This window comes from Parus major, chromosome 2 (assembly GCF_001522545.3).
Source record: "Parus major isolate Abel chromosome 2, Parus_major1.1, whole genome shotgun sequence".
NCBI lineage: Eukaryota > Metazoa > Chordata > Aves > Passeriformes > Paridae > Parus > Parus major.
The window spans coordinates 19,581,889-19,642,836 of NC_031769.1; the positions used below are offsets into that span (position 1 = coordinate 19,581,889).

At 36.3% G+C, this 60,948-nt stretch overlaps 1 protein-coding gene across 6 annotated transcripts; it reads right to left on the reverse strand.

The window, feature by feature from the left end:
- Nucleotides 1–19,948: 19,948 nt before the first annotated feature.
- SLC39A12 (solute carrier family 39 member 12) lies at nt 19,949–60,604 on the reverse strand. 6 transcript variants are annotated; one of them, XM_033511731.1, is made up of 14 exons: nt 55,092–60,603; nt 54,299–54,475; nt 52,877–53,229; nt 48,542–48,823; nt 45,756–45,963; nt 43,724–43,926; nt 39,065–39,236; nt 35,711–35,883; nt 33,805–33,957; nt 32,516–32,626; nt 30,193–30,256; nt 26,402–26,560; nt 24,773–24,960; nt 19,949–20,448 (listed from the first exon to the last, which is right to left on the reverse strand). In XM_033511731.1, exons 3-14 carry the CDS (start codon nt 53,144–53,146, stop codon nt 20,320–20,322), a joined length of 2,112 nt encoding a protein of 703 aa, XP_033367622.1. In that variant the 5' UTR covers nt 53,147–53,229; nt 54,299–54,475; nt 55,092–60,603; the 3' UTR covers nt 19,949–20,319. The 6 variants fall into 6 exon arrangements, with proteins under 6 accessions (XP_033367622.1, XP_033367629.1, XP_033367625.1 ...); XM_033511738.1 differs by having other exon boundaries at nt 43,724–43,896; nt 54,299–60,604; XM_033511734.1 differs by having other exon boundaries at nt 32,516–32,623; nt 54,299–60,603.
- Nucleotides 60,605–60,948: the final 344 nt, after the last annotated feature.

Genomic DNA, 60,948 nt, shown 5'->3' on the forward strand with positions numbered 1-60,948 from the left:
TGCAATTTTTCATGTCCACCTGAAGACAGGAGCATCAAAAAAGAGAACCATTCCTGTTCAGCTATTATTTAAGCCCTAGTTTTTCAAGATTTGTGAATGAGCTGTATATCAGGGTACCAAAAGGAGCCCTGAAAATCATTCATGGACATAGCTTCATTAGTTTCATAAAACCCTTCATGAGTTACAAAGTGCTCTACGCTAGTTTTTGACTGGATACCAGAATCCCAAACATGATTTCTCATGTGTTGGACATTTTGAAATATGGTTTGTAAACACTAACACAGTTCTTACTTCATGCAAGTTTTTTCTAGTACTTTATATGCAGTAATTCAATATTTACGGTAGTAAATGTGTTTATATCTTCCCAATGTTCATCTACTATTCAATACATAGCAAAACCCCATGATTTCATTTCTACAGGCTGACACAAAACATTTAGAATAGATCAAACATTTAAAAAAAGACAATACTGTGTATTAAAGTAAGTCTCAACAACAGAAAAACATATAGGTGAATGGCTGCTTGCATAAATAGTATGGAAATGTCATAAATAATAACTAAATATTACTTACCAGTGTGAATCTCTGGGCTCTTCATGTTGGGTCACTGTGAGGTTGCTTCTTGGAGAAAAATCTCTGTTGAATGCTTTTAAATAAAACAATACTGTTTTATTTAGTTTAGCTGTATATGTCACCCAGCATAAAGGAAAAAATGACAGTAAACATAGTGAGATAGCCAGAACCAAAATTTTAGCTGTTTGTAGCCAAACTATTGTTCAGGAATTGACTCCTGAACTCCTGCTCTGTCAAATCCAGTATACCAGTTTAAAAGAAGATTGTTGGTTCTCACTCGTATGTTCAGTGTAATAGTTCTCTAAACAGTAGCCATTGCTTGAGGAGCAATGTCCTATGCAGCAAAGTGGCCAGCTGAATGTGGTCATCCACTCAGGAATTCCAACCTGAGTAGTTCCTTCTGGAGGAAGCATCATTTTGTTTTCATTGTTTGTTCAGCCATTAGTGTAAACTAAAATGGCCTTTTACTAGGAGCTTTTTCCAGAGTATTTTTTTCTTCTTTTTGTTTTTTTTTCTCTTTTCCTTAAATAAACAAGGTTAAAGTTGTAATAAGGGCTTTTACATGTCTTTTTATCAATTAGCAATGAAAACAGAGTGCACACCAAAGTGTCTACATGAAGATCATGTAGAAGAAAGAAACCTGTTATACCCTCCCTGCTCTGAGAGTTCATAAACAGATTAGGTGCTGCTCCTAAGTGCTCCTTCACACTGCAGTTTAGATCACTATGTAGCTGGGCGTCTGCTCTGCTTCCCTTGGATTGCACATATGCTGTTGTGCAACAAGACTATAAACTCTTTTTAATTTGCATTCATGTTGCTGTTTGCCACTGCAATGAAAGTTGATTTACCACAGTCTACTATAGTGTCTATATATAATCTCCATGTGCATAGCTACATTCTGTGTGTTGTAAGAAAACTCACCACTGTTTTGCATTTGCTACCATGCTTCAATTAGAAAGGAGAAAAACAACTCTAAGATAGGAGTCTTTCTTGCACAAATATGTGTTCCAGTACATTTAATACTTTCATTATTCTGAATGTCTTGCAGAATCAGTAATTTTTCCAAACTGCTTGCACTGTATAATTTGAATGCTATCTTTTTTCTTTTTTTTTTAACATTTTAAAATATTATATTGATTAGAAATAATAGTACAATTAGCCAGTGAAATTATAACTTGCAGGTCAGGAAAAAGAAGTACAGAACAGTTCAAGGTATCCAAGGTGAGACTGTACTGGCTTTTTTAACCAAAATAGGCATTGGATAAATTAAGATGTTCTTTAAGAACAGTAATCAAATCTCAGGATATTTCTAACTTCTTGGAATATTCAACCGTCTGACTAAAAATTAGTATTTACCCCTCATTCCTTGTCCTATCAAAATGTGTGTTCAGAATATAGACCATTTGTGATCATAGAATCATAGAATTACAGACCAGTTTGTGTTGGAAGGGACATTTAAAGCTCATCTGGTCCACCCCCTGAAGTAAGCAAAGATATCCCCAAGTATATCAGGTTGCTCAGAGTCCTGTCCAATCTGACTGAATATTTTCAGGGATGGCACATTCTCTGCTTGGGATGGTTACAGGAACGTCCTGACAGACATATATTGTGGATATAAGCATCCTTATAGGAGTTTCTTAGGGAAAAAAAGTTCCCTACTCTTTGGTCCCAGGTACAACTTGAAAGAGAAATACAAATCCATTGAGTTGAGTGCCTTTAACATCACTAGGCACACCAGGAGGGTTTTTCAGGTTTGCTCTTTACTACTGCTGAACCTCAATTCAGATCTCATTTTATGAGAGTAATCCTATTTTTAGATCAGACCTTACATTTAAGAAGTAGCTAACATTTCAGAGATAACTGCACAATATCTTTTAGAGAAAACCAAACTTATTGAATCAAACAAAATGAAGTCAATTCCAAACAGAAAAACATGACAAAAAGTATTGAAAACACAACTGGTAAATCTGATCTGACACACCTTAAAATGACCTTTTTTGGCTTTTTGGTAATTAAACAGATACCAGATAACAAATCAAAATATCCTTAAAAACAGAAACAACACTCAGTGTAGTTACCATTTGCTTCATTGGTCTGTGCATACAACTCTCTTTTAATGATGAGCAACATAAATATTAAAAAGGTAGACTGGTTGTAAATGTAACACACAAGTACAAAAGCTATAAATGCAAAGTGTTTTAAAAATAATTCCTTTAACAGAAAAAAAAAATTTAAAAAACATTCAGGATGTAAAACATTATATTGCAACCTACCAGTGAAATTGAACATTCAGCATTCACTAACATTTCCACATCTTCCTTACTAAACATATACTTCACTAGGGAAAGCACTGAAGAATAAACTTAGGTATAATATGAAAATGTAGTTTGATTATATTTTCAGAGCTCAGTTAGAAGTAGCATTGTATTACAGTCAAAGGTAATGATCAGACTGGGAGTCATTCGCAAGGAGTGTATAGCAACAGTTTATTACAAAACCAAACATTCTCCCATTCCAAACCAAAATGAAATCTTTCAAGGCTTAGTATCATAATTGTTTGTTGCTACGACTCTTATCTCCCAGACATGTGGAATCAAACTTCTCTGGAATAATTCAATGTAGTTGCTTTATAAGTGGGTTTAGCATCTGTACAAAAAAAAAGGTCTAGGTATGACTGGCCAAATTTATTGGCAAAAGTATATAGTAAACCCCACTTGTAACCCTTAGCACAGGTTCATCTGTCTGTGATCCAAGGCCAAGTTTGGGAAAAAAAGGAAAAGAAAGAAAAACAAAAGAAAGAAGGAGACAAATGAAAAATCCTGGTAAAATAAAAATATTAAAAACCTGAAGATTTTGAAAAGGGGAAACCCAGACAGAGAGGTATTTGAAAAACAATTATTTTCTATAGAATATAAAATATTTTCCAAGGGGTTTTGCTCTTAGCCATTCAGACTAGCAATAGGAAAATGATGTTGATAACACAGACGTGCTGTGGACTCTAAAATAAATTGTCTCATTTCACTGCTATCAGAGCAGTATTGTAAGGTCTCAGGTGTGAAGCCCTCAGGCTGTACAGTACAGAAAAAATATACCTGCTGCAGAAGTAAAATCAGCACCTTTCACTGTTTGTTAGATGACAAAGGCCACGTGATCTTTGAATATTATCTTTGTCAGTAGGAAATTACAGTTCTCTGTGGGATCTTAGATTAACAAGAACCTGCCTTGTCAAGAGACACTTTTATAATCTCTATTTCAACTTCCCTTGCTGTCCATAAAAATACCTCAAGATGTTAATACCATGAACAAAGACATCTTTGCATTCCTAGCACAAAGCAATGTATTGTTAAATATTTGTCCATCAGTGGCTTTGCTGAAAGCAAATAACTGCAGATTGGAAATCCAAATTATTCCATCACCTTCTCCCCACTTCAAAAACTTTTTTGAAGCACTACTGCTGGTCCACAAAGATTTGTGGAGCCAAGGATAGATGAAAGCTTGGTGTGGAACAAAAATGGCTGTGTGACTCCCTGGTTTAGCAAAGAGTATAAAACTGTGTCCCAGCACATCCCTGGCAGTCAGAAGTCTGTACTGAGAAAGGCTGAAGGGAGCTGGCAGGGATAACAGGAGAGTGTCGGGATCCAGCCAGGACTGCTCATTCCACCTGATCAAGCTGGTGGTGCTCAGGTGGCTGGCACACACTGCACTCTGTCCTTCTGGAAGCATGGTGCCTCTGTGCTGGGCAGCTGTTGTAAAACTGCCTTTGATTTATGGCTTCAGCCTGTGTGATCCTTGGCTATAGTGGGATATATGCTGAAACTCACAGGCCAGCTAAATGTAGGGCTGTCAGAATCTCTAACCCTTCTGCTGTTCATTTGCCTTATTGTCTTAGAGGAAGGTAATTTAACTGAAGATTTCTCCATGTGGATGTGATTTCACACATGGAAACTGTGAGACCAAAATGCCCTAAAACAAACACAGCAGAATGTCATGAATGAGAAGTGATGCTTGGCTGTTCTCTGAATCCTGTGTCTGAATCCCACACGCAACTTCTTGCTAGCACTAATTCCCTTCATTTGGAGCACAGACAGGTTAGACTCCTGTGCTGGCACTTTTCTGATTGCACCATAATCAAGAGAAACCAGCCTAAAAATATGTGCAGTAAAATCAGTTCACACACAGAGCCATATAACTGCAGCATTTTAAGCCCTACAGGAAATAATATATGGTGTCAGAAAGGCAAGAATCACATATACCATAAAGCAAGGACATCAGGAGTGGTTGCACTAATGATAAAGTTTCTTGAACATCTGGTAATTAGTCTTAGTTTGGAAGGATTGTGAAATGTTGGCTTATATAATCTATTCCGTTTCACCCTAGCAAGTGTGTATATGCCAAGAGACCGTTGTTTCTATGGCTCCATTGCTTTTCATGGAGTTTTAGAGAAAAACCTGTTTAGAACTGTACATGTACAGAAAAAAGTCAAAATGTCAAAAAGCTACTGAGAGGTAGCTGAGAGGTACCACAGAAAGTTTTAGCTGTAAGCAGGGCAGAATCAAAAAATAAGTTCATTGAGAGAGATGAAGTGTGATTCTGGATTTCAGAGTTTGTAATTTATCTGATGACTGGTTGTACATACCCACCAGGCTGGCATATTAAGTACCAATCAGCGAGTATCAATGGTGTTGAAATACTGTTTGATTCAGTATCTATTGAAGCCTCCATATAGAATGGAAATAATTGGTTGCCTAATAAATCTTATCAATTTTGGGGGCTAAAAGTGCAAAATCTGCTCTCTGGTGTCTTCTTCCCTTTTCATCAAAGCGACAGATCCTCTATTGCTCAATGTTGCTCCATATAATTCCACGTAATTCTGTTCCAAATACTTTGGTATTTATCCTGGCTGTAATGTGAGTTATCAATGCATTTCTACCTGGTGACTTTAATACTAGAATTTTACAGCGGCTCTTTATTCATGGTTATTTTAAGTATGTATTGGTTGTAGCACTCATTGAAGCTTCTCAGATTAACAATACTGCTGTGAACACACTTCTAAGAGCACCAGTCTCGTGCACAAGAATGCTTCTGGTAAAAGCACTACATGTGATAACATTTCCAAAAATAGTGTTTTACCAGTATTACTTCTGAGCAATGAAACTCCCCAAAGAGACTTGTAAACATCATACCCACATTAGTAGTTGTGTCATGTACAATCACATCACAATGTACCAGGTCTAGGCAAAACTTTTTAAAAAGTCAGTATTTTACTTCAGCTTCATAAATAAAAATCCAGTCCAGTAAAGGATATCTTAGCAAGCAGGCTAGTATAAAAGTGATGATAAAAAAAAAAAATCGCTTTCTGTGACAATAGTTGTTTTAAAATGACTAAGCTGAGTAACAGCCATTTGGGATAACTTAGTTGTTATTTTGATTGATAAACTCCTATAGCAGAGCGATGAATTAAGGCAGAGACCAGGCAAGCTCTAGTTATTTTAATAATAATTTAGAACAATTATTCTCAGCCAAACTCCTCTCATGTATTATATAAGGATGAACTATTTTGGAATTATTATCATAAATCTTTCAGAGACAAGGAAAATATTAACAATATCAATATGCATTCTTATTTATAAACAGTCATCTAATTTACAATCCATAGGGAGTATTTCAAGCTATTATAGAAGCATGCTTTAAATCACAATTGTTTTTAAAATGATGAGTCATCTGAGTTTCAGCTAAGACAGCTCAGTTTGTAGAGCTGCCGGCTGGGGTAATGAGGTAGGATATGCACACAAGCCATCCTTTCCCCTGAGAATTTTTCAGGAACAGTTTTTAAGTGCTTTTGTCACATTTCACATTAGCTCTGGTACAAGAAGAGTAGTTCAAATTAGGTCAGGTTCTCTGAGAATCGCTAGGTAAGTCACTCTAGAGCTAAGATCAGATTTTACTAGTTTGATTATTGTTGTGCTATGGACTTCCATAAAGTATTAAAATGTGATGAAGTTGGTTTATTGCAGTTCACTATATTTGCTAAGATTATTGTTCTTCAGAGGATTTACAACACTGACAGCTATTGCATAGCCCTTTTTGCATAGTAGCTTGAAAACCAGTTTGGAATACTGAGTGTATATTTCTTCCCTATATGGATGCAATGATTTCCTACTGTAATACCAAAGAATCCAAATTTCATTCCTCATCAACAAACCTGAGTCACACATTTATCTAATGCCCACCCTGATACAACTCCCCTATACTGCTGTAGCTGGTGGAAACTTGAAACCTGTGGAAGTGAAGTAGCAGTGCCCTGAGATGGGCACTCCAGGCAAAGCCACTCCTCTCATCCTGAGTGTCTTGCTCTACAGGCTGGTGAAAAAAAGCAGAGAATGCTGCAGCTACATTACTGCCACCTTTTCCATTTCTCACTAGTAACTTCATAAGAATGCAACTTAGTTTACTTTGGTAATAAACAAACAAATAAATATAAATGCAAGTCTCACTTCAAGATATTGTACCAGCCACTGTTTTAAATGCTCAAACCTTTAAAATGAGATCTATTCAGATAGACAATATTATTTCTATACAAAATATAAGAAACTGAAATTCCCTAAGCTTCTGAACCTCTACAAGATCTTGGGCAGAAAACAAGTTCACAGGTTAGTAACCCTAATAACCTGTTTTTCACAACAGCTTTTTTTCTCTTCCATTACAAACAGCAAATTTTCTCTTCCATTGTGTTAAAATCTGATCTTGCTAGGAATTCCCAAATGTGAAGTAAAAATGCATTGAAAAGACAGGAATGTTTTTTCCCATTATAAAATGGGAAGAGATATTACTTCAGCAGTTTTTGAAGGTTTAAAGCCTTTTGCTCATTTGATTCTGGCACAGTGCAGAAAAACACAACCAAATGTAAGCATTTACTGCAAAGCCTGGTTTTGTATATCCAAAAATTTTAAGGATGACAGCCAAATGTCTTGTCAATTCACTGTGAGAGCCCAGAAAGGTACAAAACTTCTTTGTTGTAATATCCAGTGTTTAATAATGGAGTAAATTTTCCTTCCAGAAAAATACTTACTAATTTTCATTTCTACTGTCTTGGATCACACCATAAATAAGGGATTAATATGAAGTATACAGTATTCATAAGAAAGCATTTACTACCACTTTCATTACCTCTAAATTTTCTTCGGACTATAAATGTATTCTTGGGGCAAACATGCAATATACAGGCAGTGTCACCACTGTAAGTGTTGATCTTTTCAAATGATTCATGATATGAACTGTTATATTCTGTGACTTTATGGGCAATATATATCTGACCCAGAAAAAATTACAGCACTTAGAAAATAGATACTAGTTTCTCTAGAGCAGCTATATCATCAACTTCTGTTTTATTGTTTATAACTAAAAAAATGTCAAGAAACATTATCTAAAATATTCTATGGTTTGCAAACCAATGAGCTTATTTTATTCTAAACTCACTAACTTGTGTCATGAGAAGGTTAGGAATTACTCTTCTTAAGGAAATGCATTTTTAGGATTTCGCATTAAAGATTTACAAGGGATTAAATATTATTGAAACATAGCATTTCTTGGGTGAATAGAAGTAATTTACAATTCCATAGGTGTTTACAGCACAAAAGACTGTACATAGACAAGACTTTCATTGTACCATAGTAATGTGTGAGTCTTAAGGCAAATAAAAGCTTTCCCTGGAAGAACCAAATTTTGAACATTTTGGAAAAAAGTCAATAGGAATAAATATTGCTGCAATAAGCCTGCTGAATGCCCTCTGCTCTGTGTTGTATCACCGTTGTGAATGCCAGCTAGTTGTAATTGCCTGAAAAAAAACCTTTGAGAAAGCATGTGATCAAAGTATCAAAAGTAAGTGAAACAGCACAGAAGTGTGTATTTGTGAACTTCCAAAGACTTAATTTTCATTTTCTACAGAGGAAGCATTGTGCAAGTTTCTACATTTGCAACTGTAAACACTGATAATTTTTTGATAGCAAGTAATAAGCAATTGAAATTTAGGGCTACCTACAGAGATTCTTTAAGGGGCTCTGAAAACTGTTTTAATTAAAGGATTTATATTTTTTTTTTTAAATTCAAATAAATGCACTGAGATCACCTTCAAGATACATTCAGTTTTTTATTATAGTTCAATCACATTTACCCTTAATTTCTTCCTGAGGCAATCTCTGAAGTGTAAGGGGCTATTGCTTTAACTGGGGACACATTCACTCAGATAAAGAGACATCTTACAAACTTGGCATTTTAAAGCCTGTGTTCCAGACTTATGAACAGCTCTGGAAAGTCAAGAAGTGCTATCCAAATAGAAAACTTTATCTGATGGGCACATTTTGGCACTAACAAAAGCATGGAAAGTACAGTCAGATCTGTGCAGTGCAGGAAGCTGAAGGAGTTTATTGATAGCAAGTAAACTATTAACATCTGAAAATAAAACATCATTCTTTGAATTTCAGATTTTCAAACAAGCTTATTTTTGAGACAATGTTTGGGTACTTCACATATTGACATAGCTTTGGCAGAAATGAAGATGGTAGTAAGTAGAGTTTTCACTTTTTATTTTTATTTTTCAAAAATGCTTACTTGTTTAAACTTTTAACATATGAATCTGTAGTTCTAGGGGTTTTTGTACAGCAAAAGTTGTACTAATTTGCAGGGATGTGGACTGGCTGGGAGTGTTAGAATAAAACCCCTATGCAATATGTGTCTCATCTCATTCTTTTCCCATCTCTAGTCTGTAGCAGTAGTTTAACAGAGAATATTGTACACTCTTGGAACTCCATAAGTCTGGATGAAAAGAACAAAGTCAGGGTAAAGTTGCTATATATAAATAATTTTTCAAGTTACATAAAATTGTTAAATAACGCCATTTGATTGTTAAACTCCCTACATTCAGTTTCTGTTATATTCTAAGCAATTCAAAATGTTATCTCTCAAGGACTCAAGACCTAGAAATGAAGAATTTTCTAGGGCCCAGCCAAGACATGCTTCAAAATTGCCTAATTTGTTTTGACCAGAAGTATGATCACTGCCTCTCCAGAGATGGTTGAGAGAAAAACACAGATCCCTATTCTTAGGCAAGATACCTAATGTGTGAAGAACGTTGCTGGGGATATTGCCTTGTTGCTTTTATCAGGAGGAACTTAAGATCCCTGTCTCCTACTCCCTGAAGGACTTACATCACACTTACTGGCAGCTCTGAGGCATGACACTCTATTCTCTTCAGAACTCCATAGGAATTAATTTAAAGTAGTAGGTTGGAGAAAAAGAGAGGAAGGAATGTGACCTGCAGATGCTACAGAACTGGGGCTTGTGCTGCCATTGAGAGGGATCGTCATGGGCTGGAGAAATTGGTAAATGGAAATCCCATCAAGTTCAAGTAGTCAAAATGCCAAGTCCTGTCCCCGGGGAGGAACAACCCCACGCACCAGTACAGGCTGGGATCAAGCTGGAAACCAGCTTTGCAAAGGAGACTTTTGCCCTTTTGTGCTGTAAGAACAGGTTGGTGGCTCGTGTCCAGCTTGTCTGTCAGCATTGCTAGCATTGCCTCTCGAAGCCCTGACGAGACATATCTGGAGCGCTGGGCGCAGTGCTGAATGTCCCAGGACAAGAAACATGGAAATACAAGGCCAGCAAACTTTTACAAAGATGCTTAAGGGCTTGTAGCATTTGCTGCATGAAAAGCTGACACGGCTGGGACTGTTCAGCCTCAGGAAGAGAAGGCTTGTGGGCATACTATCCATGAGTATGGATACTTGAACTTAAACTGTTGTTGTGCAGAAGATGGAGACAGACTCTTCTCAGTCGTGTTTAGTCGCAGGATGAGAGGTGAAGTGCACAAGAGGGTGACTGGGCACTGGCACAGGTTGCCCAGAAAGGTTGTGCAGTCTCCATTCTTGGAGATTCTCAACACTTAGCTGGACATGACTGTGGGAAACCTTGTCTAGCTGAGCCTGCTCTGAGCTAGACTAGAGCTCTGGACTAGAGAATCTCCAGAGGTGTTTTCCACCTCAGCTCTTCTTTGGCTGTTACTCTGCAGCCTGGTGACCAATTTATCACTTGGGGATTCTAGTCTTTGCTCCAAGGAACAGTAGAGCCTGGAGAAAACACACCAGTGGTGTCTGGAAATGGGACTAAATATTTTTTGATTAGTTTTTGAGTATTCTGATCTGAAATTACATTTCATAGAGCCTGCCAGAATAGCTTCCTTCAACCAATCTCTAACAGAGAGGAGTGATCAGACGCAGATCTTTGATAGAAAATGTGCACTATCAGGACAGGATTACATCCAATTCTCTATATCCAGGCTGGATTATCCCTGCAATCTCAATCTCAAAGGCCTCTAAACTCAAGAGGAAAAGGTAGGATGAATATATTTTGCTACCTTTTGCATTAGCCATACCTAGAAACAGGTAGTTTCTGCGCAGATATTTGGAGCTTTCCACTGACAATTCTGTCCTACTGCCCTTGTGCTCCCTTACAAAGTCTTGTGCAAAGATAAGACCACAGAGCTAAGGAAGTTTATTTTTCTGTATCTAACCAGTGATGTACAAATTGACAAACTTATCAAGCCTTAGGGGTTACCTGAAGCACCCCAAGATGCTGATTAAAACTGATTGGAAATCCCCATGTTATGAGCTTCCTGTTGAACTCTAGTCAAAATTCTTCCAATTTCCTTACCATTCTTCAGAATTCAGCTGATGAGATAATGTGAGAGACAAGACATGGAAAAAATCTAATTTGTGAAGGAACTCTTCATTAGATTTTCCCTGCGAGAGCTTGATTGGTTATTGTCTCATTTAAGTAGTAATATGGAACACTGTATAATTCGAGTGAAAATAGTAAATGTAGCCAACAGGCAGAGTTAAAGACAAGCAGACTAGTGCCAAAACTGTTACATACTATTGATGATTATTATCTGGCATCACAGACATGTCAAACACCGCTTCTTCCCTGTAACTGCATGGGAAATTATTTTCTCTTATTTGTCTTACACTTGTAAATCTCAAAACTGCAAGGACCCATTCACACTGTAAGGTGCAGTACTAAGTAATTTAGAAGTTTACTTTCAACCTTTCAACCTTTTTTTCTTTCTTTTTTTTTTTTTTTTTCCCTTTGGAGCAGATTAATTATCGTAGAAGTATTTGCAGCAGCCTATCTGTCACCAGAAAATAATAACACAAGGCAGCTAGAACTGTGGTGGTAGACTTACTGGAAGGGTATTCCATGATCTGGTTAAACTTAACAAATTGAATTTGCTTTTATTTTGTTAAAAATCAGTTCCACAATGGATTAGCTAATGAAGTGTCCTTGCGGTGACTGAAGGATGTAAACCAGATACAGGGTTTTTGAGCTGGTCTGTAGTAGAGATGTTTATATCTCATATTTTAAATAGACATAGGGGATAAATGAACATGCAATGTGTTTTTCATCAAACGTACTGCCTAGGAACTTTCAGTACTTGAGAAACAGTGCTGGTTGCCAGCTGTATTTCAGATTATCTCCTTATCATGTAGATCTCAGTAACAGAGGCACTGTGCAGACTTGGGAGTTGTGTTATAAAGAATCCAAAAGCCCGTGTTGTCTTTTGTTTAAAATAGCACGAAGCAGAAATTACTGCTTTTAGTAGAATTTTGCCCAATATAAAAGAAAAAACCCTGAGAATTCAGAAGTGGTTTATTCTTTACATGCTGCACAGTCTCACTGATTTTCAGAGCATTAGAAAGCAAAGTCTTGAGTCTGACATCTGATGCTATTTTGTAATTGTGAATATAGTGAATGTAAATGTCTCTTCTGCCAAAACTTTGTGTGTCTTACCACGTGAACCACCAATTTCCCTGGGGAACAAACTTGGCAGTTCTTTGTAAAAGGTGGTTATTTCTGAAATAATTAGGACAAAAGTGCAGAAGACAGGAAAAGGCCTTTTTGCTCTTCAAGTAGCCATTTTGAACACAGAAAAATGCAATTTGTGAGAAAGCCAGGGACCTGAAGGTTTGTTTTTAATGTCTGAGTTACCCTTTGTGTTGTGAATTCTGAAGGGAAAAGTATGGAGTATTTCTTACTTGAAATCAATATGAGATACTCAAAAGCAATTCTTGATATTGCTATAGTTTACATTCATACCAGAACTATAAACTGCACGAATGTATTGCAAGTGCATATCTACTTCAAGACATCAGCAGTTCATATTTCAGTTTATATTGACTAAATCCAATATTTATCCTTTATAAGAAACTGTTTTTCTGTGTCTTCATCTGTAAGACTAGTAGGCTGTAGAAATGAAAGTGGTTAGCAATTGTTTTACTGAGAATTTTCAAAACATTAGGCACATGCCCAGGGTCAGTTAATATGTCTCAGCTGGGAAGCAAAAGCTTTAAAAGAGCAAATGTAGACGTGCAGAAGACACGATCATTTGCAGTCTAATGTAAACTGGTGAATAGCAGTGTCAGTACTTGCACCTTGACATTTAAATATTTTGTTGGGGTTATAGTTGTTCCTTCCCTTTTTTAAAAAAGGCGGAGTATACTTTCTAATAACAAAATAAAACAAACAAGTTAAAAAATCTCAAGCAACAAACCAACCAAAAAAAATAAAATAAAAAATGGCAGGAACCTCTTCTCTTGCTCAATTTACGCTTCCTTAGAATTCAAACCACCCTTTCTGAAGTCTCTCTTGCCCATGATCCAATGCACACTATAGTAATGAAATGTCTCTAAAAATCAGGTTTTCTCCATCAAAACTGAAACTTAACACATAGCAAGAATTATATTGGTGGGAGAAACTAAGTGAGAGGAAGGGAAGGAAACAGAAAAATACACTTCACTCAAGTGAAATATATTTTAATTACTTCTAGAAAACACTTTTCCTTGAACAGGAATCACAGTCAAGAATGAATGATTAATAATTCTGTGCACTCCAACCTAACAATTTTGATGGTGTATTAAAATATTACATGCTAGAAAGGAATTTAAGAATAGTCATGTGCTTTCTTAGTCTACCCTAATAATGCCAGAAACATCAGATATTCAGCTACTCTGTTGTCTAGACAAATGGCATACTCTTGCTAATTGCAAGTACAAAAAGCCAATTTGAAAACTAGGTTTTATGATAGTAGGAAATGATAGAAAATGGACTATGGTCTCATAAGCTTTTTTTCCTCTCATTACTTGAGATGGAATTTACATCCTCTGCACAAAATTACACTGATTTCATCAACTATGAATATATATTTTCCAAACTACATGCCTATGAACACATAGATGTGCTTGTTTCAAGTTTGAGACTTATTAAAAGCCATCTATTTTGTAATATGGAAACTATATCCAGTGCTAAAACTTGACTTCTTAGCCATAATCATTTCCAGCAACATTTGAGAGAATTGTGTGGGGTTTGTGCTTGTCAATGAAAAGGTGCTGCAATGCTGAGAGGGTCATTCTTTATGTATTTGTTGTTTGTTTTGCCACTTACACCTATACACCTTACATATCTATAAGAACTTTCTCATAGGCAGTTCCTTGTTCTGGCTTTCCAGTTCTGTATCAGTTTTGCCCTGTTTGTCTCAAAGTGAAAAGGGAGATGCTTTGCATGTGCGCAGGATGAGGAATCACCGTGCAATTTACAGTGCATTTCCACTTGTGTTCAGTTTTTTACCATATTACAGAAGAGACCTTATTGTCCATTTTATCTTTTTCTCTGAAAGCTTGTGCAAAGTGCACAAAAAAATTATCATCAGTGATGTTCTGGAGTGTAACAGAATGATTTTAACTTGTGTGGGACTTCTCATGTGGATAGTACCAGGGAAAAGAATTGCATTCATGGCTATAGCACAGTGTGGATGTTTTCTGAATGCTGCTGTGCTGTCCTGAGCATACTGAACCACCAGATGTATATTGCCCATTTACAACTTTCTAAACTTGCTGATAGTTGTAGCTACCTGCTCCTGAGTCACTGTACCACGCATATAGTTGGCATTAGGTTGTGCACTCAAATTCAGTACCCATCCCCTTCTGGATTGGGATGACAGTCAAAAAGTAAGTGTACTCTTGCTCCAGAGCTCACACTATGCCTTTGCACAGGAATACGTAGGTGGACTTGTCTTGAAATTAGGGCACTCTACCATTTGTTAGTGATAAAACCACCCAAGAACACCAAGACAACACCAACACACTTCAGTATGGAATCAAAAGATGACTTACTTGTGTTTGTGCTCAGCACTGTCTCTCCAAAAATGAGTTGCATTACTGGTACCACTGTGCCAGTCTCCTTCTGTGTGAGTCTCAGTTAATTCTTTAACATTGTGTTTCCCTTTCTGAAGAAATAAACTGTGGCAACACAAAAACCTGTTCAAAACCTTCTGCATGGGTGGTGGACAAGAACAGGTAACAGCCTATACCATATGGGTTATGGTATTTGCATAGCAGGTGGAAGGACAAGCACTACAAAGTCCCTGCCAGAAAAGCCGGAAAGTTTTCCTGAGGCTTTTCCTGAGGGAGTGCTGGTGGTTTCACACCAGCAATACAGGGACACCTGGGATACTCTGAAACACTTGCCAGGCCTGAGCTGTGGCTGCTGTTCCCCTACCCTGTACCCTGATGAGGACAGCCTGGGCAGCTACCCAACACAGCAGTGCAGGCGTTGTCCTGCTGCCCTCCCTGCAGCACGAGAGTCCATGGAGGACAATTTGGTGTGATCTATAATCGAGACTGGAATATGCTATAATAATTGACCAGTCTATTTCCCTATGCATATCTCTTGTCATCTCTCCTGGATGGGTCAAATTAGGTCCTTCTGGCTCCTGGGAAAAGGAGGAGGGATCCCCAGCCAGCTGCAGTGGAACAAAACGATGCCACATAGAGACACATCTATAGCACCGCGTTAGAGCTGGTCGGCATGATCTTGGGCCAATATGTAAATGGTTGCCAGGCAGATTTAGGCTGCCAGGTAATCCTGCGTTTAGTGTTCTCTGGCAATGTCAGAGCTGAGACCCTGGCAGAGAGACACTGTCACGTCGCGCTCCCTTTGGGTGCCCTGCAGCTGTAGCGTGGAGACGGACCTTCCTGGGAATCCCTGGGATCACCCTGACTGCTGCGCTCCTGCGGATTATTGCCCTGGGAATCCTTGGGATCACCCTGACTGCTGGGCTCCTGCGGATTATTTCCCTGGGAATCCTTGGGATCACCCTGACTGCTGGGCTCCTGCGGATTATTGCCCTGCGGGAGCCCGCACTCACGGGGATGTCGGCCAGACCGCTTTCACAATAGTTTTCACTTCCAAAGCAGGCAACACGAACCAACGTGCCTGCAGCGAGCTGCCGCAGGGTGAGACAGCGGTAAACCCTTAGATGCTCCCGCTGGAAGTGCCGAAGTGGCACCCTGCAGCTCCCCCTCGGGAGTCCCTGCTCCGCGCCCCGTCCCTTGCAGGGGCGAGCGGCACCAGCCCTGCGCGGTCCCTGCACCCCTGCCCCGGGATGCTGCTCGACGCTGCCGCCGCCGGCAGCTTGGCAGGGACTTCAATGCGTCCCGGCGTCTGTGCAGGGTCTCCCGTTGTGCTTGGTCCTGTTATCAGGGACATAAAAGGAAAGACGCACTTCTTACATTCCCCTACGTGACCCAGAGCAACAGCTCCATGTGTGGATTTTTTGTTCTTTTGGGGAGAAGGGAATGTAAGTGGGTCTAGTAAAATAAATTGCAGAACTTTTTGTTTTGATTAAAGCCATTGTGCAATTACTGCTTGTATTTTCTGTAGTCACATTCCTACAGCTACAGTCACAATAGAAGGCAGCTTGTTTTTAAAACGAGAGGAAGGCTTGACAAAAGGTTACAGTAAAGAAAGAAAAGCTAAGAACATTGGTAAGCCTTAATCCATACATCAGATACAGACAGATATAAACCTGTTTAAAACTGTTACAATAACAATTAGCTTTCCCAAGTGCAATGGCAGGGTGATAGAAAAACAATTCAAGGGTAAATACCAAAACTAACCATGTTCTCTTATATGAAAAAGGTATTTTTCTGTCTCTGGAGAAAATGCCACATTCATGTTTAAAGCATAAAATACAGTAAAGGAATAGATGGCAGTATTTAAAACATGCAGATGAGCTCCAGAAACTTGAGGGCATTGCTATAACTGACTGCAAAGAAGGAACTATTTATCTTAGGAGTCACTGGATAATGTGTAACATATACAGAAAGGAGAGGTACAAGGTCAGCTCTCAGGAGTGCTGGTAGTTTGGAATTGGAAGTATTCCTTATGAGGCCCTCTGCCATCTAACTTCCAAGAAAAAGTACTGTAGCAAACAAATTCTTTCAACCTTTCCTTTTCTCTCCAGTTTCCTGTGTAGGAGACCAAGATCATTTCATCTTAAGTGTGCCTGAAAACTAAGAATAGATGAAAGGGAGAAATGCTAAATGGCTTCTTCCAGAAAAAATCCTTTATCTATAGATTCATGTATTTAAAGTTTCAAAGGAACTTTATGATTATCTAGTTAGAACTGCCTGACTGGCTGTAAAACCTCACCAAGTAATCTCTCCATCAAGCACATAACATCTGTTTGAGTAATTGCATACCCCTTACAGAGAAACCTAGTCCTGATTTAAGGGCTGCAAATGATGAAGTTCTGCAGTCCTTACTCAGGATTTGACTCAATGAAAACATTGGCATATTATGCTCTCTATCTGTTAGGTTTGAAGCAACAGAAAGATGTACCAGCTTTAAAAACAGGTCTGCTTCAAATCTCTATGAACAAACTCTACAGATTTAAAACAAACTAAATGAGAAAGCATCATAAGAACACTTGTGCAGAGTTTTCTCTTTTGTAAGGACACAAAAACATATTCTATTATTTTTCTTGGAATTTTTAGAGAACATTGACTAAACAATATTTGACAGGTGAATCTCTTTGGTGTAAAACTTGTTTAGTTTTCTGTTTCAATGGCCTATGGGAACAGTTTCCAGCCCTCTGTAAGGCTAGAGGTCTTGATTTACATGTGGTAATACTCAACCTTCAGTATCTTTTTAAAGACACTAATGTAAAGAGATTTACAGCAGAAACACTAATCTCAAGTAGTGAGATAAGTTCTCTCTAAGTGCCACAAGAATTCAAACTTTCATATGCTGATGAGACTTCAGGTGTTCGGGTTTGACACCAGGGCAAAATGGTCATAGAACTACTCACTTACTGACAAACACCACAAAAGTCAAAGAGCTCTGTGGAAGAAATAAAGATTAACTGGCTTTCTGATCAACATATCTGTGCCTGTGGTGGAAGCTGTATAAATACATTTGGTTGTTAAATGTGATCAAGATGCTTTATAAGCATATATAGCCAAAAGACAGCATTTTCTTGATAGATGTGGATACAATATGTTCACAGAACATATCTGGATGAGAACCTATGCTCATATGCAACTTTAAAGTATACACTGCCAGAAATTACTTGCCCTCTTTCAGACACATTAATAAATGTAGACAAATATTTCAGAATACAATAACATTACCAAAACATGATCATATTGATAATCTTGTTTTCCATGGAAGCAAACATTAGGCATACATAAGCATTCAAACTATGTTAACTCTTCTCTGAAATAATGAATGTTTCCAATATTCATTTGTACCATCTGATACAAGAATAGATTTTGCTTACATCCAGTGATGCTCTGCTATTGCTTGAATTGACTGTCACAGCTGAAGGTCATAAAGTGACTCGGTGCCAATACAAACAGATGAAATACCGAGAAACAACTTTTAAAAAATATTAGCTTAATAAAATCAAGGACAAGCTCCAGGAAAAAAAAGTAAACTTTGAGAACAGAAGCATTAGACGTGGCTTCTCAACTCACCTTTCAAAGTTACATCAACATAAAAAGCAACTGTAGTATTTGCACACCTAAAAAAAAGAAGGTAGGATTGTACTTTGGGCCTTAAAAAGAGCGCAGTTCACTCCACTGTCAGAGACTTCCTGTGTTACCTTGAATAAACTGTGTAGGACAAGGTTTCTGAAGGTATGTACGTGTCTAAGTTTGTCTAGATTTGCATTGGGGCATTTGCTACAGATTCTCATAACTATCAGGCACTGAAAATGAATGCATATCTACTTTTAAAATTATCTCTAAGTTTATTTTTTTTTTTTTCCCTGAGGGTTAGTCACTGGTTGACTAAGGTTTCACAAGCCCATGAGTGTGGGCTATCATAAACAGTGAAATTCAGTATTTTTTTCCACTTTGTATTTTGGTTAGTATGGTGCCCATGAAGCTTTTGAGATCTAAGAGGTCTGACAGTCTGCTGTAGGAGAGTAGACTCTTCCCCTCTGTAATATGAGAATAATTGTACCTTTACTAGGAGCTATTAAATAAACACAGAACACATTGTGAGACAGTCATGTTGTGTCATAATGTAGAGATATTTCAAGACAGGGTTTAGACAAGGAAAACTTTCAGTTGCTTCATAAAGAATATGTCTGTTCTGTAACTTGCTCTCCCTAATTTCCACAGATGATCAGAGGAGAAAGAAAGAACATAGATTAGTTCTCATACAAAAGTATAAGTTAGGGGAGAAGTCCTTGCACCAGAAATTGAGAGAATGTAAAGAGCTGAAATCACACAGCTGAGTGTTGCTTAATACCTCCCGGAAGCTGCTCAGCACATCAGAATCAGGCTAGAATTCGTACATTTGTTTCAGATCCGGTTCTTCAAAACTAGATTAAATGAATCATCTCAACTTAGGCAGAATTACCTTGACATCAAGAGGACTAATTACACAAAAAATCACTCAGGATGGGAGGAATTGCCATGAGGCTAAATGCACTCTAGACAATTGAAAAAGCTCTTTCCACAATACACATCACATATCTATGATTAAGTTAATTGCTGACAGGAAGGCAAGTGTTTATTGAATATGATGTCTCAGAAGCAACATTTGGCTCAAGAAATCCCTTCATTTGTGGAGTCTGAGAGGGATATCAGGGAAAAGAAATTTAAACATATTTTTTATAATCCTTCATAAGCAGTTGCTCATCTCACCAGAGGTGAGATAATGCAAAAGGTGGTTAGTCCAGTGCTTGACTGTCACAGGTTCCATCACACATATGAGAAACTGTATTATAGTCAGAAAAGAATATTCCCAAATTTCTGTAGCATAAACTTCAACATTTACACTCGTCATTTTTTTCCTGCCACAGTGGACCAGTAAGATGAAACTGATGAGAATTTTTATGTTGACAAAGTAGAAAGTGAAGACTTTATAAAATTGCTTTATGCCCTTTAGCAGTTAAGCTTTGCTACTCTTTTTAGATTTAAAGAAATAATTCTTTGTACTAAAAGGCAAAAAAACATTCTGTATTCAAATTATTCAGCTATGGTTAGTCCACTTTAATTATTGCATATAAAAGTGTTTTATTCTTTTCTTCAATCAGACTGGCAGAGATCACTTATAGCATTCAACTAGAACAGTCTCAATAAAAACTAATTAAAAGCTCCTGTGAGTCTGAGCATGGGATCTGGTAAACTCAGTAACAAATAAAACATAATTCTAAACATTCATGTTTACAAAAAAAAAATAATTACAAAAATCTGAACAATAAGTTAATAAAGTAAAATAGTTATCTACTGTTCAGATATAAAATCCCAGCAACTTAATTTACATATCACTATGGCAGACATGACAAATTGTGAATAATGCTCTATCCACTGTCATAAGTGGTACTTCGAGATTTCCAACAGAAAACTTATATTTTGATTTTCTGTTCAAATACAGCCAAAAGTAAGAGGCAAAGCCAGCCTAATAGTAATCCAAGGTTCTGTAAGAGAAACATCAACCAGGGTCGCCGTGTCTGAATATGAGTCATTTCAGGAAGCTAAAAAAAGAATAAGACAGCAGAATGAGAGCCAGATACATTCATCTGTGGGAAAAAAAAGTTATGGGAAAACAAGGCAAACTTCATTTAAAAAAAAACAACTTTCAAAATGCTGAGCTTCTGACTATACTATTAATGTGTAGTATTTTCTGTACATTTTGACAAAGCTGATCTTGATGACAAAATATTTAAACTAATCAAATTTTACCCACTTCAGTTCTTTTACTAGCACTGACAAGAATTATAAACAAGATTCTGAAATTTGTTAACTTCTCAATATTTTGTAGTAATTTTATACAGCTGTCTGCAAGGAAATGCTTATTTAGTAAAATTAGTGATTTCCTTTTGTGGGAATGAACTAGTTGGAGTATTTTTTGCTTCAGTACTATATATAGGGTCGATCATGCTTTTTCTGAAATAACTGGCAACACTCCTATTTACTTGGGCTTTAATAAATGTACAAGTAGAAAACAGGACTTTTAAAATATGCTTGAAAAAATCATGTTTAGTATTTTTCTCTATGAGTTTTAAATCATGTAATGGAGCAACACTTGTTTATAATCATAATAAAGGCTACTTGTATTGACCTTTCACTCTACACAGTGTATTTTATCAAAGGTTTAAACTAAATATGTGTCTAAACAGACCTTGCAAAAATGATGCCTCAGGCTCAAATTCTCTTAATATTTCTGTTTTATTCAGGGGAAACACTGATGACTGCTAATACTGTCAAATCAACTCTCAAAATAAATAGAGAGCAGTAGTCTGGTGCTGACCTCTGGTTTTGGTTGTGTGTTTTTTTCTGTGCTTGAATAAAAAACTACTGAGTTCCTGTGCACTTTGGAGGCTCTTCACAGTAGCTGTAACAGCAGCAGCCACTGGGAGACAGTGGAGTGGTGCTGACCAAGGAGGTTAACAGGAGTGTTTGCTATGCTTGTCCTTCCCTCTGTCAGAGGGGGGGGGGTCTCTGGGGTTGCTTCTTCTGCATTCTTCTTTCTCTGAAAGTTGGCATGGGCCCAAAACAAAACTGTGCTGAAAAATCTGCCTCCACTTTAAAGTTTTGCCTGAAAATAACAGGAAAACCCAAATGCCTTGCATCTTCATTACAACCAGGCACTGATTTAAATTACAGTACAGAAACTTATGTAGTTATATTTGGTCAGTGTTTAAAGATAATCAGAAACTTTTAATCTAAAACAAGTGTAAACACCTCAAAGTTCTGATGTCAATCAAAATCTGAACTTACAGTTTTAAGTGCTCAGAGCACACAGAATTTTTCATGCACATGAGTAAAAAACTGTTAATTAAGACCTAGCCTGAATCCAGGGTTCCAGTCTAGATGTTTAGTCTTTCTTATTTATCCTTAAAATCAGTCTATTTTTTCCTCTTCCCCAGTGCTTGAGTGAAAAGTTCTCCAAACAGGAAAAAAAATCCCATTGCAAAAATGAATTTTCATTTCTGTCAGTGACAATTTATTTATTGCTCTCAGTGACAATTTAGGAGTGACACACATGCACAGGAGGTTCCTAAGATAATTTTCTAAAGGAATTCTTAGCAAGTAGTACCCTTTCCATGTCCAGTGCTGATGTCTGCTCCCTCCATCTAACCTATGTGCATGTAATCAACACACAAACCATTTCTGTTTCCATACCTAGTGTGATATCCCTGCTTATCTGTTAAAATAAAATGGCTGCTGTCACAATATCAGCTGTAGTTACTCAACTCTCTCTGAACAAAAAAGTGTGTGGTATAGCAGAGAGAATCTTGTTGTTTAAGAAGCATAATCCTATTCAACTGGCAGATGCAAACCACTTCAAAATTAAGGGAACATAGCACCACATCTAAGCTGTTGGAAGCTCACACTTGCTAATGCTTCAAGTCTGTCAGAGGCAAAAGAGGTACTGCTAATCAAGGGACTGCTCTGTTCCACTCCAGCTCATGTTATCATTAGTGCACAAAAGATAAGAAGAATTAGGAAGCAGCCTGCTGAAAGAAGGCATGCCAGGCTCAGCATTTTACTGGCTAAAAAAGAGTTCTTACCAAGCTGGACACATATGGCATGGCTGATGCACTGCAACAGTCCAGTAAATCACTTTAAAACCTACTCCCTTATCTTCAAAATTGAAAACATTTTTTAAATTAGTCACAGTAAACTTCAGTTTTGCATAATTTCTTGGTGAAACATGATGGATATAAGTGATTTTATCTTTTGTACCTTATTCAGTTTCTGAAATCATTAGTCTCTACCCAGCTTGCTAATGGAGTTATAATGCCATTTGTAGAAATGAAAAACCTTTAATTAACCACAGAAGTAGATTTGTGCTACTTTGTCTGTGGTGGCAGTCTCACAGTGCTGTTCTGTCAACAAACCTACATTCACACCCCTCAATGTTCCTAAGTGCAGAAACCAGTGAGGATGTTCAGTTTTATTTAACTGCTGTTCTGACAAGCACATGAATATGTGAAAGCCCATAAAACAAGTACTGAAAATTACAGTCAAACTTTGTGTACTATTAGAAGTTTGTACACCATTGGCAGGAGCACTGGTAACTGTTGTTTGTAGATGAGAGTGCAGCAGAAAGTAGAACCTAGTTCTGTGCAGCAAGCAGAAAAATACATAAAGAACGGCTCATTTTCTCTTGAGATGTACTATACAAACATACAAAACTTTTCAGATCTGTAGATGGCTGCAATGCTGAATAAATATTTTTTTTTAAATAAAATAATCCCTGTGATGTTTGACACTGGCAGGTGAGCCACCCAATGGCAGTTCTTTTGACAAAATGCAGAGAAAAGCTGCTTAGTCTTATTAATAAAAGGGATTGAGAGAAATAAGCTTCTCTCCCCTCTTTCCCTTCTTTCTTCCCTTCCCATCAAGACCAAGATTATGATGACAAGCTGAGAACAAGGGAAAACATGTCCCTGTCTCTGCCTGGAACTATGTTTCCTCTTGGGATTTACAGCCGGCACATGGTTTTGAAGACTCAGGGAAAAACTTGGTATTGTTCTAGAAGCTCGTGGATCCCTGATGGATGCTGATCCTACACTGGAGGAAAAATATGTGTACATCATTCTTTGCCCCATTAGTAAAACCATGCCTACACAGCTGGTAGGCAGCCTCACTTCCAAATTTCCCTGTCAGAACAAGCTGCAACTTGGTACACAGTGTTCTTGTCTGTTATTTACTACCTCAGTCAGGACTGTTGACACATCCACAATCCTTTGGCAGTTTCGTCTTGAGCTCTTAGGTGAATTTTATGTTCCTTTTACTTTACTTACAATAGCAAAAATAGACTAAAATTCTAAGGAGGCCTAAGATGAATTACTGTAAGTAGAATTTTAAATAGGTTATAATACTGGAATGGCATATCATGTATAAAGTACGATGCCTGAACCTGATAAAGGGCATCTCAGGCATGACATGGTAACAAACACAAGGGAGAGATAGACAGCAGTGGGAAAAAACAAAGTAATAATTTATTTAGAGACTTTTTTTCTCCTTCTTGATCTACTCACTCAAAACATTCCATCTTTGTGGAGGAGCTTGCAAGAAACCCTACATCAACACATGATGGTTAAAGAGCCAAGTGACAAAGCTGGGCAGGCATTTAAGTTCTGCATGTGTAACAGTAATCCATCTCTTCAATAAATTATGTGGCCTGAGGCATCTGCATGAGCTATGATTGCTCCACATTTTTGCTCAGTCCTTAGACCTTCCTCCTACCTCCTATCTTCACACCTTATTTTTCTATTGGCAGATCATTGCAATTTTACTGGGAGTATGAAAAATATTGGGCAGCTATTAAAAAGTTGAGGTGATCTGAAGGTTTTTTTAATGCTTAAGAGCTAATTGAAACCTCCCTAGGACAGAATAGAAGTGTTCAGGATAACCACCTTACATTTTAGTTCTGAAACAGCAAATTTGCATTGAAACAATGGGTGAAAAATATATGAAGAAAAGAGCAGAAAAAGAAAAAAATAACCAGTTTTTTCAAGATCATTATACCCCCTGAAGGTTCAAATATATGTTTTACTAAATAACTAAAATAACTAAAAATACATTGTTTAGAAATCTTTAAAATATTTTTTAAAAAATACTCTAGAAGTTCATTATTCTTTTCTCTTATTTTAGTCTCTTCATGGTCCTTATTTCCCCTTTTCATTATAATGACACCTAGCATGAAAGTGAAACAGAAGGAAAACAAATTACTTTTCTAAGCACTGCTCTTTTTCTCTCCAAGTTCATCCCCCTGCACTTTTCTGACACTTATCGATGATGTGGCTATGCTATAAGGAAAACATAAAAATAGACTGAAGTTCTCACCATTTCTGCTAAAGATAAATACAAGAACATTCCAGCTGTAATAGTAAAAATCCAGTTTTGAATGGATGGGTCAGTCGATAGAGAAAGGCCAATATAAAGTCCTAAGAATGCTGTTAGTGCACTTATAAAATTCATCAAAATTGCAGTCTTCGTGGGGAGCCCTGTACTCAGCAGCACAGCAAAATCTCCTGCATAGAGACAAAGAACATTTATTATTTAGCTGATAAATGTATTTTAAGACTCTTGGTAATAAAGTATGATGGAAAATAATTAAGATGTGTACAGAATTAGTGACTGATGGAGGGCTGCCTTTAGAAATCTGTAGAATTAGTTATAAACTTGTCCTGTGTGAAAGAAAAATCTCAAAACAACAAAAAAAGTCATACTGACTTGTACTTGTTTAGCTATTCCTAAAGATAGCATACAGTATTGAGAAGTGGCTTTCTGTTAGTTCTCTATGTTCCGTGACATTTCCAATTTGGATTCATGCAAAAGTAAAGTCACATGCTTTCCCAGAGCTTCTAAATCTTTTTCTACTGGGCACTTGCCAGTTCAAATCATGTGGGTATATAGTGCTGCGTGGTCTCTGAATGTGCTACAGGTGCTGCAAGTCAGAGTGATCTATGCCAGTCTGATCCCAGTTTGAGTTTAACCCCACTGATTTCAGTTCTAATCAACTGGAGTAAGTTGTACATCAAAACCTGTCCTGATGGGATTTTTCTTCTAAAATGAAAGATTTCGTAACAGGCTACAACTAGAAGACTTCAAAAATTTTACTCCATGACTGTAAAGATGTCATTTTGACACTGGGGCACTACTGCCCCAGAATTAGGAAGGTATCTTTGGAGCTAACTGTTAAGTAATTCTATTTGCTTTGCTATGCAAACAAGAGTTACCAGTTTTACAGCAATCCTCCATTCCATTTTGTTTGGAGGAGTCTTCTATGTAGCACATGAAATGTTCAGTCATTTAATGATAGAAATGAGAACCTGCAGCTGTCATCAACACAATGTCAGGATCAGCTTTAGCCATGATGGAAGTTTTGCTAGAAAATGTCAATCAGGGGCAATATACAAGAGAACAAAACTCCTGTCCTGTCTAGTAAAATAGGTCATACACCTTTAATTACCTTACTGTTCTTGATTAGCAGCAGGAATGAGGGTAGCAAGAAGAATACTTGTTTAAATAGCTCTGCTGCACATTGAAAGTCTTGGATAGCCCATTGTGTCAGGCATGGCCATTATACAGACATGGGTCTTGCTTACGGTTTTATTACTTTAGAAATATTTAATTCTATTAAATTATTTGATATATAATATATTAATAATTTTATATTTTATTTTTTTTTATTTATTACTTTTTGTGTCAGTACACATAAGAATAACAGGCCACTCCTGACCTGATGTCATTTGCATCTGGAGAAAGTCAAACAGGAAGGCATCCTGTAATGAGTGCAGAAGCCTCCTCTGGTTTTTGTGAAGGGCAAAGAAAGTATCAGTCTCACACAGTAACATTGTAATGTATGATGTTTTAAGCAAGAATTCCCACAGATGTCATTCAGGAAAGAAATTTTTGGGAAACCTGGAAATGCAAAGTCAATCAGGAAAAATACACACATATATTTCTTACCCATTTCATGAGGAATTTCATGGCATAAAATAGCAATCGTTGTTGTCACACCTGTTTCTGTTGAGGATGAGAATGCTGCTCCTATTACCAAGCCATCAGCAAAATTGTGAAGACTGTCACCCACCAGAACCATTATTGCTAACAAGCTGATTTTTTTACCTCAAAAAAGAAGGAAAAAAACAAAGAGATAAAAAGTCCAGTATTAACCCAAACAGATATTGCCAGTTTTGTTACGTTATAAATGATTTCAGTTTTTTGGTGACTTTGCATATAACATTACAAAAAGTCATATTAATCAGAGGGAAATAGTATTTATCTGATTTTCCTTTCTTACTACACTTCCTTCAATAAATTTGAAACAAAAAAAAGTAGGTTCCAGAACAATTCAAAATGAGATGCAAATACCAGGGAATAACTTCCTTATTCTTATTAGGTCAACTACTAGACAAAAAATTAGGTTTGAGTCCAGTCTCATGAAGCATCCTAAGGCTTTCTATTAATCTTTCTTTATTTGATAAAATTCACACAAGTTTTCCTAGTTGTTATTTGGAGTTCTTCCACCATTGCTTACAGAATTGCACAGCTATAGGAACGATAAACATTTGGTCTCATGCAGCTGATTGTTTTAATCCTGTAAAGCTTGCTACTACTGAGTAATACTTGCAGGGTCTGGGGTTTTTTATGCAGTTGTATTACAGTGAAAGATAGAAATTAAAGACAGCAAGCCTCAGAGTATCACTTATAGTACACAGTTACAGCATACTTATATCCAACGTTTGTTCCAATCAATTAATGGCTGTTATGCTCATAGTACCCCTATATGGAGCAGCACTCAGGGGTGGAGATGGCAGTTTGTCTTTCCCATGCTGTTCTGTGACCTTGTTTTAGTGTGGAACAGTGTACTGGGTGTTCATGGCATCACATCACCTGACATGAGTAGAAAGGTGCTACTAGTGATGCACATACTGATATTAAGCCAGGGAATTAGGGACAATCTCTCTGCCCAGCCTGTAACAGAGACAGCTGGGTGGAATGCTGAACACAGGGAGGCAGTTTATCTCTTCAAGAAGGAGTAAAACTCCATATAGATTCAATGTCTAAACTTAGCAACACATAATCGGCTGCCCCATCCTGTACTTTTTTTCATTAATTTTATCCAGTCTTACAGTCACAACTGCCTAATGTCTGTCAAGAAACTCATCCAGCTTCCCTCTACACAGAATGGACAGAACATTTTGAAAAGATTGTTTTCATGCCTGAAGGATCAGAGTCATGATTTGGGCCTTAAATATGTACTTTTCTTACTTTTGGTGACCCCACATGGACATAATATGACAGACTAAGGAGAAAATGTGAAGCTGCACCAATCTGCCTGAATACAGTTATTTCCAGGTTTCACTCCAGTAATGTTTCTCAGAGATGACCATTTTATAGTGATGGGGGAGATATTTTTCTTACAGAACCTGGCTAGAACCGAAGTCTTCAGACTATTATGAAAAACACACAAAGCACATAAAAGCCTAACAACCATATTCAGAAAATCCTCCCTGGTTGTCTGGGAGCTCTGTGGGTTCAGAGAAATTGGCAGGCTTGTTAGATTTTACTGCCAGCTTACAGAGCTGGACGTGGATGTCCCAAGTTTGCACAGATCTTTCTAAACACTATGGGCAGTTTATAATCAATAGTGCAGAGCATGAATTACGTAGAAATAATAGATTGCTGCATTACATTAGGTTTGTGATTTGTAATAAGCGCTGGCAAGGATGAAATCATGGCCTGCCCTGAGGTCTTATTAGTCTGTTTTGTTCAAATATCTGATTACTGAAGAAGATATACCATGATTACTGGAATTCATTCCAGTGTGTTTTAGTATAACACAGGGATCACATTAACATTGTGGAGCAATTACAGATATAAGCTTTGTGAACTTACTTGACAGAAAGTTAAGAAGATGCATGCATAAACAAATCTGAATGTTTATCTTACTTTACTTTCAGCCTATTTTAAAGCAGCTTTGTTACTGGCAATTATCTCACTGCATTATATTCCAACACAAACTATTAACTTACTAGCTTAACTATTTCTACAAATAAATAGTTACAGAAATCTCTTCTTCTCCAACAACATTACTTTCTTTTTTTCTTTGCTTAAATGGGGGACCAGAACTCATAGCAAATTCTATTCTATAATTTTCATGAAACTAATGGGTACAGGACCTCAACCATATACTACACTTTTAAAGTTTAGAATAACAGTTTAAAACAAACATTTATCCATAAATAGATCTTTTCCAATGTTTCCATGATTAACACAGAAAAAATATTTCTAGTCAATGTAAAGTGTCGCTAAGTGTAAAAAATATAAAATGCTACTGTGTGGTCCTCTCTGATATTGATAGAACAAGCATGGATAAATGCAGAGAGAGCTTGTCAGACATCTTTTAACTTAGAAAGTTTCTTACTTTCTCAGTTACTCCCTATCTATGGTGATTGATGCTTTTTGCAGTCCTACTTGACAGGCATTTACAGTGAAGCTTTACAGTTTTGGAGTTGCCAGGCTTCTCTTAGACTGCAGATTCCTTTCAGTTTTGGGGCAGAAACATGTCTCTCAGAATTAAGGTACTTAGGTTATGTTTATGCACTTAGCTATTTAAAAGAACTGTAATGAAACAAACTTTTGTAATTATGTATTCCCCAAAAATGCCAAATAACCTCCTGCCCTTCACTACTAAGGTTTCATTTCTGGAGGTAAGACTGAGCTATGAGGAAAACTTCAACTAAACATAGATTACTGAGAAGCTATCCCAAATTTAGTTACTTGGAACACATAACATTGAGATCACTAGAAATTTGTTGGTGCTTAGCAAGTAATGGTGATTGAAGCAAACAGAAATATATAGAGATGAACTATATAGTCACGTTCAAACTGGATTGTGTACTACTGGAGAGGTGAAAGTGAAGAAATGAAAAACAGATTTCTAATGCTTCAGAAATAGAAATGAAGTCCACAAGAACAGAAGAGAACATTAAGAATCTAGAAGAAGATAATGACACAATTAAATAATGATTGACTGATGACTTGAGATCTGAGATCACAAAATAAGGGGGAGTTAATTACAGTAAATAAAGTGATTTAAATTAAAATATTATTCCCTCAGTTGGATGACTGCAACTCTATTGAATTCACCAAGGTCATGAAGTACAGTTAAAGGCAAAATTTGGTTTATGCTCTATTTCATATTTTTACTAAGCAGCAAAAAACCAGAAGACAGGAGTTATCTGAAGTTCTCAGAAGCAAACAGATTACTCTAAAAGTGAGAGCCATCATGACTCTGTAATTCCATACCTGTGATTAATCATTACTTGTTTAAAGAGTCTATTGCTTTACTGTGTAATAAGAGAAGGACAGAGAATTATAATAGCATAGAGAGCCTGCAAAAAAATCTTTCACCACCTTCAGAAATAAAAGCCCGATCTAAGTTTAAAATTATAAAAATAGCTTTTGTATTAATTTTTGACTATTTTCCTTTAAGCAAAGGTGTTAGAAAAATAGATTGCAACAGTGAGACAGTAAATACTAAAGCAAGGGCAGTGTAAGATTAATGAACTTCATAATTACAGGGTTGGCAGCTGAGAAGGTCTTTAAGCAGAGATTAAATTATGTAGCCAGGCACCATCAGATGTGGTGATGTAGTACACAGCAAACACACAGCAAAGCCAGCTGCACACATTCAATTACATCTTAGGTCTGAAGGATCTTCCTGTCTTGTCTAGTTTTTTATTGATACTAACTTTTTTTGCTGATCACCTTGCTCTCTGGAGGAACTTCAGCAGGTTCAGAATCTTCTGAGCTCCTCTAGTTAAAAGCAAAGATAATGGATCAGTGTTAAGAATCTCTTCCAGTTGCTGCCATAAATACAGGTAAACATCAATTAAGTTCAAGCTATTTGATTTAGATAGTCAATGGTTATTTGCACAGATATCATTACAATAATTTACTGGCCACTGACAGTGTGATTGGTACTGCAGAAACACATAAAATAGAAATCTCCCTTGCCCAAAGAGGGTTAAGCCTAATTCAGGTAATTCATAGGCATTGCTGTAGCCCAAGAAAACCACATTTCTTCTTGAATATACAAAAATCTGAGCCAAATTAAAGCCTAGAAGGGACATTATATTTAAAATTGCATGTTTTGATTTTGTCAAATAGATGGCTGTATTTTCCTGGAGAATGTGTCCCTAGGATATCCAGGGAAAAAAAAGTACAATCTTTTAGGGACTCGTGTTGTTCACAGTTTCTCTGTGAAAAGACAAAACTAAAAAAGATGATCATCAATAGGTTTCATCCCCTTTCAAAATATAGGGGGTTTTCTTTGGGGTGGTGCAGCCTCCAGTGTCTTGTGTCTCGGCTTTTAGCAATGGCTTCATCTCAGCACCAGGCAGCACTGGCTGGGCATAGCAGCACTTAAGTACACTCCATGGTAAAATTTACCCTTGCTTCAAGTGAAGAAAGAGACAGTGTCTTCTTCTTTTTCCTAGAGAGATAAATTGATGCACCAGCACTAACATTTAATTAATAGATATTGCAACTTTTGGGAGATAAGGGAGAACATGAGTAATCTCTCACTGTCCCTATCTCCTTGGGGCTTTGCTTTCTGATTGGAGAAATTAATAGAAATTCATGTGAGGGAGAGAGAAAAACAAAGGACTTGTTTGCTTGAAACTAGAAAGACTGAATTTTAATTTCGGAGGGTTTTTTTTTCCAAAAAAAGTGTGTTAAAACCTGTTATGGCAGCCAGTGGAGTCAACAGCAGCACAAGAGCTCTGTGTTAGGGACAGCAGCCACCACTCCAAAAGCTGTACCAGAGATGTGCACTGGCTACAAAATACAATTTGTTTATTGGTTGGTCATTGGTTGTGAGGAAGGACATGTGCTGTAGAAGCATGAGAGAGAAGGAAAAAGAATTGTTTCTGCAGTTTCCCATATTCTACATTTTAAAGGAAAGATAAATGTCTCTAATTCCCATGATTGCAGCCAGTCATATGAATTCCAGTAATTGTTCCACTTCTCCTATAATATTTATTCACATGCCACGTCTTTGAACTGTGAGTCAAAACTGCAAGACTAATTACTAATCTGAAGGATTTATAAGTTTTGCTTAGTCAACCAGTGTTTGTCTTAGTATTACTCACATGGTTCTGAAAAATTGGCTGCTTTTGTACAAACCAGCTCAGCCAGGCTAATTCTATATAGATAATGTGATCTATATAGAACTTTAGGGGGATCTTGCATCTGAGGGAATGACATGTTCATTCATTATTGTAAACAAGAAACTTTGAAGTGTCTCACAAAATCGTGAACACACATCATTCCTCTGTTTGATCTGGTTTTTATTCAGAGTTTTCCAAGAGTGTTTTAGAGATTAATGGTGACTTGTGAGGCTCTTGGCCATCACAACTACATTTGTAAAATGGAGTTCACCTATGCATCAAGAAACTGGGTATAAACTGAAGCAATTTGTTGAAAGAAAGAGAAAACAGGGTAAAATTTATGACTCAATTTAATTTGCAAAGATTTATCTGTCTGGGTACTATGCACAGACAGGTAGATATAGGTAAGCACCATTCCCAGATATCCAAAGTGTTTACATTACTCTTCAAATCTGTAGAAAAATTTCGAAGAACAGTCCAGGATTTGATCTGTTCACTAATTATGCACTTAACTCTCATTGCAGGAAATTCTGCAAAATTCTGAAGTTTTTCCTAAGGGAGAGTCTGTCTTTACATATGATCAATATTTAAAAAGAAGGGAGGAAAATCTTCAAGAATTTTATCAACAAAATGTATAACAATACAGGAAGTGTATTGTTATATCAATCTGATACACAATTAAGAAAAGTTATTGTAAAATATCTGGTTTTGATATCTCTGGAAAAGCTAATTATTAAAAACTTCAAAATCTAGAGATTCTTGACAATCATGTCAAGTAATAAGCAATAAATCAATAAAGACTGAAAAATAATACTAATTTATTACATTAATTTTGTTCATTTATTTTGAGGAACAGAGAAAGAAGAATATAAATTTAGGGAAGTATGTCATATTGGTAACCTACCAACTGTATGGTTGAAGTAGATTTGCCTCTGCCTGAATGTTCATTTAATTCAGACTCCACTGGAAGATCATGGGAATGTCCCCAGTGCCCATTAACTAAAGAAAGGCCCTGCTGAATGAAGATGCTTTGCAATTAGTTCTGAAACCCAATGAACACAGATGCAGCATTTCTGTCTCTTGTGAAAATTTAGCATTTTTAAGAATTATTTTTTTCCAAACAAAATCTATTGAAAAAGAGCACTGGTTGGCATTGACATTTCCTAATGCTTATGTTGTTAAAAATCCTGAAAAGTGAATCAGATAAATCAGTGACAACCACAATGGCTTGATAAAACTTAATTAATTTTAAAAATTAAATTGAAATTAAGCTGAGATAGATATAAAAATTAACTCTGAGGATTCATCTAGTTCTCAGTAGAAAAACTTTAAAAATTTGTGGGACGATAAAATTCTTCTCTCAAACAAGTAACAAAAATGACTTCTTTTTACCAAACAAATAAAATGTCACTGTCATCAAAATACTCCTGTTCTATTAATCTCACATTCTATTCTGACGGCTGACTCAAAGGTAGTGGGAATAGGGAGTCATTGCTCTGTATCTAAATGAGGCCAATCTTCACACACTCTGTAGAACAGAACAAGCAAAGTTTTAGCCTTCTTAAGTGACATTAGAATTGTCTCTCATGCTGAGAAACTTAATGAGCCGTCACATTTTGTGCTACATTCTATCCTTGTGCATAATCATATTTTCAGGCTCTGGCCATACTGAAATAAAGTAATAGAATTACTGTAAGATTGGGTCCTACTGACTGCAATACACATATTAGATTTTCACATCACTGGCATAAGGATGAAAAACAATTTGGAAATTTTAAGATCTCATTCTTGAAAATATCTGATGCTTGCATTTATCTTTCTATTGCATCTTTCTCCTTTTCAAACAGAGCCTAGAGCAAACAACTGTCACTGCTATTTCATATGGATATACACTTTTCACCTGCTCCAGTGTGAGTTAAGAATGCAGGCTTATGGAACACGATTAATTAACTGTTCCCTTTCTGGAATTATAAATTTATGGAACACACTCATGAAGCAAGCACAATCCACAGAGCAAAGCAAAATAGAAACTGAAGGTCAATCTAGCAGGAGCACTTTGGAAAGCAATTATCAATGCTTCATTTAACTCACAGAAATGATATAATTAATTTCCACAATCATTTTAACATTCTGTGCACTGCAAAATCTCAAAATACAGGAGTTTTTTAAAGGGTGAATTTTAAAAAGCTTTACCTGGTCACGAGGTGTTACCAAAAGAAAGAAACACTTTTCTATCAGGAAAAATCCATGAATTCCTCCAATTATTCCTAAAAGTTTCCAAATATATTCTTTTCCCTCATAGAAATGTTCTACATCTTGTGTTTCATGTTTATGCAAACCAAGAGTCTAAAATAAAAGAGATAAAGTTAAAAAAATTAAAATGGAAATGTTTAAATTTTTGCTAAGGCAAGTCATAATGTGTTAATTCATTTTATTCTCAGAATTTTATTTTCCCAGTTCTTTCAAGGTTAAATTGTGTTTGAAATAATCAGCTGAATAATAGAGGATGAAATGAGTCATTAGGAGCACAGTTACACTTCTTCATGTCTCAGTGGGGGAAGTGACAATATTTTTAGGGACAGTTTTATGAAATCACCCTTTATATATATGAGATATATTTTGTTTGCAATATATTGATGTTAAAATTCTATACAAATTACCTGCATTGTTTTAATATGCAAGGTTCATATTTGAAAATAGATAAGGAACTACTGGAGAGGGTCCAGCAGAGGCCACGAAAATATTTAGAGGACTGGAGCATCTCTCTTATGAGGAGAGTCTACTGGAACTGTGCCTGTTCAGTCTAGAGAAGAGAAGTCTGAGAGGGGATCTCATTAATGCATACAAATATCTCAAAGATGGGTTCCAAGAGGGTGGTGTAAGACTCTTTTCACTGGTGCCCAGCAACAGGATGAGGAGCAATGGTCATAAACTAAAACACAAGAAGTTCCAACCCAACATGACATAGAACTTCTTTACACTGAGGGTGGCAAAGCACTGGCACGGGAGGTTGTGCATTCTCCCTCTCTGGAGACATTCAAAAGCACCTTGATGTATTCCTTTGTAACCTGCTCTAGGTTATCCTGCCTTGGCAGTGGCCACATGATCTCCAGACATCCCTTCCAACTCTAACTATTCTGTAATTCTGTAACTCTGTGATTCTGTGAAAATAATGCATACATTAATTAATGGATAATTAATGCAAAAATGCATTTCTGTTGGTGGGTCTGCTTCCTTCTTTCCCCTAGTGTAACAGCACAGCAGCCCTCTTTTGCTCTGAAAGTAAGGGCTTTAAAGGCTACTGGATATATCACTTAAAACTAGTGAAGAATACTTTCTCATTTTTAAAAGGTGTTACTGAAAGAAGTGCATTTGTCTGACTCTCAATGAGAATTGCCTTCCTTAAACCACTCTCCCAGTTTTGCTTCCAGAGCTGATGCATTGAGCATAAAGAAAATTTTAACCAGAATCTTAAGTGAAGCTGCGATGCTCTCTTTCTGTGGCCACTAGAAGTCTACTCATAACATCTGTCTCATATTAGAGGAGACCGTTAAAAATAAATAAATACACAATGGAAAACGTGGTTCTCTCTTGCATGTTATCTTGTTCTTAAAATTTAGATTATGAATTTAGGAAAAGATCATGCTACACATTTTATTACAGTTCTAGGCATCAGGATTAATTAGGCTGATAACACCTGGTTCTCTGGAACCATCTGTGTAGGGGACTGTGGATGCCTCATATAACCTTAGAACAATTTCTGTTAAAATGTGTTACAGAATCTTCCTCATGAAAGAAATTAATATCCATCTAGAATGTGCATTCCACAGGACTTGTGGGGTTTCTGATTTTTTTTTTTTAAATAGGAACCTTTCTTTCCTTGAATTCATGAATCATGGATTTCAACTTATTATTTTTAATCTCTCTCTGAGCTACCGAGTGCAAATGTAATTGGAGTGCTGCAGGGATTTCATGGAAAGCTTTATTTATAAACTGATGAGCATTATCCAGGTTTAAAGGAAACCTTTCTCTGTGTGTATGTGTGGACACACACATTATGTGTCAACATTTCAAAAGCACAGAAGGGTCTATTACTTACCTGAGGAATAAGATGCAGCAATGCATCTCCAGAAAGGGTTCCAACAGCCAAACCGACAAACAGCTGTAAAATGAGTGTATAGATTTCTTGACAGGAGTTAAAGAAAATGAGAGTTGTACCAAACATAGATCCAATAGTAATAAGTAAAACAGCAACAGTGCTGTAACCATATTCTGTAGGGGAAAACAAATGAAAACAAGGGCACCTTTAATCATCCAATATTTGTATTTGTGTTTGAGTATTTGTTTTTTATTTGTAATTGTTTTTGAGGGTATGTTCTAATACCTCTGTACACAAGCACACAGGAGAAGTGATTCATTGTGGCACTCTCTGATTTCAATCGGGATCGAGTTAATTTTCCTAGTACCTGGTACAGTGCAGTGTTTTATATTCAGGATGAGAATAACGTTGGTAACACACTGATGTTTTGGTTGTTGCTAAGCTGTACTTACCCTGAGTCAAGGACTTTTCAGTGTCTCATGCTCTGAAAGTGAGGAACTGCACAATAATCTGGGGAAGGAGGGGAACACATCTGGGACAGCTGACCAAACTGGCCAAAGGGATATTCCACACCACAGAACATCATGCCCAGTGTAGAAACTGGGAGGAATCAGCCAGCAGGGGCTGACTACTGCCCAGGGGTGAGCTGGGCATCAGTCAGCAGGTAGTGAGCAATTGTATTGTGCATCACTTTATCTTGGGATTTATTTCTCTCTCTCTTTTCTTCTTCCTTTCCATTACTAATTGTAGTACTAGTAGGAGGAGTAGCAGGAATTGTATATTTTATTTTATCTCAAATATTAAACTGATCATAGCTGAACTGATGGATTTTACCTTTGTCTGGTTCTCCCCCCCAACCCCTGTGGGAGGCGGCAGTGGGGAGTGTGCTAGTGGCTACTTCATATTTAGCTTCTGTCTGGGATTAAGCCACAACAGCCACGAGGATTCTTCTAGTCATGTGTGAACGGATGACAGAATTAGGAACGGATGACAGAATTAGAAGCCCAGGAAACATTCATTTTTTCAGGCTTTACATGTGATAGTCTGGTACTTTCAAATTTCAGACCTTAAGAGCCAAACAGACTGTGGCTATGCAAATTAGAAACACCCAGAGCAGCACAGTGAATACTGCTCTGCATTTGCTTCCTCTATTAACAGATTTATGCTTGAGATTCTATGTACTCACATGCCACACCTATGTATCCTTACAGTCAACACCACATTTTTAACAAATCATTTTCTGTAAATAAATGAAAGCCTAAAGCCTCAAATGAATTTAGTGATCTAATTGAGGTTTTAAACATAAACATTTCAGTCCAAATTATATTAACAAATCTGTGGAAATACATCCCTTCAGTTAATACACCAGGACCACCAGTCTATTTTTCCTAGATTACTGGGATGCTTTTGAATGTTAGTCTTATAACACACTGCTCACATTTCCAACCTTTTGCACAACATGAATCCCAAATAATTTCTATAGAAGTCTTATAATGGGACGTAAAACCCTGATAAGAAACACACATAAAGGAATTAATGCCAAAATATTTAAAACTGCCACTTAACAGTTTCAAATGTTAATAGCACTGAAAGTGCTCAGCACCTCATAAAATCAGACAGTTAATATCACAGACTGCACATCCAAATACAAGAGTATAGTAGATATATATGGAATGTCAGGCCTTGGTGACTTGGCCAAAACAGCACAGCCTGTCAGTAAAATAGAGCTCAGAATAAAACTAATGTTCAGGTCACCAGGTCACACATGGGTCAAACATGGAGTCCTTTATCTGTATCAAGACTGTATCAAGCAGAAATGTCCCTGTGGTCATGGAAACCTTCTTTTGTCAAAAAGCACAGGGAAAGAGCTGCAGAAAGGGCTCTTATTAATTCCATTCTGCACTTGAATAGTCCAATTTTTCCCATCTCTCACCTTTATGAGATCACTAAAATGTCATTGATTGGGCTGATGGCTTTAGACTTGGAAGAATCTCACTTAACAGTGAATTTTTTATGAACCTTGTATGTGACCTGGGTAAGTTCCTTTCTTTTCTTTCTTTGTCCCTTGATTCCTGATCTAAAAAAATGGTCATATCTGTATAGCATAGAAAAGATCAAAGCAGTAAAGACTGCAAGGTGCTCAGGTAATGAGAAGAGAGATAAGATAAGAAAGGACTGCTACCTCTTGAAGATCCATAATGATTCTTTCTACTCTGAAAGCCTTTTTCTACTATAACAATTCTTGGGATATCCATGAGTGTTTCCCCATGCTTTTTACTTCTGGGATATCCACATGTGTCCTTTCATGCTTTTTAATTCATGTGCTGCTCCATAAGGATCATTGGGCAGCAAGATATGGGGAAAACTTACTAGCTCCAAAACAGACCTAGTCATCTAAAGCTGGACATGTAGACATTAAGATAAAGATATTGAAGACATTAATTTGTAACCTAGAAAGTGCTCCTCTAGATGCCTATACCTTTTTGGTCATTTTAATGTCTATTATTACACCAGCACACCTTTATTTGTAACCACTTCCCAGATATCATTGGCTTAAAGTAAGAAAAAAAACCCCAGAAAACACATTAGGAAGCCTTTAGGTCAGATCAGATTCAGATTTTTCGTTTATAACGTGAAATAAGGATTGACTACAGGAGAAGTGGAATCCATGGAACAGGTGGGGCAGAAAACACTGGAAGCAGAGGCACGCGAGGGCTACAACTGCAAGTGGAAACAACCTAATTATATCCTAAATCAGTTCTTGTTCCAGCTCTATCACACAGGTCCTGCTGCCCTGACACTGTTTTTCTGAAGGTTTTTCTTACCACAGTAGTATCCTCAAAGCCTCTCTGCTATAAAATATCACAAACTGAAACACCAGTAGCATTCATGCAAAACTTACCTATATCAAGCATTTACCACATCATAGTATAAAATACCAGCTAATGTAACCTTGAAGCTATATATAAAAGCAATGCAATGATTACAATGTAAACCTGGTGCAAATTTCACAAAATAAGCCCTTACTGCCCAGCAATCCATAGATGAGGACCTGTTTGTTATTGCCTACCTGCTGGCAATATCAAGCAGTCCTCTAACAAATGAAGAAAGAGAGCTTAACACCTTGCATGTTGAAATAGAATTTCAAATACTATAAAATTTAGACCATTGAATTCCCTCACTTCTCAATATAATACTATTATCTGACATGTATGCTATGAAACTATAGAATGCATAAATTACAGATAGCATAAATACCATGTTTTGGTTTATTAATCAATGAAATGATTACAGAAGTCCTTGCACCTCTTTTCTGAATTTAAATAATAAATTATAAATAAGAACATAACTCACTTTCCACAGCTGTTGGTGGAAGCTTTGTCTGTTTGAAGTCAGGAAGCGGACATGAACAACTTAAAAGTTGTTGAATGATAGCTGGACTGATTTGCTTGAAGTGGTCCTCAGAAATGGAGGAAGAACTGTTCTTCAAAAATATCTTCACAAGTTCATTGGCAGAGAAACAAACCTTTGTAGAGAAGTATACACAGTTACTAAACATGTTGCATATACCTGCATTTAATCTGGAGACTAAATACAGAATCTTATAAGAATACAGGACAGTCCAGCCCTAGAAGCAACTTTCTATACATATATACTCTTTTTTGCCTAAATTAGTTTAATTACTTCACTTTTTTTTTCTGTGTAAACTTGATACTACTATATATATCAGAAAGACCAACATCTTTGGGATAAAGCTGCTCAATTTCTGTTGAAGCCACTTAAGGTCATAAAGATCTTACAAAATAATATCTCTCAATATTTTATTGTTATATGTGTCAAGAAAAATGTTCTAATACTAATATGAACCATATTCTTAGCTAATCTTGTGAAACTACATTATTTTCAGTAATAGTGCTATTAATATAAGATACTGCCTACATCAAAGCAATTCTGAGATTCGTCCTTGTTCTGGTTCTTAAGTAAGATATGGACATAAGTTAGCTTTCTTAATTCATGAAATGAGGGCATGCCAGCAAAATAGCTATTACACAGTCTAAAAGTGGTCAAAAGATTGTTTGATAATTGTATTATTAGAGGTAATTCAGAATTCCAACAACTTTTTGTTCTTGTTTGGAGCATCTCTTTGTCAAAAGAAGCGATTTTTCATGGAAGCATTCATATTCCAAAAATTTTCATGAAAAATTGGGCATTCCTCTTCAGTATGAAACTTCAAGTAAAAGCAAGAGTAGTTAACATAAGAAAATTTCTACTGAAAATTTCTGTTAACACTTTTAAACAGAAAAACTCCAGATCAAATATGCTATCTTACTTAAAGGAATAATCTTTATTTCTTAATTTCACCTGATGATCTGTGATTCAATTATTTAAAAACAAATAATTTTCTTTCATTTAAATAAGTCTGTTTTTGAGAATCAAGGGATTCCTAAATATTCTTTCTCTCATTACTGAAGCTTAAGCTTCTTTTGAAGTTGTTATGTATAATTACTTTTAAATAACCCAGTTAAAACCCAAAACATTCCTGCCTTTGTTTATCCATTAGTTAAGTAAAATATGTCTGGTGATTTACTAAGAAACTGAATTAATTGAGCACTGATATATTTTTTTCTGAAAACCACATTCAAGTTTTCAGGCTAATGGGTGAGCTTGTCATGTGGACTTTGTGCTGCCTTCAAGCCAAAGGAGAGCATGGAGACAATTCAGCAGCTACCATATTGGAAGAGACCTTAATTTTGCCTGTTCTAGGCAGTGGTTTTGACTCAGAACTAGGGAACACTGACAACTGGTATCAAGTATGAAGACTAGAATTTTTTGGCTGGTTATGAGCAGCAATGCTGACCAGTCAGGGCAGGGATGATATGAACACCTTCACTAACAACTTGAATGATGGAACAGAGTGCACCAGATGGTGTTGAATTTCACAGGTGAAATTCAACTGGGACCACTAGTCCATATGCTGATGGGTGTGGCTGCTATTTAGAGGGACTTTGACATGATAAAGAAAAGGGCTGACCAGACCTTCATGAAGATCAGCCAAGCCAAACTTACTGTGCTTCACACAGAATAACCCCATGCCACAATAAGGGCTAGGGAAAACTGACCAGAAGGAAGGCAGGTTTGCAGAAAAAGCCCTTGGGGTGGGTCCTGACAGGAAACTTAAACATGAGCCACCAGCGTGCCTTTGTGGCAATGACCACTAATTGCACGCTGGCTGCATGAGCAAGAGCAGAGCCAGCAGGTACTGGAGAAAGAACATTGCCCACCACTCACTACATCTAAGTCCACATCTGGACTATGTCCAGCTCAATAACCTGCAGTGCACGACACTGGCAAATTGAGGGGAGTCCAGTGGAGGGCCACCAAGATGGCTAGGGAACTGCAGCACTTGATGTGCCAGGAGAGACTCAGGGACCTGGGTTTGTCCAGTTTGGGAAGAGAAAGGTTGGCAGGCATCTCAAGTCTTCAACAGTCTAAGGTGGCTTAGAGGGAAGAGATAACCAGAGATAACCTTCTCAGAGGCATACAGCAAAAGAATGAAAGGTGAAAAGTATTAGCTGCAGCAACAAAAAGCTCCAATTTGCTATAATAAAGAAGTCCATCAAGACAAAGGTAATAAAGCACTGGTATAGGTTTCCCAAAAAAGACTGTATAAGCTTTGTTTTTGGAGACATACCAAATTCAACTGGACATGGCTCTGTGAAACCTGATCTGACTTTGAAGCTGTCTCTTTTTTGAAAAGTACAATAGACAAGATGAGGTCCAGGATTACTATGAATCTAAATTTTAATGTGAATTTATTACCAGGAATTTTCAATGAAAAGCAAAATCTCATTTGTAAAAACAAACTGTCTACCCATACATGAAAAATAGCTGTTAAGGTCTATTTAGTAAAATGTTCTCATAAGATGTGGGGCATGAGGACCTGCCTCTTTTCTAGTTACAAGGCCTAGTCTTTTAAGCTTTTTAACATAAGGAGTCAGAGAACTGTCTCAATTAGAAGAGCAACTATGTGTGTACTCCTGGAGGATGATATCAATGGAATAAGCACATTGATTTTGCATATTTTCATGCGAAAAACTGAATGGAAGGATGGATGGATGGATGGATGGATGGATGGATGGATGGATGGATGGATGGATGGATGGATGGATGGATGGATGGATGGATGGATGATTTGGGCTTCCAAAATCCATGTTTCTTTAATGAGGAAGAATAAATTAATACATAGACGTTGTGACACAGATTAATGAATTTAAGATTATCCATCTCAGATCATCTGCCACTTACTTTTTATATACATTTTTATTTGTAGAGACAATGATGACTTTAAAAGAAAGTAGTGATGCTTTTTCTGTGCTAATGTTTCAAAAAATTATTCCTATACAAAAATTGAATTACAGATCTTAATGCAGCTAGCAAACACAAGCCATAGACGAGTCAAAGTGTTGTGTGTAGCAGAATCTTCTATTGTTGAAGCACAATGGCTATCATAGGTGCAGAAAAAAGGAGACAAAATTAGCAACACAGCAGAGAAACATGAAGTGTTCTAATGGAATATATCAAGGAAAATAGGCATAGCTAAAAAGAACAGGAATGGAAAAAGAATCCTTTAGAAACAAAGAATTAATAAAGAAATTATCTTCTCTCCAGATGTTTTTTTGTGGTATATTTTTATGTGTACGGAATATTTGGCTCTCAGTTGACTCCTAAGACTCAGATAATGCCCCTGCACACTTATCTTCTGAGTTACAGTCGGTCCCAAAAGTTCAAAAAATCAAAAACTGTGCTTTAAAAATACTTCAATTGCTGGAGAACAATTATTTCTTCTACAGATAGGATCACTGCTGATTTTTGTCCTTCATAATTTAAAATTCATATGAAACACATTTAAAATGACCTTAATTTAAGATTATTTTGAGACCCCATTAAAAGCCTCATCATGCTGATTAGCATGATCCTTTTTTGTGGTCAGCTGCAAAGAAACAAACGTATTGATAGAGTGTATTTCAAATGCAATACAATTACACAGATAAATATCTATCAGAATAGCATTTACCCAGATGAAAGTTGTTTCAGCTCCCCATCAGAAAATGACCCCACAGAAAAAGTCAATTGCATGTCACTCAGTTCTCCTAAATGGAGGAGAAACATTGCCACTGAGTTAACATAAATGGTAAAGGAGTAAAAACAATAGAAAAGTGTTATTTGAAGTATATATTTCAAATGTATACATCAATATATATACCAATTACATACTTTGAGGCTTCCTTTTTTGTCTAAGGAATGACACCCAGTCTAAAGAATGGAAGTCAATTAACATCTTGATCATTGCCATTAAAAAATGTATTAATTTTCAAATTCTTAGGATAAGGATAAAATCATCTGCAATAGGCCTGTGTCCTTCAAAGTCCTCAGAGAGGATGCTGGGGAGCAGCTATAAAGGCTCTGGTTTTACAGCCTTTATAGTTTCTAAAGAAGGCTTGTAGATTCCATAGATGGCTATGAAAAGAGTTCAGAAATGCCCAATCTTAAATTTACATCAGTCTTTTAAATGCAACTTATATAGAAACTTTAATTTACTTTTTTTCCCCTTAGTGCAAACCAATCCTTCTTTCTGCCAGGTCACTTAATGGGTCCTAGAAACCATGTGACATAAAACCACAAGAAATCTTTAACAACTGTATGAAAACATCAGAGCCATGTTACTCCAGTCCTCTATCTTGAATAAACACCTGACTCCATGTAATACTAACCATTGTTAGCTCCTCCCAGTGACTTTAATTGCACATTCAACATCCACAAAGTTCCTTCTCCAATTAATATTTAAACAAATATAGCTATACAAATATATATTTTCATCCATATCTACATGCTTTTTTGAAACTAATACATTTTACCTCAGACACATTGCATGGTTTAAAAATAAATTTAAACTTCTGTCAGTGAAATTCTGCCACCAACACTATAACAACATAAAAAAAAATAAAAATTAACCTGGTCCCAATCTGTGTTCCTTTCACGATCTTCAAAAGAGCCTTTCAGATAGTCTCCTTTTGTATGGTTTCCTTTGACTGGAGTATCTCTTCTTCCAATATCTCTGATTGCCATACTGTAACGTCTTCTTTTGTGACTGTGAAATTGTCCATTTACAGTGCAGGTCTTTCTGGCTGTAAGCACATTTAGTAGTTGTTCTAGTTCTAGTAATTCATTAGAGAACAGATATGTTACCATGGGAAAATGCACACTTAAAAGACAAAATATTTAAAAGACAATAGTTTTTTCTTTTTGTTTTTTATAACATTGATTCAATTCCTCATTTTAATACCCTGTTCTCAGTTTGATACTGGGGGCAATTTCTGCTTAACAAGTCTGGAAGTTCCAGACCTCCAGATCCTTAGCCTTTCCTTCTTTACCTATCACACTGAGATATTTTGCCTATGACTGCCTCAGAAGAAAACAGATGTGACTGAAAGGCAATTCATCTTTCATTTAATCAGCATCTCTGATGAAGTTATCTATTAATTGCTAAATAACTTCACTGTTCTTAAAATTTTCCTGCATAAATGGAACTCCACACTAAGCTGTCACACTCAGGTATTTGGATGAGGAAACATCCTCTATAGGGTCCTGAAAATCAATCTTCAGGATGCTGTGCTGCCCTTGAACTTCAGAAGTGCAGCACAAGACTGTGAATTTTTTTCTCTCTTTCAGTTAACTGGAAGGATGCCTGCTCACACTACTGAAACAGGAAGGAGAGAGGCAGGATCCCTAATCCAAATCCGAAATCACGCCACATGTACCTCATGACATAGCTTGGGTGCAATGGGTGCTTCTGCTGATGGAAATGCCTGGTTATTTGAGGGGGCATATCTTCCTTATCACCTTCCTTCACCTCTGCACTTTCAAACGAAGCCTTAACAATAATTCCTGTAAACCTTAATTTGTCCATTAAAAAATGGTCCACAAATTAATTTTAAGGAAATTTATATTAATGGGAATGTTTCCATATGATAATCCTTTATTTTTTATATCTTGTTACTCAGAAAATGCAAATGGTATAATCTTAATGGTAAATCTCACAAAAAGGTTTCTGATAAGAAGTTTCACTACATTCTTTTGCCTACTTAGACAAAAAGATCTGAATGGAGCTGCAGGTCTATTTATTTTGTAAATGTAGCAAAATCTAATTTTCTTTTTCTGTGCTTCCAGGTTCTTACTCTTTCCTGCAGTTACTATTAAGAATTTAAATAAATTTAAAGGGACCATATAATGAGATTAGACTTAAAATAGACTTACCCTGTAACAAACTGGTTAAGAATATTTTTCTGTTTTTTTCTGAATGACATCCTAAGCCCACCAACCATACAGTCCTGCTGTTATCTTCACTGGGGCCCAGATTTCACCATATATAGCTATTTAGTAGCACTCTGCTGAGATGGCTCCATCCATTCTTGTAAGAATTATTTTACAAGATCTGGCTGGGCAATCTTAAAAGAAGGGCTTTGCTGCCAAACCAGTTTATGTAAGTACAAACTAGGAGTCCCAGTTTAGGGATAAGGATTATTATTTTTTTAATATTTATTTCAGTGATTCAATGTACTTCTGTGTAACCTATGAATGTTAAAAATGTTTTTACCTATGCTCAATGGAACTTTTTAATCTGTTTTAACCCATACTTAATGTAACTTTTTAAAAGGGCTTTAAAAAGCTTGCAAACTGTTGATGTTTGCACTTGCCACAAAAATGGAAAAGTAGATGTCTTGTAACAACCTTCTAAATCCATACCAGGCCCCTGTATAGATGGTGTAGCTTCTTAAACTGCTAAGCAGGCACAACATTTTACAGAAATTAATAGCTGCTGCTGCTGAGAGCTTGGCATTTGTTTTGTTTTGTTTCATGTTTTTTATTTTTTTTGGAGCACTTAGAGCTCTCCTATACTTCTATTTATTTATGATTAAGCAGAATTTCTGATAAGTCCAGTAATAAATTTTCCTGAAGAAAATGAACTTTGCATACTCCAGCTTACCTGTCACTTGGAGCTCAGTGGTACTATTTAGAGAACTGAAAATATATTTTATAAAGAATTCTGGGGAAGGCAAACTTGCTTTCCCCATACAGACTCCTTGGAGAGCCAGAGTAAGGATCAAAGCAGCCAGGCGTGGAAGAGTGTTTTCATCAGCACCATCTCTGTCCATTATATCAGCATTTTTCTCCAGAGTGCTCACATCAACACACTGAAATCAGGAGAAAACAGCATGAAGACAATCCTGCTCACCTCCATTTAAATAATCAGAGTGACAGGAGGAGAAACTGGGAAGAACAATTTCACAGACAGCCAGAGTAGAAAAAAATGCTTAGATGTAAGGTGTAATTGCCAGCAGGACAGCTAATCAAAGGACATTTTCAGGAGAACAGGCATAGAATTAAAAATCTTGAAAACTTACTCGGTGTCTAATGGGGGAAAAAATACAGTCCTTCATTCAGGTTATTTTTTCTTAGTGTTATTTTCCTGCTGTTTCTATTGTTCCAAGTGTCCTCCTCAATTATATCTACATCTACTTCCAGAAAGTGGAAGAAAGGGGAGGAGTCTTTGCTCAGTCATGAGAAATTGGCTGAAATAATACAGATTTTATCTCTTTGTCTCAAACTTCAGAAAGAATTCTTTAAATGTTTTTAGTTCCTTACCTATTCAATGGAATCATTAGTTTTTTATGGAGTGGTTATCTGGGGACAATATGGAAAGATATAATTTTGCAGATAAAGGGTGACTTTCCTGCTGGGTGACCTAATAAAAACAGTAGTCAGTGGTATACAACCATGTGTGTGGAAATCTTCAAACTCTCTCAGTTGCCCAGAAATTTATCCCCCTTTTCATATTTTTTTCCCTTTTTTCCTTTCTTGTTTATTTTCACTGAAAATGGTTGGATTTGAATGAAAAAACAACAACAAAAAGAACAAAGGCAAAAATTTACTTGATTTTTTTTCTAATTCATATTAGAAAAATTAAAAAGTTGTCTAGATAAGCCAGTACAGTGGTCATTAATTTCATACATACTCATCTCTCCTTATGTAGGCCATAAATGCTTCAGAGAGGTGGCTGCCATTTCTTTTCCTGCTCATTCACGATACATTAAAATTTTTACAACCCAAAATTTAATCTCTCATTTCAAACAAGATATTAGGTGCTATGACTAAAGAAGAAGACATTTTCTGTGAAACCAAAGCACATAAAGAGCCACTAAAAATGCTGTTCTTCCATGACTGCCCTTCACCATTGGCCCTTTTCCACAACTCAAGTGTTGTGATTCCAAGTATTATGCTATTATGTTTTGTGTACCTTTCATAAAAGAAACCTCTTTTCCCTCAAGTCAGTGAGTGGCGAAGTCTCAGTTACTGGACTGGCTTGACAACTGATTATACTGCCAGCATAAACAAACAGAACCCTCAGGAAAGCATTTTATGGGTTGTTATTCTATCTTGACATTCCAAATACCCTCCAATGCCTCTTTACAGTTGCTCAGATACCATTGGAGTCCTTGGAAATCAGCACGTTCACCAAGACTCAGAACCAAAAGTACTGGTCAATGAATAATTTATGGTGGGAAACAACCACACAAAGAAGACAGAGAGAGGAACTGGAGGCCCTCAATATTCTGGACACAGCCAGGTCTCCTACCCATCTTCTTTTTATGCAGAAAACCCTACTACAGTAGGCTGTAAATTAAAATCTAATTAAATGAAAAGGACAAATTTGAGCTTTATATAAACCAAATTTAACTCAATACATTGAACAGAACTAAGTGGCTATAAACAGGATCTCAACCTGTACTTTAGGAGTTATCTAGTCTAGCAAAAACCTATTTTATTGTCCATTACAAGGAAAAGTTTACCTTCAACTTTTAACTCCAGAATATTATTCTATTATTTTATAGATCTTATTTGAGATAAAGAATTCTAAACAGCAGTGATAAAACTCACAGCATGTTTCCTGACTTAGAAACTATGATCTTAGCTGAAAATACTCAACATGCTTTTTTTTCAACTTTAAATTTAAGCTTATCTTTAACAATCTTTCTACAAGGCATATCCATGCTGGCAGATAATTAGTCACAAATGGATGTGTTCTAACTGAAGGAAGCCATATCTTTGGACAGATTCCTCATTCTGTCTAGCTTTGGATAGATGTGGAAGTGTAGAACCTGGCAAGGATTTCATCACAGTAAAATAATTCATTATTGCTCCTATACCAGCCAGTAATCTATCTGTTCTGCTTCATACCATCGAAACACTTCGACTTTGAACTCAAGAATATTATTCTATTATTTTATAGATCCTATTTGATATAAGGATCTCAAACAGAACCTTGTAGATAGATTAGATAGATATATCAAATAGATCTCAGATCACTGGTGGTGTATCTATGCATAGCTATGTGTATCTATGCTAACAAATATCAGAGATGAGAAAGTATTTTCTGTCCTTGGAGCCAAGTGCAAGATCTTGCATCTACACAGCTGGGCTCTTTTCCATCTGCCCTAAGCAGAGCAACTGCATCTAAATTACCTATTAGGAATGGTCCCTAAAGTGCAGTATCTCCCCAACCACTTCACAGCAGACCCTGTGGAAGTGGCACATGGCAGAAACAAAGCATTAAAGAGCACATATGACACATTACCAGCGCTCAACCTGTGCTTGGACACTTTCATGTACCCGTCTTCTTGAGGACTGTGATAATGGCATAGTCTCTATACTAGCATAAAGTCATTATACCTTTTATAAAGATAAAGCTATTTTTTCATATGATTTCCTTACCTGGTTTTCAGAAGTTTTAAAATGTTGCCTTACTGCAGCTAAAATATCTTCAGTTTCATTCCGTGAAAAATAATAACAGTCTTCATCATGTCTTAAACTAAGCATACTCTGTAGGTAAAATTTATAATCCTTATTATTCAAGCTGAATTCTGAAGAACACATATCTCTACGATGAAGAATGTAGTAGAGAAGAATAAGAGAAATTCTCTCAAATACTTCTTCACTGAGATGGTCTTCTAAATCTCCTCCAGCTATTAGTAACAAAGCATCTGGTTCAAGGCACTGTGAAGAAATAAAAATAAATGGAAATTCAACTCAAGTGACACCCTGCCAGTCATTTGCAAATACGGACAGGAAGGACAACAGGAGAATACAACTTCTATATTTAAGGGATCAAACCCAAAACTACACAGATGCAGGCTAATGGAATGGCAGGAGGGTGCAGGTAGTTCATTGCAGTTCTATAGCTGCAAGATCTCGCTGTGCATTTTTTTTGCAGAGCCCCTATTGTTTCTAAGAAAAGTCAAATGTCCTAGAGAGGGAGCTTTCAGCAACCTGGTCTATTGAATTGGAAGGTCCCCCTGCCATGGTACAGGGAGTAGAACAACATGATCTTTAAAGGCCCCTTCAAACTCAAACCATTCTATGATTCTATTCCATAATTTTGTGATTTAGTGGTTTGAGACTCCCTACAATTAGGAATAATTCTGATCAATCATTGTAGAGAGCCAAAACCTTCTGCTGGCTTCAGAAGATTACACTTCTGGTTACAAATATATTATGAATTAGGGCTATTCATAGTTTCATCTTTGCATTCTATATGTGTTTACATTATAAGATAAGAACAGTTGCTGAACTCTAGTTAATTGAGGCTATGTAAACAGAAGTTATACCATATTCAATGCACTGCTGAGAGACATAATTGAGCCTGTAATCACACAGCTATTTTTATGCTTCTCAATGAATTCTGTTAAATGCAACAATGAGATCCAGTGTAGAGAGCCAGCACAAGGTCTCAACCCCATTTAGTCCTTCAAATGCATTTCAAGAGGGACTGAAATGACATCTTCACCCTGTGCGGGCTTTACATCTGAGCACAGAATATTTAATATGTGTGTGTGTGTGTATATATATATATATATGTGTGTGTGTGTGTGTGTGTGTGTGTGTGTGTGTGTATGTGTGTGTGTGTATACATATCTGTCTGTCTGTCTATCTATCTATCTATCTATCTATCTATCTATCTATCTATCTATCCATCTCTCCTTTTTTTCTTGATATAAAGACACTTTATAGAAACTTTTGCCGCTCATACAAAAGTTAGTCTGTAAATTAGACCAGAAGACTAATAGAGGTCTATCTCAGGCTATGGCAAATAAGACACTGAAGTCCAAAATAAAGAAGCTTTCTTGAAGAGATCTTGTAATTGATGTTATTAATTCTGTATCTGTTTTTTCTAACAAACTCCTTTCCTAGCATGTTATAGATTTGTCAGCTAATCTCCACAGTAATAGAGCATCTGAGCCGTACATTTCAGAGAAGAAACTATAACACATGAGATAACATGGGAGGATCAACACTGCATTCTAATAAATTAATGAATCCAGACAGAATCCAGTTTGTCAGAATAAATTTTTTGTGGCTACAAGCATGATGTGTTTGATGGGGCCCACCTTGTACATTAGGTCACTGTCCTACACTGAAGCTGGGTTAATGAAACAAACATTGTCATGTTCAGAAGCCAAAGTTCCTTGAAGGAACTGAGAGAGCTGCTACTTTTTAATATGAAGAATTCTAAAAAAAATTCTCAAAATAATGAATCTAAATAGATATTAATAGCCAAATTAACTATTTCTATACATGAACTAGATTACAGTATGATTCATTGTATCCTGTCCTACCTACATTGCTTATCAAGGTCTTTAACTTTTCCTAATGCAAACTCTGAGAATTATTCTTTGGACTAGGAGAAATCTATTCTGTTTTCTGTCCCAAAGACCTCAAGTCAGTCAACCAGCCTTTATGAACACTCAGTAGTAATACAATAAACATACGGCATGAAGTGGAAGATTTTCAAATATTTCTCTAAGATTTTAAAATTCATTGAGGATAAATTACAATGAGTGCATTGTTTGCTCTTGCAAGTAAGATGACTGAAAACTTCTAATTAGAAGGAAGCAGATGCACTGTAAAAGATGCAGTTACTCCATAGTATATGGGTAGCCCATAGTGAGTGACCCTTGAAAAGATTTTAAGAGGATATGAAGTATTTTGTCACTTGGTTTTTTTTTTGTTTCTTAGATTGGGGGGTTTTTTGCTCCTACTAATATTTTTACAGGAATAATCATCCATCCTTGATTTAGAAATGCTTATTTCCTACAAAAAATAGAAGCCCAGAACTTGGGCACAGAAGCCTGAATTTCTTTTGTTTAGGTGGCCAGAAGTTCAAAAATTTTTTTTATTACCAATGCAAGAAATATATGACTGTTGTGTACTTAGGAGATACAGAAATGGTGCTCAATAGCTGCCAGCCCCTGCCCATAAAGTCTAAGGGCCACTATGTAACAACAAACCAGAAGAGGGTCTAAAGAAAGTGTTAAACTTCACTGCTTTTAAATGCCCATTAGAGATATTATAAAAACCAAAATAAAGAAAAGAAAGTCTGAAAACAAAGACATGTGGTATAAATGGAATCCTGGATTTAGAAGGGAAATCGAATCTGAAATCAATTAGTGATTCCCAACAATCAAGTATGAGGAAGAAAATGCCAAGCTAAGGTGGGGCATTCTGTTTCAAATTCTGATGAACTTGAAGGATAGTTCTTCTTGCAGTTTTTGCTGTCTTGGTTTACCAAACCTTGTTAAATCAAAATGGAAGATTTCAGCACAGTGCCATGTGGGCACCATGTGACTGAAAATGCCACGTATCTCATAAGGGTTTCCTGCAGAAAACCATGATCCTGTGGTGCTGGCACAGTACCACTGACAGTGTAGGGTGTGTGCAGTGTTTCTAACACAGAGAGCAGACGAGATTGAGAAGTACTGAAAAAGGTTAAAGTCCTCAAAGTCTTCCTATAGAAAATTTCCAAGATGAAACCTGAACAGAGCAGCAGTACTGACCAAAGTAAGCCCCAGATAAGTTTCTCTTAGATTTTGTCCATCCAAGGACACAGTGGGCAAGCTCTCCAAAAATAAATTACAAATACAAGAAAAACCATGCCACTCAAAAAGAAAAACAAAAAGGGCAAACAAAAACCTAGTCCCCTGTTTTGTGAAGTTTAGAAGAACTATATACCCAGGTTTAATACACTGTCAGTTTTCAATCTGGGCCCGTATCTGATGCACATTTGTTGTCCATGTGTGAATAATTTCCTTCATAAAAAAATTATCCATTTAGGTAATGACAGGCACCTACAATATATATGTATGAAATTTCACATTTGGGCTTGTATGAAAAATGGAAGCATTTTTAGAAAGGGTCAATTAAGCAAGTGTCTGTCTACTGCAAAGGATAAAAAGATCCCCACTTCACTGGCTTGGCAGATTGCTGAGAACAGTACCTTGTAAAAACATTCAACTTTCAGACCATCTTCCTAAGTGTGGTATAAAGTGACACTGCTGTATGTAGGTCACTGAACAGTTCCAGAGCCACAGTAATGAAAGCCAAGGCTGACCAAGCCCTTTGTTGTCCCTTTCAGCTAAGTTGCTCAGTAACACTGTCCCTGTCCTTTCTTCATTGAATCAGGACTGAGTTCTGAAAATATTCTCAAGCAGACAACCAATCCCTCTGTGTAACTGTACCCTGGACTACTTCCAGTTTCAATTTGGATTTGTAGATTCATTGTTCTGCCTTTCATTTTCCTTGACCTGAACTGCTTACAAAACTCTCCCCTTAATCTTGAATATTTCAGTGAAGTGGCACATAAATCTCAGACAATCCTGTCTGGGTTTTATTTTTATGAACTAAAATCCAGAACAACAAAAAAAGTGGCAGAACTGGTCCTCAGTGTTTACCTGTCTTTCCACAGTGGAAATCCTGTGCCACAAATTCAAGCTCATGCTTTTATTGTTAGACCAGGTTTCAGTGGGAAAATTTTTATGGGAAAACAAACACTTGGGAACTTTAAAAGGAATGTCTGTCATGTTTGGAATATCTCTTCATGAGTCAAACAATAAATAATAATAATTCAAAATGAAACAAAGCAGGGCCAATTTTTTTTGCTCTAACAAGTGTTTTACATGTTTAGGTATTGTATTCAGGGCAGTATCACTCTAACAAATGTTAGAACTCACTGATGATCCTGTAAAGATATCCCTCATTAATTGAAGCACTAACCAGATTACAATCCTCTTGCATGCCATAAATCCGCTGTGGGCACTCAGCTCTCTCCAGTAACATTTTGACCAGTTCTCGTGAGTGGTTCATGTGGAGCTCAGTGTTTTCAGCTGAGAGAATGCGTAAAACTTCCACCAGAGAGCCTCTGCTGGGAGGATTGCTGCCATCCTGCCCATGCTCTTCCCCAGGCTGTCCTTCAGCAATGAGCACGCTGAATATGAAAGCAGAACATACCACCCCAAGAGCTGGATGCTTGGTCAGAAAACACATCTCCTCTTCCAGCAGTGCGTGACCTGCACTGAATGTTGGATTGTTGTTTGCACTTCACAGCTTAAACTGGAAACCTGAAGAATCTGAATGGTAAAGGGGAAAAAAAACCCAACCTTTTAATTAGTGCAAATGCAATATGTTCGAAAGGATTTATTAATTGGTTGGCTAAGCTGATTTGCAGTGACAAGCTGTTTTCTAACAACAGGGAGCCTGTAAGGGCTTTACAGCACAGAACAGCAGGAAACTAAGACAACCATGGCCTCAAAACTTCTTTAGAATTACCAACAAGAGGTTGTCTCAAAGTGCCCTTCCCTGCCTTAAAAATAGTCTATGGCTTTCATTTCAGTGTTATGTTATTGCATTCAGTAATAATTATTTTCAGTAAGAATAGGAAAATACCATGGCTTTGACTTTCATTTCATCATGAAAACACATTTTTAGTAACAAAAAACACCCTGTAAATAAATATTTCTAGTCTAATACTAATATGAATGTCCAGTAATTATGTTACATAGCAGTAACATAAAGCAGGTCACATTGTCAAAACACTTTACCAACATTACTAAAATCCAGCTATACAGCACAAAAAAGAGAAGGAATAGGATGCACTTAAAAAATCAGTGACCACTACTCAGATGGAAGAATTACAAAACTGAGGTTAAAATTTCATTCAAAGAACTCAGTGAATAAACAAGACAAACAAGCTTAACTTGTTAACTCTAGGTGCAAAAGACATTTTGTACCATAAAAGATTCTCTCTTGTCACAATCCTTCCTAATAAATCACTCCCTCTACCTTAACAGTAATCTATCAAAGCATAAGCAATGTAAAAGAGTTTTGTTTCTGTTTTCCACAGAAGTTTTGATTTTATTAATGGGCAGCGACATACATATTAAGATAGTAAGCCACATATACGTTCATCTTCTTTGAACTACAATATGATACACGTGTCTTATTTTAAAGGAAACTCTTATAATAAAGTATTTAAAACTGAAAAAGAACTGTTGAATTCAAATGAGCATTTAGATAAAAGTTAGTATGTTTTTAGATATTAGGAAATCTTTTGGTGTTTAGATATATTTAGCAACTAAGAATATGCATTGTTGTTACAAGGACATTATAAGCATTTATTTCTAAATATTCTTTTCTTACCTTCTGAAGGGAAAAAGAATGCTTGTGTATCTAGCTTTGTGGCCTTCTGAATCCTCAGAAGTATTTAGCTGCTGGAAGTCCAATGTTTTTAAAATTCCTTGATGGTGCTCTGGAAGCTGGAGAGGATTAGTTTATTGCTGCCTTGAAAAGTTTTCAGTTGCTATGGAGAGAGCTGCCCTTAAGGTAACAATGGAGGTGGATAGGAATTAGTACATGTTCTTCCTGTACTTGCAAGTTCTAAGCATTGCATTATTGAATTAATTTCACATATTCTAGTAGTTATGATTTTATGTAAATAGTCTATTTTAGAAGTACAAGTAGTGTAACATCTACTAAAGAATGTATTTTGTTATGATGGGTAATATATGCAAGCACTCATAATTGTTCTCTGTGTTACCAAATTATTTGATCAATTCTACAACAAACCTGAATTATTTTTTTTATTATTATATTACTACTTTTTGAAAATATAAGAACACAATAGAAATCTTTTCAAGCACATCCATAGAAAAATTATATTTTTTCTTTGCAAAACACCGCCCATAGAAAACAGCCTCTTTCATCTCCACTTATGCTGTGTCACATTTGCACCAACTGAAAAAGCTGGGATAGCTCAGCCTGTGGTGAAAAAAAATGCCATCCACCCACTCAGATTTTCCAGAGGGACGCTGTTACAAAGTTGACATTTATATCACCACGCCATTACAATATTACTGCACTGGAAGTTAGTGAAAACTGTCACGACTGACAGATTTCTACAGAGACTGGTACACCAGTCACATCATTCTCCCACCTTCCAAACCTTCCGTGCTGTTATAAAGGATCTCAGCTGGCTCAACAAATCCTGTGAAGCAGTAAGCCTGTAGTAATACAAACATCATAATTCCCTTTAAAGCTAGATTAACAAAAAATCCTGGGTTCTAAAATGTTTGTTATGTCCTAAAAGGTGGTGAGCTCAAAGGGAACAGCCTTGTTTTAGCAAGACTGAGAACTGACAACTGATGTTGACTATAAAAGAATTCAACTGACAACCCCAGCTGGAGGGAAGTGTAAAATGTAAACAAATGTTCTCTGAAATACAAAGTACAATTACATGTTCAGATTCTTGCATGATGAAGGCTGAGTATTTAAAAAATAAGTCCTACTTTAAAATATTCTTTTATTTCACTTTTCAATTTACAAAAAATATTTAGCAAACTAACATTTCTAAATATATCATTTTATGTAAACAAGAATTACAGATATTTTTCATATAAATATTTTTATGAGAATGAATTGAAAAGCAGAAACACATGATAATATGTATTTCCTCTGGCTTTTATATAATTTGTACTGTCAAACAAAGCTAACCATGTCCAGATTTGTTCCACTAATAAAAATAATTCCTCAGATAATGGGGGAATAGCTTCCAGCATTTAATTCTGGGGATTGCTCAATCTCCAAACAAACATAAAATAGGTTTATCTGTATATAGTTTGATGTTTTGTGTATAAATACAAATTGAAACTAAGAATTCATTCCATCCAGTTAAAGTGTACAAACAGAAGGTGAGTTGTTTCAGTTTACTGAGAAAAGCTAACATTTAAAAACACATATGACAATTCACAACTATTGAAAACCTCTGAGAGATTTGCATAATAGTACTGGCTACAACTTAATTTAACATTTCTATTACAGAGAGAGATGGTAAAAAAAAAGAAAATATTCAGTACATTAAAAAAAAACAAACAATAATTGCTACAGGCTAATATGGTTGATCTCAAAGGAGAATTCACTTCCCTTTTTACGATAAAGTGTTGCAAACCTCTTCTGACTTGGAAATGAACTTCTCAGTGGTGGCAAAATCACTGACAGTGACTCAAGGCTCACCCTCTGCTTTTACCCTTGACACTGTGTTTTCAGTCATGCCACTGTCATTAAAGAACAATTCTGTCTACACAGCACTTGGATTACTTCGTCTGAACTAAATTCTGGCATCAGCAGTTGCTAAGTCTTCAAACCCTTGTGCAGCAGCATTATTCCCCCACTACCTACCCATCCTGAAGCTGTGCCAACTGATCAAATGGGACCACAATAATTACAGAGCTGTGCAGTAACATGCCCATTAGAAATTTACTAAAAAATTACAGATGAAAGCAAATCACTTACACAGTTTAATATCTTATAAACTCCCAATGCACCTATCACTAGTATTGTAACTCATGTGTTATGAGACTAACATTTTGACTCAGATTTTCTGCATGAGTTTTGGAGAATTTTGATAAATGGGAAAAAAACTCCATGCACGATGCTCATAAGCCAGAGACTCTCCATTTACTGTAGAATGATAATATGCATGGAAGAAACAACCTTGAGAAGAACTTGGAGAACTGGGATAACTCAGAGTGAAGTATATTACCATTCTAACATGAAAACAGACTCTATAGCAAAACCAAAGGTAAGATGAATTTTGTGATTAAATTAACAAATTTTAAAAAATATTATTGCGTTTTACATTTACTTACATACCTTGACATGTTAAAGCAAAGACCTGAGACCAGAAATTTTCAGAAAAAAAAATCAATATTTTAAAATTAATTTGAACAATTACCATACTGGGGAACTTGCAAGAAAGTAACTGACTGCTGACAGGCATAGGTGCATGACCCAGGAAAAAAAGTAAAAGAAGAAATAAGATAAAAAGAGGAATGATAAAAATGTGAACTTCTCAAAACTCTATTTCATTACCAAATTCATGATCCCAGACAGCTGCATATAACTTTCTTTCCACCCACAGATACAATCTTTTATGATTTAGAAAGCTCATAGAGTAATAACTTATGGTCTTAGTGAAAAAGGAGTGGAGGCAATTAAGAAACGGCATAACTAGATATAGAACATGAATCAAGGCTTCTCTGGTTACAGGGGTTTATTTAGTTTGTTAATTTTCATTTTAAGCAAACCAGTAAGACTAACTGAAGCTTATCTGGTTTCTCCCACCTTCACAGCTGCTGTGAGAACTAAAACAAGTTGCCCATTCACAAATGCCATGGATAACTGCACTCTGCAATTTACTGGGTTTCAAACAGTTGGTGAATAAATTGCATAGGAATAAGAAAACTCTTTAGAGAACTCACTCTGAGATGGCAAGGGCATTTGCATGAGCCCTACCAACATGACAAATAGCTTTATTTTAGTTTTACAGTAGAATGGGAAAGGACATAGGCATAATTTTTGCAAGACCCCTGCTGAACTTCACATCATACTGGGAAATGCAGCTATATAGCTCTTATTTCCTCAGTACTGTGTAACTTGTTTTGTTGAACTAAGCAAATGCATTTTTTTTCTTTTTTACTAATTGCAGCAATTATGGCAAATAGAAGAGAATCCTCTGGCACTGCAGATTTCCTCCATGTTATTAATGTGATGTGTGCACATTGTATAATTACAGCCATAGGCAGCATATTGACATATGAAAGAACTACATTTTGCATGTAATTTGTGTAGAATTTCAATACATGAAGTATCTTTGCCAATATAATGCCAGGGTACCATAATCAAAAATGTCAGTACTTTAAAATGACCACAGTCAATTAAGCTTTTTTGGCATCACATGCCAATCTTAACAATATCACATATATTAAAGTTGCCAATGAATTAAAATAAATTAATATTATTGAAATTATCTGAGTTACATGTATTAGCGCATACACACATATATATACACACCTGAAACAAATCTTGTTTTAGTTCAAGATTACAAAATTCACTTGTCAGCAGAAAGTTTTCAAAGAAATCTATTTGCATTAAAGTGGAACAGCAAGAAAGAAAGAATTTATAGATTACTATACACTCTGAGCCAGCAAACCTTCTTACATTTTAAGAATTATACCTCCAGAGGTGCCTTTTCACATATTGCAGAATTAAGGTGACATTAATTGTCCTAAAATATTGCTGTCATGAAAACTACCTTGAAATGAAAATGTTCATTTATATGGAATGTGTGATCTAAAACTCAATTAATTGCCTCCATCTGACTACAGACTTCTTCCTCACACAATCTCTTTATTGGTAACTATCTGGTTGTGTTTAAAGTAAAACAGGAGAAGAATACCCAAATACATTTGGATGTAGGTATAACCATCAAGACTATAGCAATTATTATCAAGAACTTGGTCAGAACAGGAGATATTAGTATCCTTGGTACGAAAAAAAGGAGGTTTTGTAAATATAGATATAATGTTGCTCATTTTTTTACTTAAAGAATACATAGATTAAAAAAAAAAATTGTTCTTGTGTTTATTATTCTTAGGAGCATTATAAGCCTAACTTTTATGAAGGTATCTAAACATTAAAGTAGAGCTACTAGACCACTAACTCAGCTTCAGTTATCTGACTTCCTCTTGTACTAAAGAGATGCAGAAATCACTTTCTAAGCTTTTCACTGCTTATTGTATGGTTTTGTTCTGCAGCATTATCAGACTGTTATGTGTACTGTTTCTCTGTTGTTCATTTAGATTTCCAAAGAAATGGGGCTCAAAAACTGAGTTATCTTACTAAGAGTGTCTTACCCGGTCCAAAGCATTTACAGTCCAATCATGTACGTTACACTATTAATTTAAATATCCCAAATGAAATATTGTGTAGTATTATAGAGAAATTGAGATAATAAGTGATTATTCTCTTGTTTTTTAAATTATGACTCAGTGTTCATTTCTAAAGAAATTCTCACAATACGGAAGAGTCATTTCAGGCAAAAAACCTGTGTTCTGAGAGATGACTGATGTTTCTCAAGGTATTCTAGTCTACCCAAAAAAAATGAAAAATATAAGTTTCTGAGTCATTAATAGAATCCAAAATGAGAGAAGTCAGTTTCTTTTCACCTCCTTGTCTTAAATTCAGTGTGGAAGTGGTACCAACACTAAGAAGAGCTTAGAGAATATTTGAGTGATTAGATGGGCTTCAAGTAACAGATACTGAAGCAATAAAGGTGAAAAGAAAAAAAAAGGAAAATCCTAGAATGGAAGGACAATGAAAGAACCAGAATTGATAGAAAATAATTTAGCAAATTTCATTGCATGACAGTGATCTTACTTCTACCTTTATTAAAACTGACAAACCACTGTCTCTCCCATATAACATGGTATATTCATTGTTCAAAGGCTGGGTAACAAGAGTACTGAGAAGGGAGTTCATAAAAAGAATTATTTGTACTTTATGAAAGGAACTTTTTAATTTTAAAAACAATTTAAAATAAAATGTTTCTTTCTATATAACCATAGTTTGCCTGAATACCAGTATTCACAATAAATGCACATATGCAACCATTAGATTCTAAATTAAATGCTTGCTTTTTTCTAGCCTATAAGAAACATACAGAAAATACAAAATTAACAGCTATTTTAACTTTGAAAATACAGCTTGAGTTAAACACACCATATATCATTGTAGAATTGTTCTGACAAATTTAGAGACAATTCCTTTTTTATCATCAAGAGGACACACTGTTCATTCTGCTCAGTGCTGGCCACAGAATTCTTTGTATCACTAGGTCCTAGAAAAGAATTTCTGTAGGCATCTGTAGGTATCAACTATTAGTTCAGTGGACAATCCAGTTCTATTGGTTACTGTAGCCTTTAATTTGAATTAGGCTGTATATATTTTGGCAGGTCTATGGCAACTATAATTTTAGAAAATCCTGAAATGCTATCTTCGAAGCTATGCTATGCTATAGCTATGCTAAAGATAAGCTCAGCTTAAAGCTAACAAATTTATTAAGATGAGGTAAAAAGAGCAAGAGCTAGAAATCCACACAAGTGTAAGTTACTTCTTAAAAAGCAAAACAGCAATCTGCAGCACAGTGAAAATTTGGTACCAATACTCTCTCTACCTCTCTATAAAGATTTTTCAAGCCTTCCCTTCTGCTGAACAGAATCTTCCAAAAGTACAGAGATAGGATTTATCTTCTTCTTTGCTCCTAATATCTCCTCTCTATAGATAAGGACAATAAAAAATCTGTTACCAAAAAAAAAAAAAAAAAAAGAATTCAGGCAGTCTTGAATTGCAGTCCATGCTAACTCTCTTCTAAACAAGTGCTTGTACTTTGATTTAGCAGTGAGCAAGCTCTCGTGTGCTACGGATTTATAGTGGGGGGTTCAATGTGAGTCGCTTGTGAACACTGAAAGCAGAAACTTTACTGGAGCTTAGGGTCTGCTACAAGCAGCTTATCTGTTTAGTATGACATAAACCAAGTCTCCTGCAGCTCTGATTTTGCTGCAGTTCTTATTCCTGCACTACCTTCCACACATTTGGAAATAGATTTTTAAGTATACAAGAAGAAAGTTTATTCTAATCACCCTTTCCCCACCGCCTTTTTTAGACATACACCAGCCCCACCCCCCACCCCAGGAATTTGGAAAACCATAATTATAAAGTGCAATCTTAATTTTCACATTCTATTTAGATGAATTTAAAGTAATTAATTATCAAAAACTGGATATGCTTTCTTACATTTAACAATATACAATCTGCAACCCAGTGTGAGGTTCAAAATAGCCAAGTAGAACAAGTCAATGGCTGGCACTCATAAGCTTGAAAAAGAAAGACTAAGTGGATTAGTATGCAGAGCATTAGGGCATTGAAGTAATTCTCAAAATTAACTCCCTACAAGG

Bases quoted from the DNA above. Each gene is read 5' to 3' on its own strand.
- SLC39A12 (XM_033511731.1), bottom strand. From the start codon at position 53,146: ATGTGTTTTCTGACCAAGCATCCAGCTCTTGGGGTGGTATGTTCTGCT. The intron at 48,824-52,876 runs GTTAGTGCTTCA...ATTTCTTCACAG, and splicing joins TGCAAGAGGATTGTAATCTG to TGCCTTGAACCAGATGCTTT. The intron at 20,449-24,772 runs GTGAGAACTTCA...TTCTTTTTTTAG, and splicing joins ATTTATCTTTAGCAGAAATG to CTTCCTGAAATGACTCATAT.